Source organism: Lepidochelys olivacea (genome assembly GCF_965140295.1).
Source record: "Lepidochelys olivacea isolate rLepOli2 genome assembly, chromosome: 5".
Classification (NCBI taxonomy): domain Eukaryota; kingdom Metazoa; phylum Chordata; order Testudines; family Cheloniidae; genus Lepidochelys; species Lepidochelys olivacea.
Genome location: NC_140415.1, coordinates 34827739 through 34899827, shown reverse-complemented (window position 1 = coordinate 34899827; position 72089 = coordinate 34827739). Strand labels below are relative to the sequence as shown.

At 41.1% G+C, this 72089-nt stretch overlaps 1 long non-coding RNA gene across 1 annotated transcript; it reads left to right on the top strand.

The window, feature by feature from the left end:
• Positions 1 to 50150: 50150 nt before the first annotated feature.
• LOC311521323 lies at positions 50151 to 60990 on the top strand. The gene is made up of 3 exons (XR_014711858.1): positions 50151 to 50220; positions 51366 to 51429; positions 60408 to 60990. It is a non-coding gene; the product is annotated as an uncharacterized lncRNA (long non-coding RNA).
• The last annotated feature ends 11099 nt before the right edge of the window (positions 60991 to 72089 follow it).

Here is a 72089-nt window from a genome sequence, read left to right as displayed (position 1 = left end):
GACATTGCAATCCACTAGTTTTTGTTACTTTGTTGTGTAAATTCTTACAAGTTCTACCCTAGACGTAATAAGAAAAGGAGTACTTGTGGCACCTTAGAGACTAACAAATTTATTTGAGCATAAGCTTTCGTTAGCATCCGATGAAGTGAGCTGTAGCTCATGAAAGCTTATGCTCAAATAAATGTTAGTTTCTAAGGTGCCACAAGTCCTCCTTTTCTTTTTGTGAATACAGACTAACATGGCTGCTACTCTGAAACCTAGATGTAATGAGAAAAGGAGGACTTGTGGCACCTAAGAGACTAACAAATTTATTTGAGCATAAGCTTTCGAGAGCTACAGCTCACTTCATACTGTAATTAACTGGGTACTTGACATGCAAATGACCATACCTTACAATGTTAACATCAACAGATGTGTCACATCATCAAGGGAACACTTGCTAGAATAAGAGCAGAATCAAAGTGATGCTCTTAGCATTTCAAGAAACTATTTGCTTTTTCTATGGCCGCATAACATTTTCCTTTAAAATGCCCTAAGGTCTGACTCATTTACAAAAGTTGGGTGTGTTTCTTCCAACATATGTACACCAGAGATAAGAGGGTTATTTTCATTTCCTTTACACACATTATGTCATTCGGCTATTTTTTAAAAAAGAAAAGAAAAGAAAAGAAAAGTGAGAGGCGAGCAAGGAATTTTGAGCACCTCTTGTTCCCCTTTCTGCTGTCATTTTATCATACGCAGAGCCCCAAAGTGGTTGCAAACCTTTGTAAAGAGGATTTATTGTTGTGCTAAACTGCAGGGAAAGAATTAGGGTAGTCAGTGAAGAGAGGTATGTGAGAAACAACGTGGGGGAGGTACAGTAATATCTTTTATTGGACCAACTTCTGTTGGTGAGAGAGACAAGCTTACACAGAGCTCTTCTTCAGGGGTATGTGGCAGCCAGCCAGCTGTGCAGTGCAGCCATTGTAGTGTAATAATAGAAAGGGTGATGATATCATTTGCAACAGTCTTGAATAGGGAATACATTCACTGATACAAATATTTCACAACTGCAAAGACACTTGCATATTATGTTGAAAGCATCAGGCCATTAGTAGAGTTGGTTACATTATTATTCATTCTGAATGATTTACCTTATGCAGGTTTCCCATTCTTATGTTGACAGACTACTCACAAACAAGATGTGATTTCTACTATTTGTTCATCAGTCGCAATTGTTTGACAAAAAGATAGTGTGGAGAAATTTTAGCCTCTGGTTTAGGCTTGTCGATGCATGACTGGTCACCAAAATCTCATGATATTGTTTCAGTTCCCCGACTGGATAATTTAAGCTTTATAAAGAGGAGTCCCTTTTTCTGTATGCAAATTATCTGTAAACTTCCATAATGTTGGTAAACTGCACTTAGATATTCAAAGGAGTACTTAAAGAAATGATAAATATGAATTACAATAATTTAGTTATTAATATTTTACATTAAACAAATAGTTAAAACTGACATCTATCCTGGGTAAGATAATGGAGCAGCTGATACAGGACTCCATTAAGAAAGAACTAAAGGAAGATTATGTAATTCATGACAATCAACATTGGTTTAAAGAAAATAGATCCTGTAATATATTTAGATTTCTCTAAGGCATTTGACTTAGTACTGCAGAACAATTTGCTTCTATGACTAGAATGACATAACAATAATATGGCACACATAACATGGATTAAAAACTAGCTGATAGGTCTCAAAATGTAGTTGTAAAAGGAGAATTGTTATCAAGTGGGGGTAAAGCCAGCTGGCATGGCTAGGGTGGGCCAACTGGTGTTCCTGGGGCAGGCCGGCCAGTGCGGCCCAGGGTCGGGATGGTTTGGCTGGGGCTTCTCCAGCTGCTGTGTGGTGGGGAACTTAGGGTTCTGGTGAGTGAGAGGGGCAGAAGGGGGTGAGGAGCAAGCCTCCCTCAAGGGCAGTTGATGCACCACCCATGCCTGCCAGCATGCAGGTAACGCCCTGAATGTCTGTGTGCGCTACAGCCCTGACTCCAGGAGCACTACAGCCCCACTCTGACTTCCACCCATCTTGGTTACCACTTGCAGGGCGACCCCAAAACATTCCCAAGCCTGGATTTTCCCCGAAATGTGTTCTGAAATGCCCAGCCTCGCCTGGACAGTTCAGATCTTAAGGTTCATTGCTCCTGTAAGGAGTCAATATTCAACATTTTGTTATTTTAACTGGAGTTACCAAACAGTTCAGTTTAAACACAGCACTGGATTGGTTTAGATTAAAAATAAAACAAGTTTATTAACAAAAGAAGATAGGATTTTAGGTGAATTCAAGTATAAAACAAAGTTAGACATGGTTATAAGTAAATTAAAATGAAAACTTGCATCTAAAAAACTAAAATGTAACCCAGCAAGTTTTGGTTCGAGGCTTTGTTTAAGATGTCCTCTTTCACCCCCAGTCTTCCAGCAAGATGGTGACTGACCCTTTCACTGGTCAGGATCTCTCTGAGAGGCCTAAAGCTGCCAGTGTGTGCGTCTTCTTAGGTGAAAGAGAGAAGTTGAGGTTTTCTGGCCCTTTCTTTTATAATCCAGTGAACCTTTGAAGTGGATTCTTCTGAAGATTACTCCTCAAAGCAAGGCTTATCCAAATAGCGAGGAAGGTGACATGGAATCTTGTGGTGAAGGGTCTCCATGCTCTTTCTCCTCCCACTTGCCCTCTTGTGTTTGCTCAAATGCAAATTGTTCTGTTTCCTGCCATCTCCTCCTCCTGCTCTTTTCATGCCCCTGTTTACTACTTATATGTACATTGAGGTAAACACACATTCCTTTGTTTAGGATAGGCCTGTTTAACAACTTTTGCCTAGTTAGGGCTGTCTGGTTTTAAACATGGGCTAATAACATCATACAGGAGCCATTCATAACTTTACCTATAATGCTGCTACGTACATTTCACCATGTGTTATTGACCAGCGAGTTGTTGGTTTTCAAATGACACCTCGCAAGGCATATTGTGTACAAAGATTATTACAATGGTGGATAGCATTTGAATACAGGGATGCTTTAGGGTCACACTGAGTATCTTCTCTTCTTTCTTCAGGCACTTATAAAACCAAATCCTGGCCCTATTGAAATCAAGGGCAATGAAATTGTATCCTGGTTACCCAGGTTTGAGACAGTCCCTGGTCTGCCAATCAAGGACTTTCATTTTCATAGCCTCTGGTATAAAAATAGATTATTTATCATTGTAGCATTCTGCCTCATAATTTAGTACTAGTGACATGAGCACATGGTTTTCATTATTTCTCATATGGCAAACTTTTACGGTTTGTGCTAAAAGCAACTTCAAAGTAAAGCATTTGACATGAGGGCAGAAGCAGGAAGTTGTTAACCTGTCTCAGAGTCAAGATGGAGAGAAAGGCAACTCACTTTTAACTTTTTCCTGCTTGAACACTGTAGGTGATCAGTACTTGTACTGTCAAAGGCTAATTAAACTAATGCAGAAAAAATAATGAAATCATTTTAATCTTATTAATTTGCATTGAGACCCATCACTAATGCTAACAATCTACTAAATACTTTGTACATTTTTGTTCCCATAGTTTAAGCTCATTGAGCCAAATTTCTGCTCTTAATCACTCTAGTATATTCTGGAACAATTCCTTTGTCACCGGCGTTGCTCCATCTTTACAGTGGTATAACTAAGAACAGATTTTGGCTCATTTATTACTTCTGCATGGAGGGATCATTGCTATTTATTGTAATCAGATATTGAATAACTATCCCAACTCAAAACACGAGCCTATTTTTCAGGCTTCAAGAGAGGCAGAGGCAGAAGAGAAGTCATGGTCAAGGCTGTCATTCAAATGTATGGAAAATACAGGGTCTGCCCCAAAGATGCTGTCTGCAGTAAGTCCTAGTGGAAATTCCAGGTGAAAATGTTCAATTGACTCCTACCGTTCTACATGACGACCAAATTTTGGAATAGAGCAATAACTCTGCTAGCTCCCAAGGCTATGGGTCCTCCAACAGAAGCCCAAGGGAACCCGTAGAGACTAACAAATACCAACAGAGATCAATACAAGGATTCCAAAGAGTTTACACTAATGTCTACTAGGGAAGATAAGAGTAAGTGAAATCCATTAATAAATAAATAAAGAATGCTTCTTATCTGGGGGCTGATTTTTCCAGCCTGACTATCTTTCTTCCAGGCATCTGAAAACAGTTATTTAGTCACAGTTATGCTTGTTCTGGAGGAAAAAAGTATCTTTTGTTGCTGCGATTCTCTTAATTAATCACTTAAAATCTATAGAAGTCTCCTTAATATTCTTCCTCCAGATAGCTGAGGTAAGTATTCAGAAAGGGGGTTAAGTTCTGTATTTTTAAGTATGACCAAGCATGTTTTTAATAAATAAACTTATATTTGTAATAATACTGTATGTTTGACTTTTTTTTTATTTTACTTGTTGTGATGAAAGAACTCAGGGATACTTTTGTACCAAGCTGTGTTTTCTACTGCTGCTTTATATGAAATAAACCTTCCAGAGGCAGCTCTTCCATGACTTTTTCTCTTTAACTGAAATTTCCATTTTTTTTTCCTCCTAGGATACTCTCAGCCTTTTTGACCTGATCGTCATCAAGAGATGCATTCCCTTTTCTCATGTGACTCTATTTGGTGGAAATGCTCCAAGCAGAATACTGAGTTTGCATAATTGTAATTGACAGCTGCATTTGATGACACAGCAGAGCCTTTAAAGCAACTATTTCACTCTGATTGTGTTTAATTTTTTTACTGTTGTAATTCCCATTTAATTATGAATATGTTTCTGAAACAGTGGCATATATCCTGTGCTTTTGGTAACAGTATATGAATAAAAATCTTATTCCTAAGTACCACCTCGAGAGAGGTTCACGCTAATTATAACCGGAATCTATTTAAAATGTAACCATGAAGCTTATCCTAGATAGAGTAATGGATACCATCCAGTGTTCCTTGAAAGCTTCCTTTTTTTTGGTACAATGAAGTATTTGAAACTTCACTCAATTAACAGAGCTGTTTGTACTATAGCATTTGGAAGAGATGTTCCCTGACTATTTATTAGACATTTATTGAACTATTTGGCTGCTCATCAACTGGCAACAGCAGCGAGCCACTCCACACAATTAGTTTACACCTGCAGCTGAATAGCTTGATTTCTTATCGTGTCCTGGAACCTTATGCAACATGACAGGACACAAGATTAAAAAGTATATCTTTAAGTGAAAACTGCAGCAATGTCTGAAATGTTTTTGTAAGCTAAGCTGGCATGTTTCTACCAATGAGTTGTCTGATATTTTCATGTAGGCTATAATTAGAATTATTTTACTATTTAAAGACCAGCAGTAGTCTCATGCTTGTTATTTCATTCACTGTGTGAATCTGGCACAGCGGGCAGTTTCTGCAAGTGAGAAACACGGGGCTGGAACAGCAGTGTTGTTGTAAGTCAGGTTTGAAGCCTGCACAACAGTTCGAGTTCCTGCCGATCTGGAGGCAAGGAACTAGTAATCAAACATGGGACTCCGCCTGGCAAGGCAAGGCACTTGTGATATTAGCAATGGAGTCAGTTACAGTGATACCATCTGTGGGCAGGGCCGCTGTAACCACTAGGTGAACTAGGCGTCTGCCTAGGGCGCCAAGATTTGGGGCGCCAAAAAACGGTGCCTCCCCCCCTTTTTTTTACACTATTGCTGGAAAACAAATGAATAAAGAAAAGAGAAACGTTATTGAACTTGCATTTTAACTTGTCGTACATTACAGCTATAGCCTACGCCAGCTCTGCGTTGCGGGCACAAGCGTACTGCTTCACTACAGTACAAAGTGGCAATGACGTCATTTTTCTTGTAGCATGCAGCCCTGACCCGTTCTGACAGGCTGTTTATAATGCTAAATTCACTAGTTTTCGGAGGTTGTCAACTGAGGCTAACTATTTTTGTTGAGTTGTTTCAGATCTAAGACTCTGGCAATTGCTGCTGCGTCATTTTGTTAATACTTTGTGTCCATTGTGTGTGTATGTTAAGTATTTGAGTGTATATGTTTATCATGTGCGAATATTCATGTGTAGGTTGTTGTCACATTGATATTGGCAGTTGTTGTTGTTGTATGATGGAGTATCCGCCATTCTAATTTTATAAATGTTATTAATAACAATATTTGGATATTCTAAAGGTAGAATAAAATGTAGTAGATTTTTATTTGAAAGAATGAAGGAAGGAAGTATACGTGACTAAAAAGGGTATATTTCTGATTACAATCAACATTGCTTAATTTTAAGGAAAAGTCATCTTGATCTCTTAATCAATGTTTACATCAAACAGCTCATGAAATTCAAATAGTGACTCATAGTTAGTAAGTGACATATTCTCTATCCTTTACTTTTAATAGTGAACAAAAAAAAAGAACTGATAGGAATAAAATTTTATTTTTTTCGTTTTCAGTTGATGCAGCCTCATGGCAGATAGAGAAAAAAGCCGAACGTGTATTAATTCTAATGAACAATGCCACATTATGCAGTATTCATTTTTGAAAGTTTATACTAAGCGATGCTCCAGGGGGAGGAGTGGGAAAGGGAGGGCGCAAGGTGGAAGTTTCGCCTGGGGCGCAAAATATCCTTGCACCAGCCCTGTCTGTGGGTCAGAATTGGTTGGTTATGAAAAGGCACTTGGCACCATTTCACCAATGTTGCTTTTAGAAAATTGATTAACCCAATTTTTTCATTTTAGAAACCAAATATATTTACCAAACACAGCATTTGCTCCTAGAACTTTCAGCTAAAGTTCTTAATTAATTAGCCTCTTACAGTTTGTATGGCAACTTCCACCTTCTCTGTGTATATATATATATATCTTCTTACTATATGTTCCATATATATGCACATATATATATATATATATATATCTTCTTACTATATGTTCCATTCTATGCATCCGATGAAGTGGGCTGTAGCCCATGAAAGCTTATGCTCTAATAAATTTGTTAGTCTCCAAGCCCTGGTCTACACTAGGACTTTAGGTCGAATTTAGCAGCATTAAATTGATGTAAACCTGCACCCGTCCACACGATGAAGCCCTTTATTTCGACTTAAAGGGCTCTTAAAATCGATTTCCTTACTCCACCCCTGACAAGTGAATTAGCGCTTAAATCGGCCTTGCCGGCTCGAATTTGGGGTACTGTGGACACAATTCGACGGTATTGGCCTCTGGGAGCTATCCCAGAGTGCTCCATTGTGACCGCTCTGGACAGCACTCTCAACTCAGATGCACTGGCCAGGTAGACAGGAAAAGAACCGCCAACTTTTGAATCTCATTTCCTGTTTGGCCAGCGTGGTAAGCTGCAGGTGACCATGCAGAGCTCATCAGCAGAGGTGACCATGATGGAGTCCCAGAATCGCAAAAGAGCTCCAGCATGGACCGAACAGGAGGTATGGGATCTGATCGCTGTATGGGGAGAGGAATCCGTGCTATCAGAACTCCGTTCCAGTTTTCGAAATGCCAAAACCTTTGTGAAAATCTCCCAGGGCATGAAGGACAGAGGCCATAACAGGGACCCGAAGCAGTGCCGCATGAAACTGAAGGAGCTGAGGCAAGCCTACCAGAAAACCAGAGAGGCGAATGGCCGCTCCGGGTCAGAGCCCCAAACATGCCGCTTCTATGATGAGCTGCATGCCATTTTGGGGGGTTCAGCCACCACTACCCCAGCCCTGTTGTTTGACTCCTTCAATGGAGATGGAGGCAATATGGAAGCAGGTTTTGGGGATGAAGAAGATGATGATGATGATGAGTTTGTAGATAGCTCACAGCAAGCAAGCGGAGAAACCGGTTTTTCCAACAGCCAGGAACTGTTTCTCACCCTGGACCTGGAGCCAGTACCCCCCGAACCCACCCAAGACTGCCTCCTGGACCCAGCAGGTGGAGAAGGGACCTCCGGTGAGTGTACCTTTTAAAATACTATACATGGTTTAAAAGCAAGCATGTGAAAGGATTACTTTGCCCTGGCATTTGCAGCTCTCCTGGATGTACTCCCAAAGCCTTTGCAAAAGGTTTCTGGGGAGGGCAGCCTTATTGCGTCCTTCATGGTAGGACACTTTACCACTCCAGACCAGTAACACGTACTCGGGAATCATTGTACAACAAAGCATTGCAGTGTATGTTTGCTGGCGTTCAAACAACATCCGTTCTTTATCTCTCTGTGTTATCCTCAGGAGAGTGAGATATAATTCATGGTCACCTGGTTGAAATAGAGTGCTTTTCTTCAGGGGACACTCAGAGGAGCCCATTCCTGCTGGGCTGTTTGCCTGTGGCTAAACAGAAATGTTCCCCACTGTTAGCCATAGGGAGTGGGGAGGGTTGAGGGGGTAGCTACGCGGTGGGGGGAGGCAAAATGCGACCTTGTAACGAAAGCCACATGTGCTATGTATGTAATGTTAACAGCAAGGTTTACCCTGAAAGAGTGTAGCCACTGTTTTATAAAATGTGTCTTTTTAAATACCACTGTCCCTTTTTTTTTCTCCACCAGCTGCATGTGTTTCAATGATCACACGATCTTCTCCTTCCCAGAGGCTAGTGAAGCTTAGAAAGAAAAAAAAATGCACTTGCGATGAAATGTTCTCTGAGCTCATGCTGTCCTCCCACACTGACAGAGAACAGACGAATGCGTGGAGGCAAATAATGTCAGAGTGCAGGAAAGCACAAAATGACCGGGAGGAGAGGTGGTGGGCTGAAGAGAGTAAGTGGCAGGCTGAAGAGAGTAAGTGGCGGGCTGAAGACAGGGCTGAAGCTCAAATGTGGCGGCAGCGTGATGAGAGGAGGCAGGATTCAATGCTGAGGCTGCTGGAGGACCAAACCAGTATGCTCCAGTGTATGGTTGAGCTGCAGCAAAGGCAGCTGGAGCACAGACTGCCACTACAGCCCCTGTGTAACCAATCGCCCTCCTCCCCAAGTTCCATAGCCTCCACACCCAGACACCCAAGCACGCGGTGGGGGAGCCACCGGCCAACCAGCCACTCCGCCACAGAGGATTGCCCAAAAAAAAGAAGGCTGGCATTCAATAAATTTTAAAGTTGTAAACTTTTGAAGTGATGTGTGGCATTTTCCTTCCCTCCTCCACCACCCCTCCTGGGCTACCTTGGTAGTCATCCCCCTATTTGTGTGATGAATGAATAAAGAATGCATGAATGTGAAGCAACAATGACTTTATTGCCTCTGCAAGCAGTGATCGAAGGGAGGAGGGGAGGGTGGTTAGCTTACAGGGAAGTAGAGTGAACCAAGGGGCGGGGGGTTTCATCAAGGAGAAACAAACAGAACTTTCACACCGTAGCCTGGCCAGTCATGAAACTGGTTTTCAAAGCTTCTCTGATGCGTACGGCACCCTCCTGTGCTCTTCTAACCACCCTGGTGTCAACCTCCCACCCCGCCATAAACGTCTCCCCCTTACTCTCACAGATATTGTGGAGCACACAGCAAGCAGTAATAACAGTGGGAATATTGGTTTCACTGAGGTCTAAGCGAGTCAGTAAACTGCGCCAGCGCGCCTTTAAACGTCCAAAATGCACATTCGACCACCATTCTGCACTTGCTCAGCCTGTAGTTGAACAGCTCCTGACTACTGTCCAGACTGCCTGTGTACGGCTTCATGAGCCATGGCATTAAGGGGTAGGCTGGGTCCCCAAGGATACATATAGGCATTTCAACATCCCCAACAGTTATTTTCTGGTCTGGGAATAAAGTCCCTTCCTGCAGCTTTTGAAACAGACCAGAGTTCCTGAAGATGCGAGCGTCATGTACCTTTCCCGACCATCCCACGTTGATGTTGGTGAAACGTCCCTTGTGATCCACCAGAGCTTGCAGCACTATCGAAAAGTACCCCTTGCGGTTTATGTACTCGGCGGCTTGGTGCTCCGGTGCCAAGATAGGGATATGGGTTTCTTCTATGGCCCCAGCACAGTTAGGGAATCCCATTGCAGCAAAGCCATCCACTATGACCTGCACATTTCCCAGGGTCACTACCCTTGATATCAGCAGATCTTTGATTGCGTGGGCTATTTGCATCACAGCAGCCCCAACAGTAGATTTGCCCACTCCAAATTGATTCCCAACTGACCGGTAGCTGTCTGGCGTTGCAAGCTTCCACAGGTCTATCGCCACTCCCTTCTCAACTGTGAGGGCTGCTCTCATCTTGGTATTCATGCGCCTCAGGGCAGGGGAAAGCAAGTCACAAAGTTCCATGGAAGTGCCCCTACGCATGCGAAAGTTTCGCAGCCACTGGGAATCGTCCCAGACCTGCAACATTATGCGGTCCCACCAGTCTGTGCTTGTTTCCCAAGCCCAGAATCGGCGTTCCACAGCATGAACCTGCCCCATTAGCACCATGATGCATGCATTGGCAGGGCCCATGCTTTCAGAGAAATCTGTGTCCATGTCCTGATCACTCACGTGACCGCGCTGACGTCACCTCCTCGCCCGGTATCGCTTTGCTAGGTTCTGGTGCTGCGTATACTGCTGGATAATGCGTGTGGTGTTTAATGTGCTCCTAATTGCCAAAGTGAGCTGAGCAGCCTCCATGCTTGCCTTGGTATGGCGTCCGCACAGAAAAAAGGCGCGGAATGATTGTCTGCCGTTGCTCTGACGGAGGGAGGGGCAACTGACGACACGGCTTACAGGGTTGGCTTCAGGGAGTTAAAATCAACAAAGGGGGTGGCTTTACATCAAGGAGTATTTCAGGCAGGACTTCACGGAGGGTTCCAATAAGAAATGGTGCACCTAAGTTATTGTTCTTATTGGAACAAAGAGGTTAGCCTGGCCTCTGATTGATACATGGCTAGATTTACCTCACTGCACCTTCTCTGTGAGTGACTGCAGTGTGACCTAGAGGAATGAGTCCCCTAGACGGGGGAGGAGGCAAATGAGTACAAAACAAATCTGGTCTATTTCTTGTTTTGATCCACTCCATCTATCTTTTACATCTTTGGCTGGCAGCAGACGGTGCAGAAGGACTGCATGCCATCCACATCTCATGGCTGCTCGGCAGAAGATGGTACAGTACGACAGCTAGCCATCCTCATCTCTTGCCTGCCTGACAGAAGATGGTACAATACGACTACTAGCCATCCTCATCTCTTGCCTGCCTGGCAGAAGATGGTACAGTACGACTGCTAGCAATCCGTATCGCCTGCCTGCTCACCATAAGACGGTTCAATAGGACTGACTGCAGGACTAAAGAGAATGACCTTGTCAAGTCACTCCAAATTTAGTCCCTGCGCCCATGTCTGCCCAGGCGCTCCCAGCCGATGTGGCCAGGAGCACCTCGGACATGATGAGGACGGCTACCAGTCGTACTGCACCGTCTGCTGCCACAAGGCAAGGGGTTGCTGCTACTGTGTAGCAATGCTGTACCGCGTCTGCCAGCACCCAGGAGACATAGGGTGACGGTTACCTGAGCGGGCTCCATGCTTGCTGTGGTATGGCGTCTGCACAGGTAACTCAGGAAAAAAGGCGCGAAACGATTGTCTGCCCTTGCTTTCATGGAGGGAGGGAGGGAAGGGGGGCCTGACGATATGTACCCAGAACCACCCGCAACAATGTTTTAGCCCCATCAGGCATTGGGATCTCAACCCAGAATTCCAATGGGCAGCGGAGACTGAGGGAACTGTGGGATAGCTATCCACAGTGCAACGCTCTGGAAGTCGACTCTAGCCTCGGTACTGTGGAAGCACTCCGCCGAGTTAATGCACTTAATGCACATAGAGCATTTTCTGTGGGGACACACACACTCGAATATATAAAACTGATTTTTAAAAAAATGACTTCTATAAATTCGACCTTATTCCGTAATGTAGATACCCCAAGTTGCCACAAGTACTCCTGTTCTTTTTCCGGATACAGACTAAAACAGCTGCTACTCCAAAACCAGCTAAAGGGACAGATTTTTCCCCTCTCTCAAGTCCTCTATCACATAGAATTTTTCTTTATACAAATGTTGTCAAGGTTCCTTCTGCACTCTGAACTAGGGTACAGATCTGGGGACCTGCATGAAAACCCCCCTAAGCTTATTTTTACCAGCTTTGGTTAAAACTTCCCCAAGGTACAAACTATTTTACCTTTTGTCCCTGGATCTTATTGCTGCCACCACCAAGCGTCTAATAAAAATAACAGGGAAAGATCCCACTTAGAAACGTCTTTACCCCCAATATCCCCCCAAGCCCTACACCCCCTTTTCTGGGGAAGGCTTGAAAAAAATCCTCACCAATTTGCATCGGTGAACACAGACCCAAACCCTTGGATCTTAAGAACAATGAAAAAACAATCAGGTTCTTAAAAGAAGAATTTTAATTAAAGAAAAAGTAAAAGAATCACCTCTGTAAAATCAGGATGGTAAATACCTTAGAGGCTAATCAGATTCAAAACATAGAGAATCCCTCTAGGCAAAACCTTAAGTTACAAAAAGACACAAAAACAGGAATATACATTCCATTCAGCACAACTTATTTTCTCAGCCATTTAAACAAAACAGAATCTAACGCATATCTAACTAGATTGCTTATTAACTGTTTACAGGAGTTCTGACCTGCATTCCTGCTCTAGTCCCGGCAAAAGACAACACACAGACAGAGAGAACCCTTTGTTCCCCCCCCCCTCCAGCTTTGAAAGTATCTTGTCTCCTCATTGGTCATTTTGGTCAGGTGCCAGCGAGGTTGTCTTAGTTTCTTAACCCTTTACAGGTGAAAGGGTTTTTCCTCTAGCCAGGAGGGATTTAAAGGTGTTTACCCTTCCCTTTATATTTATGACAAATGTTTATCTCTGTTCTGTAAAGGACCTTTGAATAAATAAAGAGTGAGTTAAATTACTAGAGAGGATCTAACAGAGAAATTCCTATTTAATGATTCACTCTATAATACCATGTAGCGAACAACTCATTCCCAGGGCCAGAGAAGGCTAAATGACCTAACTCTCCTGATTCTGAACCATCAACTAGGAGAAGGTTACTTGGAACCTGGAGGGGGAAAAAGGAAGAGCTTGAATGAAATCCTGTGCTGTTCCATGCAGCTGCTGCCCCCCAGACCTCTTAATTGGAAGTTTGAGTTCTATCTACATGCAGATCTGGCAGTGTCTCCCACAGGTCATTCTCTAAAGGCCATTTCACAGTAGTCTAATCAAATCAGGGCCAGTGATGAGGTCTCCATGCATGGCCACTCTGTTTGCATACACCAGACACCCCATTCAGGAGTTCCATTGAACTGCAGGCTTTGGCAGGCACTCTGCACCTGGGTGAATTATTTCACCCAATATATATATATATATATATATAAGATACACTGGGAATGTTTACCCCAAGTCTGTTCCCAATCATTTATTTCATTATTAACAAGGAATTCACCCACCTTAGAAATCCAAATCCTCTCAAGTCTCAACTGAGCAGAAGGTGCTGCATTAGCCTTGAGAGCTTTTCTGGGCTAATGTCTCCTTTTGCAGTCTTTGGGGAAGGAAAGAGAGAGCCCATTACACAAGCATATCCATTAGCTATTTGTACTGTGTGACCCTCAATTAATCTCAGGGAAACCAAATACTACTGAAATTTATGTGAATTTGCATATACCATTCCCAACCTCAAACTCAGTAAAATGTGATTTCCTCTGCTGTCCTTGGATCTCTCCTATTTCCTTTGTTCAATAAGTTTGTTCCCTGATGAGCTGACATCAGAGCTCGTATGCTACTATGTAGGTCAGGTTAGTTGCCTCATTTGTGCTTCACTTCAAACAATTTTAGTTCTAGAAAGAGTCTCTGGAGCAGCTGCTATTAAACAATCCATTGGAACTAAAAGAAATACATCCACATTTGAAACACAAAACCACCTTTTTAATAACATGATAAATGTTTCCATTTATAGAGTAATTCACAATCATAGCAGGTAACCCTATTCAAAACATTCTTCTGAGCTCCCTTTAGCTGCTTGGATAATCCAACACTAGCATTAAGGTCAAGTTTTATATTTTGTAACAATTAATAAGGGCTTGGGTTGAAAAGTTCAACCCTAATCTAACAATATAGCCTTGGCATTGTAGAGCTGTGGACCCTGTAGGATGTAGGGCTATAGTTTCTAAAGGTCTATAGGCATTGCTGCACTCAGCAATCTATAAAATTTATGACATTTTAGTTTCCTGCATGAATTATTGTGTGTCCTTCATTTGGGGCTTTTGTCACACATTGTATCTTGTATTTGGGCTCGGTTTGAACTGGACAGTTACAAGTATTCATGCATACTCTATTCTATGCATGAAAGATGAGTACTCTACTTGAGAAGAATGTTTATGCAATTTTCTTTCTAATTTCTGTACTTGAAGCTATGAGTTAATATTAGCTAATGTTGTATGAATTGAATTAGCAATATCATTAGGACACAGTGAATTCTCTATAGAGGTGCTATCTATATTTCCTAGAACTACAATCCATTTACCATACTGACAGTTATAGCAAAATTGTCTATTACTATTATACTGTATCCTGTTAGCTCACAGTAAAATAGTGGGTCAAACAAGTATAACAGGCAGAAAGCATAACTAAGTATCAGTATGTGGAGTGTGGTGAGCTTTGCTGAGGAACTACCAAGGACCACAAAGTACTTTCCACAGAGGGGATCTGTGTAGCCTTAACCTTGTGTGCAGTTTATATAGCACACACAGGCAAACAGTACACTACAGGAGTCAAATTCAATCAATAGTGCCTTGGTTTTTACTTTTCTAACAATTCAGATAACTTTCAATGGCTGATTTCTGAATTCAGGAGAGATGGCAGTTTCTCAGAGACAGTATTAAAAGTTCAACAACAAACTATCCTGATGTGATGGAAAGAGAGGAAGAATCATAAAAGGCCAATATGGCTTCATCAGGAACTCTTTATTGACCTGGAAATCAAAAAGAAATCCTACTAAAAGTGGAAACATGAACAAATGGCTAAGAATGAGTACAAAAGAATAGCACAAGCATGCAAGGACAAAATTGGAAAGGCTAAGGTACAAAATAAGTTACACCTAGCAAAAAACACAAAATGCAAAGAGATTCTATGAATACATTGAGAACAAGAGAAAGATGAAAGAAAGTGTAGGTCCTCTGTGTAATGGGGAAGGAGAGCTCATAACAGATGACATCCAAGGATGAGGTGTCTAATACCTATTTTGCTTCAGTCTTCATTAAAAAGGTAAAATATGACCAGATATTTTACACAATTAATATTAACAGTAAGGGGGGAAGGAACACAAGCTAATAGGGAAAGAGCAGGTTAAAGAATATTTAGATAAATGTGCTGCATTCAAGTCAGCAGGGCCAAATGAAATTCACCCTAGGGTACTTAAAGAACTAGTTGAAGCAATCTTGGAACCATTAGCAGTTATCTTTGAGAACTCTTGGAGGATGAGGTCCCAAAGGCCTCAAGAAGGGAAAACATAGTACCTGTCTTTTAAAAAGGGGGAACAAAGAGGACATCGGGAATTATAGACCAGTCAGCCTAACTTTGATACTTGGAAAGATACTGGAACAAATATTAAACAATCAACTTGTAAGTACCGAAAGGATAATAAGGTTATAAGGGCAAATCATGCCAAACCAACCTAATTACTTTCTTTGATAGAGTTACTAGCCTAGTGGATGAGGGAGATAAAACTGTAGACTTGATATCTTGATTTTAGAAAGCCCTTAGGCACAGCCCCGTATGACATTCTCGAAGGAAACTATAGAAATGTGGTATAGATGAAATTTACATAAGGTGTGTGCAAAACTTGATGAGAGATCTTAGTCAAATAGTAGTTATCTAGTGATGAACTTCAACAAAGCACTACACTTAGGAAGAAAAAATCAAACAACAAAATGGGAAATAACTGGCGAGGCAGTAGTACTGTTGAAAAGGATCTGGGGGGTTAAAGTGGATCACAAATTAATATGAGTCAACAATGTGATGCATTTGCACAAAAAGGCTAATATTCTGGGAGCGTCATGTGTAAGACACGGAGGGTAACTATCCCACTCAGCACTGGTGAGCCCTCAGCTGGAGTACTGTGGCCAATTTTGGGCACCACACTTTAGGAAAGATGTGGACAAATTGGAGAGGGTCCAGAGGAGAGCAACAAAAATGATAAAAGCTTTAGAAAACCTGACCTAAGTAAAAAGGTTTTAAAAAAGCTGAGCATATTCTCTTGAGACAAGAAGACTGAGGGAAGACCTGACAACCGTTTTAAAATATATTAAGGGCTGTTTTTATGAAGAAGACCATGATCAGTTGTTCTCCATGTCTACTGAAGGTAGGGCAAGAAGTAAAGGGCTTAGGCTTTGTCTACACTACATATCTTACAGTGGCATAGTTGTACAGCTGCAGCTGCACTGCTGTAAGGTCTCCCGTGTAGCTGCTCCATGCTGATGGGAGAGAGCTCTGCTGGTGGCATAATTAAACCACCCCCAAAGAGCAGCAGTAGCTATGTTGGTGGGAGAGCATCTCCCACTGACATAGCACTGTCCACACCAGTGCTTTTGTTGGTAAAACTTATGTCAGCCAGGGGTGTGTTCTTTTTCATACCCTTGACCAACAAAAGTTTTACCAACAAAAGTGCTAGTGTAGACATAGCCTTAAACTGCAATAAAGGAGATTTAGGTTAGGTATTAGGAAAATCTTTCTAACAATAAGGACAGTTAACTCCTGGAATAGGCTTCCAAGGGAGGTTATGGAATCCACATCACTGGATGTTTTTAAGAACAGATTGGACAAACACCTCTCAGGGATGGTTTTGGTATACATACTCCTGCCTCAGTGCGGGGGTTGGACTAGAGGATCTCTTGAGGTCCATTCCAGTCTTCGGTTTCTATAATTATACAGTTCTATTTCAAACTTTATCATTGTCATTGTTATTCGTGCATATGAGGTAGTGCCTAATGACCATTGTTGTGTTAGGTAGTGCCTAATGACCATTGACCTTATTGTGCTAGGTGCTGTACAAACACATAATGAATCTGTGACGGGTTGGACCCCCCCAATCCGGGATGCCACCTGATACTTGTATAAGTAGGGGCATAGCGAGCAGATCGAGGGACGTGATCGTTCCCCTCTATTCGACATTGGTGAGGCCTCATCTGGAGTACTGTGTCCAGTTTTGGGCCCCACACTTCAAGAAGGATGTGGATAAATTGGAGAGAGTCCAGCGAAGGGCAACAAAAATGATTAGGGGACTGGAACACATGAGTTATGAGGAGAGGCTGAGGGAGCTGGGATTGTTTAGCCTGCAGAAGAGAAGAATGAGGGGGGATTTGATAGCTGCTTTCAACTACCTGAAAGGGGGTTCCAAAGAGGATGGCTCTAGACTCTTCTCAATGGTAGCAGATGACAGAATGAGGAGTAATGGTCTCAAGTTGCAGTGGGGGAGGTTTAGATTGGATATTAGGAAAAACTTTTTCACCAAGAGGGTGGTGAAACACTGGAATGCGTTACCTAGGGAGGTGGTAGAATCTCCTTCCTTAGAGGTTTTTAAGGTCAGGCTTGACAAAGCCCTGGCTGGGATGATTTAACTGGGAATTGGTCCTGCTTTGAGCAGGGGGTTGGACTAGATGACCTTCTGGGGTCCCTTCCAACCCTGATATTCTATGATTCTATGATTCTATGATGTGCTAGGGTTCCACTGAGCCCACCCGTTCCACCAGCCTGGGCTTCCTCACCCTGTTCTTGCTAAGCCAGGCCCTCAAGCCCTCTCTAGCGTGCACACACAGGTGAGGCCACATCTAGCTGCAGACATAGACTGAAATCAACTCTGTGTGGGACAATTCAGCTCAGGACTTTACCTAGCACTCACATGCACACCTCCTTTGGGGTGTAAACCCAGAATTATATTGTCTTGCACTGTATAGAAAGATCTGTACAGCGTAAGCTCATAAAAATCACCCCCTCCCTGAATGTGGAGAGAGATATGCACAGCTTTTTGTCCCCTCCCCCAGATATGAATTGCACAAACTGGGTTTTGAAATAAACAAGAAATAAGTTTATTAACTACAAAAGGTAAATTTTAAGTGATTATAAGGGATAGCAAACAGAACAAAGCAGATTACTGAGCAAATAAAACAAAACACACAACCTAAGATTAATTCACTAAAGAAACAGGTTACAAAATCAATTTCTCACCCTAAGTGTTGTTTTAGGCAGGTTGCAGAGTTTCTGCAGCTTAGCATTCCAATTATTTCTCTTTACAGGATAGATCCCTGTCTCAGCCTGGACTCAGCCCTTGCCTTTCCCCAGATTAGTTCCTTTGTCTCTTCAGGAGCTTTCAGCAGTCTTCCTTCTTGGGCATGAAGGCAATGGAGAAGAGCCCTGATTGATTTACTCGCCAGCCTTAAATAGAATTTACATAAGCCTTTGTTTCCAGAGGGAAAATACCAGCAATGTCCAAGGTGATACTCCATATCAGGTGACATCATCAGATGACCCTGCAGTATCAAAGCAACATCCCAGGAAGCTCCTCAGGAAGATGGGAGATTAGTATCTTCAAAGTTCTATTGTCCTTCTTAAATGGCTCATTCAGGCTGATTGCCTAGTGTCTGGTGGGTGTTCCACCAAACACACAAAGTTGTAATTGTTACATAGTCAATATTCCTAACTTCAGATACAGAAATGATACAGGTATACAAATTGGATAATCACATTCAGCAAATCATAACCTTTCCAATGATGCCTTGCATGCCCCATCTTGTATAAAATATATCTGTTATGCCATATTCATATCATAACAATATTTCTATGAAGAATATGGAGTGTAGAGTCACGGAGTCTCTGCCTGACAATTTTTATTTGTCTGAGGCTGCTAATGTAATGAACCATAGTTGCATGGATATGAACACCATGATCACCAAGTAGGATTGAGATTAGGAACAAGTGTCTACCATTTGAACTAAAGTAGTGTCTCTGTCATTTGATAATAAGCAACAAGATACTAACAATGTCCAGAAAAGTCACTGGAAAGAGACATGGAGACATACTCTCGGGGTTTGTCTTGTAGGTCAGGTTTTGTCTGAGCTCAGTTGACCCCTTTTTGTAATCAAGTCAAGACCTCAGCCAGGAGATGACACTAGGAACTCAGAATCCAGCCAGAGACTTTGGTGTGACCCAAATGTAATATCATTGGACTGATCTTTTTCTTTTCAAAGTTTTATGGTAGCTATGCATGCTTTTTGTTTTTCTTTATGGAATGTGTGAATACTAGGTGTGGTCAAAACTGTTTTCATGTTGGTTTTCCTGTGGAAAAAATTAAAACAAAGATATTTTATTTGAAAATTTTGTAAACAATTTTCATTTTTGATGGAAAACTTTAGAAGTTATTTTAAAAAAAATATTTGAGTTTGAAAAATGTGTTGCTTTTGTTTTGATGAGAAAAATCCCACTTTCTTATTTTTAAAAACTTTCCACTTTTTTCCCCCCACTGAAAAAAAAAATGACCAGAGAACTAAGTAAGGGGGGAAGGGGCGGAAGAAACAAGCTTCTCTCTCTTTTATTTTTTTCCCACGGGGGGTGGAGGGGAGAAGGAAAGGCAAAGCATAACTTTGTGTTACTTTTTAACATTTCTTTTTTTAAAGTAGACAAAGTAACAGAGTAATTTCTATTTTTAAAAAAATGCTTTCCCCACTTTTCTAGTGAAAGAAGTTAGAGCAGGAGTGGGAAGGAAGGAAAGAAGGTAGAAACTGGCCCACAACTTCAAAATGAAATATTTCCATTGTACTTAAATGTTGAAAGGTTGTTTTTTTTTAAAGAAAGAAACACTTTGCCAAATGACTTTTAATGAAAACTTTCATATTAGATGAAACCCCACTTTTCATCAAAACACTTTCAATCAATTTTAGTGAATAACTCATAACTTCCATTAAAGTCTGCTTTGCTTTTTCTGATCAGCAAAAGCAATAAAACAGATTCCATCTACTTACTGGACAGGCAAAGAGAAAATAATACAATCATGACACAAAACACAAATGCAGACTAGAAACACAACTACCAAAACAACAGAATACAATTTAATGTAATTATTTACATTTTTTAAAAGGTCCCTGGTTTTAATATGTGTTCTAAGTAACCATCCATAAACTGGGTAGAGGTCCACTTATCCATGGTGTCTGCAACTCTCCCTTTTCTCTCAGCAACACACCCACATGTGCATGTTTTGGCAACCTTTAGAATTTTGGCACCCGTGTTCCCTTCTTCCTGCCTTTGTTATGCTTAATGCTAAGTTGATGTTGGACTGCTTCCAGGGGTGACATGCTGTGGTGTATAATAGACTGGTGTTATTCTAAGAACTTGGCTTAAAAGCCAGAGAATAGGGAAGCGATGATAAGCACCTGTTCAGTACTGGCTAGACACGACACCTGAGCTCCACAACACCGTTGCTTTTTCAAAGAAGGGCAAAGAATGAAACATGCAGGCTTTAATTCAGCAGTCCATCCCTACTCAGCAAATACTTCATGTTCGGCACAAGCTTAAGTGCTTTGCTGAATAGGGATGCACTTTAGCATATGTTTAAATGCTTTGCTGAAGTAGGGAGTAAGTTTGTCAAAAATATTCTAATACACTTTTTTTTTTAACTTCTATGATCAACATACTGTGGACTGAGTGCTTTGTATGATGAATGATTCATTAAAGGAACTGAATGGTTTGCAGAAATCAATAAGAGAAATACGTATGATCTGTAAATTATGCATGACATTCCCCCCTGAATTAAACAGCTTAAAGTGGGTTTGAATGGACTCTCCCCTGGAAATTTTTGAAAAACAAAAAGGGTACCAAATGGTGCATCTTAAATGTGAAACACACACACCTAGACAGTAAAGAAAAATATTTATTTTTGTTTCTTGGGGTCTGATGCTGCAATGCTTAATACTTGACTTTAGTGGGCATTTTACTTGACTAACAACTGTAAGATCAATCCCTACAGATTTGTCCAGGGTGTGATAGCCTTGCCAAATTCAAATCTTTGGGGAGCAGGGATAATAATTAAACCTACTCCCCTCCACCCACTGTTTCCCATATAGGATACTTCTGACAACTATACCATCCTCCACAACCATTTTACAGCGTTGTTTTTTTCATCTTGTCACTTTTTTAAGTAATAGGCCTATACTTCTTCATAAACAACAGGGATGTTTATTTGATCATTGAAGCCCAAGCTAGAGCATCCATATTTGAAGTTGTGTTCTTAGAGGCCATTTAAGGAAAAGATCACAAATCTGAAAGCCTGAAATGTATTTGATTTGAAATCAAGTTTTCTGTAAGGCTCATGTATTGCTTTGATACTCGTATCAGTTCTCATAAATTAAAATGAACCCAGCCATTTGTTCCGCTCATTCTTACAATGTTGGATTAAAATGTAAAGAGCTGTTAGTGGAAAGAAGCATAGTCAAGAATGCCATGGCACTAAATATCAGAGAAAATCTTAGAGCGCAGATTTTTTCCCCTGCAATAACAGGCAGGTTTCTATTAGAGGCATACAATTTATACAGCAAAATACAATAAATCAAATGACATTCCACAAGTCTCTCTTTTTATACCATATGTTTTATTAATACTCCAGAATACACAGCAGCTGTAAAGTTCATCCAGGAGCAAGGAGCAAACTAAACATGACCAGCATAAGTTTCCTGTAACTTGTTATCCAATACTCTGTCCTTGCAGAATCCTTTTCAGAAAGTGTAAGATTTTTGCAGTGGTATTTTTATATTAATTTCACAGGGCATTGAATTTAAATCCCAGTAAAATGTGATGGCAAATGCCAAGTATTTTTACTCTGTGTAGCCAGACCCCCAGGAAAAGAAAAAAGTTGGAGGCCGCTAGCTCCAGTTTAGAGTTGTATGATCCGTACACAGGCATCATTGAAAAGCTGGTGTCTGTCACTGATCAAAACTATAGCAATGAAGTAGGAAAGGCTGGAAGGGAGTGACATTGAGTGGACTCGGACACCTTGGGAAACTTTTACATGGAAAATACGCCAAAGACCACGCAACTAAAAGTTCTAGCATTGTCCCAGCTGATATAACCAAAGACTGAATCAACCCCCCTAAACTTGATGGCTATTTTTATGGTGGTTTCTTTCAATTTAGAACAAAAAGGGGGCCCCACAACTCTAAGCACACTGCCAATTATTGAAAATGACCAAATGAAATAATAATGCCTCTTCTACCAAACAGCAGCTTTAAATACAAATAATGATAAACCTACCCATTGGCCAGTACTTCTGTCTCCTCTAACACTCCTCAAAGATCAGGCAAAACAAATGGGCACTGTGGCATACCCTGAAAAACAGCAAATCTGGCCTATGCCAGACCTGGGGCTTAATCCTGCACCATTCATGTCAATGGGAGTTTTTCGATTCACTTGAAAGGAAGCAGGATTGAGCCCTTAGGGTGGAAAGACAGTCCAGAATCCCCCTCGACTTTACGGAGAACACCATGCTCTCTATCCCTGCCCTCTTACACCAAGGGGATCTAGTATCTGCACCTCCACTGATTGCTACATAGCTCATTACTTGTCCATGGCAGATATCGGGTCTTAATAGCCTGGGGCAGCCGACTTGAGAGGCCCACTCTCATGACACAGTGTAAGATGTTGCAATCTGGATGTTCTACCATACCATGAAGTTAATGGAAAAAACATCAAATCAGGGTTCATTCTTGATTAAAATATTACAATGGGTCAGAGAAATGATACTGTGACATTCAATTTAGTATGATCTGCTGTATTGAATGTTCTCTCTGCAATTCAATGTGTCATGAAATGTCCAGTTTGTCTCAGTGTTCAGTGCATGTATGCCACAGAGATCAGCAGGGCTTGCCATAGAGTTTAAATCCAGCAGATTGAAAAGACTGTGGGGGGCCCTGGTTGTACTAGACAACAATGAATACTCTCTTATAGGTCTTAACTTTGCACTACTAGGCATACTGCCAGATGACGAGACAGCAATTTGTTCAGAAATTATTATGTAGTCTCCTTTCATGTGCTGAGCTCTGCATCTTCCAAAATGGAAACTCTCTCCAAAAACAATTCACTACAATGGAGTTTAATCTATTTACACCAGCCAACGGTCTGGCCATGTAATTCAGATCAGTCTACGGCTCCTTCATGTGATCTGGAATTGCAGTTCCTGGGTCTAGTTCATGCTGATTGAAGTAAATGAAGTTATGAGTGCAGAGAATTTGGAAACTTATTTTTCAGGAACATATAAGGCCAATTCAGTTACTCTAGATTTATTCAACTGTATATAAGATCAGAATCTGCCCCTTAGCATCCATTCAGTTCTTTTCAAGAATACTACATCACATATTTAAGTTACTGTTAGCATCATGCTTTTCTTTCATTAAATGTGATTCACTGTTCCATTACTGAAGCAGAAACAATCCTATAATTTCCCTGTGGAATACATAATGAATTCAGTTGTAATCCATTATTATGAAGGAAAAAGTGATGCAGGACGAATCACTGCTCTTTCTCTGGGAGGACTGAAGGGGTGGGAAGGAAGACTCATTCTTTTCACAAATTATGTGACTACCAATAACTAAATCTGCCAATAAAACAAACATGCAACAGACAAAGTGATATTTATCATACACAATATTGCTGATTTCCCATCAGCATTTTATCTAATGACATTTCTGGGATTCAATTAACAACAATAATGCTGATTATGTCAAAGCACTTCACAATGGGGGTATCATTATGCCCATTTTAAAGATGGGGAAACTGAGGCACAGAGGGCTTAACTGATTTGATTAAAGTCACCTGCTGAACTAACGACAGAATGAAGATTAGAACCTAGTCCTGTGGACTACACTGCCTCAGGGGCCACACATTAGATATATACAGAACAAAATCTTCAGAAGACTCCACCATATAGTAGTAATAGTACTAAGTAATCGCTGGTTTTCTCAAAGGAGTATAAAGCTGAAAGTATGGTGGCTTGTACTCTCTTCTTTCCTCTAGCATCTTAGAATTAGTCAACATGGCCTGGAAGAGACGGTGTGGCTTTCACATTAATGGCCTTATATCTTAAGTACGCAAACAAAGATTTCCATCAGTCCAGGGCAAGCAGTATTTTACTACTGATTCATGGCACCTCTGAATTATGTGATAATGTTTTTGGAATTTAAAAAGGGCAAATGGTGAAACTAGACTATTTGCCAATATTTAGTGTGGATTATTTTACTATTAGAATGTCATCTTGCAGTCCTTTATGTAGGCAATTTTCTTAAAGTCAGCTTAGCTTAATCAAAACATGTTCCAAGATATTTACCTTCAATCTCTCTCTTTTGTCCCCTTCACTTGAGACAAGGGAAACTGTCTGAACACAAGCCAGCCTTAACAGCCTAATATTCTTCAATATTAATACCATCTCTAACACTGACTCCCTTTCTTGTCCTGGATATATGTTTAATCTCTCTGCCTCATTTTCCCTAGCCATCAAATGGGAATAGTATGTACCTACTTTACAGGAAAGTTGCATGAGAGTTACAGAGCTAATGTCTGAGCAGTGCTCTATAGCCACTATGAGTTATTAATACAAACTAACACACAAATAAAAACATATTTTAATGAAAAAATGTCAATGTCAAAGTTGGGGAGAGGGTTGAGGAGGTAATGCTTGAGAGGGATCCATTTTTGTTTTGTTTTGTTTGTTTTCAAATATTTTTGATTTTTTTTAAAGTTATCAAAGTGGTGATAACATTTTTGTTTGCCAAAAATAGGTGTTTTGGTAAATGAAAACTTCCAATAACCACGTTTAAATAACATCAAATAATTCATTATGATTGTATCTCAGGTCCCCTCTCTTGTATTTGTTGTCCTCCTCTGATATCCTTGCATGTTTCTGGTCCTTCTCTCCTCACCCTCTACCAGTTTGGCAGTTTGGACTTTAAAATAATTTATATGCCTAAAATATACTTAGTAAGAATTTTATTATTTTGTTTATTATTTCAGGCTTGCCAGCGTTTCCTGCTTGCTCTGGATCACTCCCCCAGCAGTGCAGAGATTGTGGTTTTTAACAGCATAGTCTCATTTTTGCTAAAAAACGTTATTCTGGGGTTTAAGTGCTTGTGAAATAATCACAGCAACGCTGTGGGGAAGGGTCCCGGAACTGTTTCAGCAAGCCTATAGTAAGACATTATTAATAAACAACAGGAAGCATTCAAAGATTCCTGGAAGAAAGCAAACAACTGCCTGGTAAAACGATTGTTGTGGCTTCAATACAATTCTCTATCGATAAGTGAACTTCAAGGGAATTTAATTTGTTTATATAAAAGAGAGGAAGGTATGGAATAAACAGTGAAATCTGTCTCACTCAGGAGATAAACCAAATAGTTGCATCTAAAGATCGAGCACTATTGTACCTAAAGGGCCTGATCCTTCTCTCACTTACACCAGTGAAAATCAGGAGCAGAACCACTGAAGCCACCATTTACACCAGTTTTAAACTGGTGTGAAAAAGGAAACCAAACCAATATAACTGGGGCTATTTTGGTGCAGTCTCTTGAGAGGATATTGCCTAATGATGGTCTTTTGTACCAGTTTCACTTGGGTACTGAACAATGTTGAAATTGTTTTTTAAAAGTACCCAAACTGCTTAAATAGAGGAAAATAATATCCACTGATCGCACACCCCTAGTTGTCACTCCACACTGGAACCCATACAGGATATCATCAAACAATTACAACCCTTACATGATGAGAACCACATCCTGAAAGATAGCTTTCTCCAATCCATTCTTCTAGCTTCCAGTCAACCCAACCAATCTTTGCAACCACATCAAGAGTAGCAAGCTCTCCACAGACCGGGACACACCAACTGAAAGCAGCACCAGACTCTGTCATAACAACAGGTGCAAAACTTGCAGCCGTATCTCCATTGCTATGATGATCAATATCCCCCACAATACCACCTTTCAAGATCCATGGGTCCTATGCATGCCTACCACAACATGTAGTATACCTCATCCAATGCATCAAATACCCCTACAACAATTATGTGTGTGAAACTAGACAATCACTGCATTCTTGAATGAACTCACACAAAAAAATAGAGACAGATACACCCTATCACCTTTGGGGGAACATTTTTCACAAAGAGATAACTCCACATCTTACCATCCTCAAAGGAAACCTGCACAACTTCAAATGACGAGCCTGGGAGCTTAAATTCATAACTCTGCTAGACATTTAAACTCATCACTTCAATCAAGACATTGGATTTATGACTCATTATAACAATCTGTAACCCACTAACCTTCTTTTGCCCTATGGCTGCAGAATTGTCAATTGTCCACTTCATCTTAAATGGTTCTCTTGCAGCTTATGCTTAACAACCTGTCCCATCTTGAATTCAGATCTGACACTCTGATTACCTTTTCTAAACCTGAAGAAGAGTTCTGTGTAACTTGAAAGCTTGTCTCTCTCACCAACAGAAGTTGGTCCAATAAAAGATATTACTACCTTTCTCTCAAAACTTTTGCTAACACTTATAGATTTAAATGCCCTTTCTAATTAGAACAGTTACACAGAAATAACAGACCTGATTCTCTCTCTTCCACCTGTCTGAACACTTTTATAACTCCACTGACTTCAGTAGTTACTCCTGAGTTAAGCCGTGATTCAACAAAGCACTTAATTTTCAGCAAGTGAGTGATCCTATCTCTATTCAGCAAAGTGCTTAAGCATGTCTTTAAAGTTAAGCAATATGCTTAAGTCCCATTGGAGTAAATGATACTTAAGTACATGAATAAAATTAAGCATTTGCTTAAGTGCTTTGCTGAATTCCTAATGGGAGGGTTACTCATGCTTAAAGTTAAGTGGCCGCAGAAGTACTTTGCTGAATCATGGCCTTAAACTGGTGTAAGAGAGAGGGGTCTTGTGTGAAATTGCAATATTTAACTAACAAACAAAAACCATCACAGGCCCGTTATTTTATCTGGATAGCACAGTATATGTCTCGGCACTATACAAAAGTTCCAGAATTTTTTGCCTGTGCACATTTGTATAACAATTAAAATCTAGGAACTTCTTGGGTACTACCTAGTTTCTCTAGGAATTTTCAAAGACTTGTATTCTTAGCTGTGAACTCCTTGTACGGAAGCCATTACCATACATAACTTCATTCAGTCTGGCCTTGTCTCTGCACAAACTTGCAAGGTATAGTTAGAGTGGCTTAGATAAACTGGTGCAAACTCCTGTGTGGACGCTCGTTTCTCAGTTTTAGAATGGTTAACTGCTGTTTAGTTTAAATCAATAGGACTTGATTTAAATTAATTCAAAATTAGCCTGAATTAAACCAATTAGGAGCATCCACGAGTTTAAAATCACAACTTACATTAAACTGGTGCAATTTTCCATGTAGATAAGCCCTACATTTGGCCTTGAGGGGCAGTAAGTGAACTCATGCAGGAGGCAGACACAATCTGTCTGCAACTTGCTGGAGAGCACCTGGCCTGTTGTTTGTGACAGTGAGCAATTTCTTGACAATGGGTTACACCAGATCTTGTCTGTGTGACTTTACCTTGCTTACAGGACTGCAGATTTTCTTACACATACTTCACGTTCTGCCTATTCTAAACCCCCTTGAACATCATGGATTTGTATGTTTGACTCAGCTTCAAACATGATTAGGGCAAATAAGAGAGACAAGAAAAGGACCAGAGCGGAAAAAATCCAGTGAAAGGATACATTGCAACATTGAGTAGGGAGTAAAAGGAAAGTGACAAACAAATAGGGTAAGACAGCAACAAAATGAGGGACAGGAAAAAAAAAGGAAAAATATGTGCAGCCTTCTAAAGGGTGAAAATGCACAGCAGCCAGACACATTGCAGCAGCTGGTCTGGGGCACAGAGAGGCAGAACCCCTCTGGGAGGGGAAGGGGAGACCATTTAAAACTGCCCTATGTGTCTGTCGGTCTTTTTAACAGTACCTGGTGTCCCACTGGCCACGCTGTCCTCACTCTATTGGAGGCGGTGGAGAAGAAGCTTCCAGTTTCATTTTTGTAATAACAGGACATGAGATTGAAAACAGGCGGAGGCTACCAACAGCTGCTGAAAGGGTATATTGATCCTGTATAGGGAAAAGGAGGTCGAAGTGGTTTGAATAGTACAGGAATGTTAAAATGAAAGTCAGACAAAAATTGGTTTAAGCAAAATGTATTGAAATTAGTAGAGAAATAGTGATCACAAGCTTTTCACTATTACCGGTAATATAAATAATAATTGTTGCCCTTTACTATCCAACTACACAATCTTCTGCAGCCTGGAAGTATATGGTGCACACATTTTCCCCAAAACCATCCCTGACAATGTGTGGGGTTTTTTCTCTTTTTTTACAGTATGAAATTTGAAATTAAAATCTTATATAATGCTTGTATTCAGCCGACTCAGTTCATGCACTTCCTTTGCCACTGGTGGACTTCTGTCTATAGAGGTTCTCATGGTGGTGCCCATCACCACAGTATTTGAGTACCTTCTGTGACACTGTGTGGAATCTGGGGGACACTTTAGGATATTATGAATACCAATATTGTAAAATTGAGATGAGTTATGCCAGATATGCCATGTAAGGTATCTGAAAAATGTTATAATTTGCCAAATATGATCTTGCTTATATGTTTGTGTCACCTTTGTATTATGGGTTATAGATATGAATGTATGTCTGTATTTCAAAACTTGTGCTGTGCTTCTGGGTGACACCCTCAGACAGTCTGGCATCAGCACGGCCTACCCTGCTTGGTGGCCCATTAAGGAGCATCAGCTATACTACTGACCCATTGAGAGAAGGCAAGGGATACACCTTATGACTCAGCAAGGCATGCAGGGGCATGCCTATGGAAAGAACTCTAAGGCTTCCAAACCATGTGCTAGGCAGCTTGTGTTTGAGACAAATGAAGCACAAGCCGTGTGGCAGAAGAATATAAAAGGCAGCTGCATCTTCTCCATTTGGTCTTCACTCCTGATTCTTGTCTTCAGTCCTGCTTCTCACCTCTGGAGTAACCTTTCTACAAATGAAGCTCTGAACAAAGGACTGAATGACCCATCCCAAGCTGTGGATGTGAGACTTTGAAGCCAGCAAACTCACCTGTAATGCTAGGAATCTGATGGACTTTGAAGTCTTTGTATGTATGTGACCATCTGACCATTTAACATCTCTCTTCTTGTTTTTTCCTGTTTCTTTATAATGAACCTTTAGTTTTAGACACTAAAGGATTGGCTGGCTGTGTGGTATTTTGCGTAAGATCCAAACCTATACTGACCTGGTAATCTGGCTGACCCTTTGGGGTCAGAAAAATATTTTGTGTCTAGGGAGCAGGGTTCCAAATAGCTTCTCACTGTACTGGACCTGTGTGCTGATTGCAAGCCAGAGAACTGGAATGCAATAAAGAGGGCTGTGTGATTTCTTTTTGCTTCTTGATAACCAGTGTGGAGGATCAGAAGCACAATTTATGACTGGTTGGGAAGTTTAACTTCAGTGTTACCCACCAGTCTTGGGAGTATCTGCTTTCCTTTGTGCAGCCTGCCCTGACCGTGGCATTTCTAGTGAGGGCTGCCCCAGGCAAACCGGTCACACCTTCCATAAGTAAGAAAAAAACAATTAATTTCTATGTTTTTCCCTGCAGACAAGCAAAACGTGAAGGTGCAGGTTCTGTCTTTTGTGGCCATGAGCCTTCTGCTATTGGTGGTCAGGTTCATTGCTCCAGAGGAACTTACCCATATGCGTGGCCATGGTTATGAAAAGAGTGTCTCTCAGGTAGCTCCATGGAGGGCTTGTCAAAATCTTGAAGTTTACTCTGTATTCAATGGGGAGCCAGTACAGAAAGCAATCTGTAGCACTCTTTGCCTTCAAAACACTGTTAGGGCACATCTTCACTGGCAATGTTAAAGTGCTGCTGCTTTAACACGGGGTGCACTGTCTAAGGGCACTGTCTACACTGCACTGTCTACACTGGCATTTTACAGTGCTGAAACTAGCAGTGATCAGGGGGGTGTTTTTTCATCCCCCTGAGCGAGCATGTTGCAGCGCTGTAAAGTGCCAGTGTAGACAAGCCCTTAGACACGACCACTCTATCCACTATTTGCATTATATCAGGGCCTCAAGCTCATCTCCTTCTCTTCACTGTCAATAAATGTGAGCACTCTCTCCCCCTCTTTCACCCCATCGAAAGCCTCCAGGCTTAAAGCTTTGTAGTGAACATTCCTCTCCAGCAGACCTGTGGCCTTCAGAGGAATTGTTTTCTTTAGAGTCTCCCTAAGTGGACAAGAGTCTAAGGTAAGGTGACCAAGGGAGGGGAGGGTCTAACAATTTTTTTTATTTATTTATTTTGTTGGAGAAAATGTGAGAGGCATGTTACCAGTTTGACTCTGGGAAAGGGCTAGCTGTATTTAAAGTACCAATCAAAGAAAAACGATGAAGCAAAATTCTGTCTTTCTCCATTGTCTTAAATGAAAAAGGTAGAACATTTCCAAGTATTAATTCATACATTCAGTTACACTAGAAAACAATTTTTTGACAATGTCCTGATTTGAATAATTTAAATTTAATCCTTTCCACTAAATTCTATGTGAATAGCTTGTATTTAATTTAATCCTTTCCACTAAATTCTATGTGAATAGCTTGTATCTACATGGAAAATTACTTAAGAACAAAGAGTAAAGATAACTCACATCATCATACAGAAGAAGCTTGCTTCTGTAATCAACAACAAAATAAGATAATAAACATCTCTAACTCATATGATATAGCTGCATTTGCATGCAATCAACCAGGGTTTGTGAGTCTGCAATTACTACTGTTAAAGCATTTTCTAAATTCTGTCTGTATCTATTCATATGGCAGATATGACATCATCTTGGCTATATGCCAAACCCAAAGAGCTGCTTGCAGTTACTCACTCTGTATTGACACGGCAGCTGTATTGGAAATGTCTGCAATGACTTCTTGGGAAAAAAAATACCTCTAACATAATATCCATTGACCCTGTAGTTGAATGGATAACCCAAGTACCAATAAATATATGTTGTTTAAATGGAAACATCTCTGCTGTTGATGACACTGGGCACGACACTCGGTAACTCGGGAGGGTGGAAGACCACGAGTGTCGATGAAGCCCTCTTGCTCTAGGCCCAGATAAACTGAGGCCCCTTTGCTCCTTGAACTTTCTGTGACCCTGCATAACTCTGAGGAAGCTAGCACACAAACAGACAGGTTTGCACACGGCTCGCCAGCCAAGGCCAGCTTTGGCCTGGGAAACAGATAGATAAGGCAGAAATGTTTAGCAAAAACCAGTAACAAATAGGACCAAATAAGGCAAGGCACGGGCAATGCTATTGAGGAAAAACACAACTGGCTGCTTTAGCTGATTGGCTACAGTATTGTATGGGGCAAAAGGTAATTGGTTGCATAAGCTTGTGTAGTGAAATAGGAAAAGGTATAAAATGTATACTGGAATTTGCTGCGCTGCTGCAGGATTTGCAACAGCTTAGTCTCCCTGTGCCCTATTTGAAGCTTCAAATAAATCTCTCTGCTTCTCCACCCCATTGTGATCACTGGCACAATGCACACTGGGCAATGAACCCAGCTGTTGCTTGCCTCGGGCACTCTGTGCCGGCAACACTGCCATTAAGATAGCAGTATCTCACTGGTATTATCTGCAAAGTTCTGACTAAACATGCTCCTTCTAGCTTGTCTCTTTCACTTTAATGAACAAAAATATGAGGATAGGACATTTTCAAAATGGAGCTAGATCCAACCCAAAATTTCAGATTCAAGCACCCCAGACTCTGCTGAATGTGGGGCCATACACAAATATGGCAATGGCCCATTTTTTTCTTTTTTCACATTATTTGCCTATTTATGTATTACTAATAAAGTTTAAGGACAGGAGAGATCATGAGATCCTCTAGTTTGAACCTGACTTTTTGTATATCGCAGATTATCGAATTTCAGCCACTTAATGCTGTTCTGAGCCCAGTAACTTGTGTTCTGAAAATCATATTTTCCAGAAAGGCATCCAGTCTTGATATGAAGACAACCAGAGATGGAGAATTCACCTCTTCCCTTGGTAGTTTGTTTCAGTGGTTAACCACCCTTTCTGTTAAAAATTTGTTCCTTATTTCCAATTTGAAACATACTGTATTTATAATAGCTTGAACTGCTCTCTGAAATCAGTGGGATTTTTTCCAATTATTTTAATGGAGCTGGATCAGGCCACAAGGGTAGTGTAGTGATCTACAGAGAAACCAGATGTACTTCTTTGCTTTGAAACTTTCACCCTCTGACTTTCTGTAAAGTTACAACACTGAGTATTCTTCAAAGGATATTTTCTCTCCACTTCTTTTTTCACTACAGTCTTCAACCTCATGAAATTAAGAGGAGAAAAATCTTCCTAAATCAGTAGCATTTAGCTCAGCCGTCTATCTTCCAACCTGACATGCTTTTTCTCCAGTACAAATTCCAGGAAATATTTTTATTAACTAGAAAGGAAAAACTATGACGGATGCCAGAAACTCTTTCCCATCCAATAGGCCAAACCAGAGTAATTGTATTAAATGTATTCATTTTCCCATATCATAATGCATCAGAGACAGTGTGATGCTCTGTACCTCGGAGGAATACCCAGCACCCCACCCCCATGTACATCCTTGTAAAATGATTGTATGGCATCCAATGCAAAGTTTGTCATGTTGAGTTTCTTTGGAAGGCTCAGGATGCACTGAGCATGGTTGTTATAGTAATGTATATAGTTATGAGGCTAAAAATGTATCCTCATGGCTTAAAGCAAGCCCAGGAAAAAACTCTCCAAGAACAGAGAGGCAGTTCACACCTCATCAGGGCATGCCCAGCCTCACAGGAACAAAGGACGCTGGCCTAGGCAACAACAGAAGGATCTGTTTGACTCTGAGTGACTCACCCCCCTTCCTTTGGTCAGTTTGGAACTGCGATGAGGTGTAATGCTCACCTGACTTGGGGGGGGGGAGAGGCAAGAGGGAAGAAAGGACATGATAAAAGGGAGAGACATTTGCCATGCTCTCTCTGTCTCTTCCACCTACTTCTACAGACACCACACCAAGCGACTGAAGTGTTGATCAAAGAGGAGAGCCTGGCTGAAGAGCAACCAGCCAGCCTGTGGTGAGACGCATCGAAGTTTTTTAAGGGCATTGAAAGTGTTAAGATCAGCTTAGAATGCGTTTTGATTTTATTTCATTTGACCAGATCTGACTTGTTGTGCTTTCACTTATAATCACTTAAAAATCTATCTTTGTAGTTAATAAATCTGTTTGTTTGTTCTACCTGAAGCAGTGCATTTGGTTTGGAAGCATGTCAGAGACTCCCCTTGGGATAACAAGCCTGGTAACATATCAATTTCTTTGTTAAATTGATGAATTCACATAAGCTTGCAGCATCCAGCAGGCATAACTGGACACTGCAAGATGGAGGTTCCTAGGGTTATGTCTGGGACTGGAGATATTGGCTAGTGTCATTCGGTTGCAAGTAGCTGGGAGCAGCCTACATGCCAGAGGCTGTGCATGAACAGCTCAAGAGTGGGGGTTCTCACAGCAGAGCAGGGTAGGGCTGGCTTCCAGAGTCAAGGATTGGAGTGACCTAGCAGATCCACCTGTCCAGACCACACCAGAGGGGAACATCACAGACAAATTAAAAGAAATCAATAAAACACAATGAAAAAAACTGTTTAAATTTTGTAAATGTCTGACAAGAAGTGTACAAGGCATAGAAATGTGCAATTCAAAGTAGAATTGATAAATAATGCAGGAATCTGTACATACATTTAAAAGTCATAAAGCTATGGTACAGATACTGAGACCATCAATGTCATCTATGCAATGTGTATCTAATAAAAGAATAGCACATATCCTGTTTATCTCTTATGCACCAAAAAAAAGATCTCTTAAGATAGCAGAATGCCCTAAATACTTGTCATTCCTGGTCATTAAGGGTCAGCTTCTATTGTAAGTTTGCTAGGATCTTATCATTAAGCACTAGTACGTTTTTGTTTTTTTTGTTTTGCTTTGTTTTTTTAACAAAGAGTTGCATTTGAGAGTTCAGGTTATTTTCTTCTGATGCTACTCCATTCACTCCCCAAAGATTCCATTAGATCCTTGTGTTTAACTTCTGCCCTTCCATAGAAAAGTTCAAGGAAGGGGGAAAAGTTCTGGGGGAAAAAGTACCAGGTTGATCATGCAGATATAGTGTTGCATCTTCCCATCTTTCTCTGAGACAATGGATTAGCAACGGAATGGTGTGGACAGGGGATATGGAATTGAAACTACATAGAGTTGAAGGGTATGTCTATGTTGCAATTAAAAACCCATGGCTGGCCCATGCCAGCTGACTTGGGCTCACAAGGCTCATGCTACAGGGCTGTTTAATTGCAGTGTAGATATGTAGGCTTGGGCTGCAGCCCAAGCTCTGGGACCCTCCCATCTCTCAGGGTCCCAGAGCTTGGGCTCCAGTCTGAGCCTGAACATCTACACCCCAATTAAACAGCCCCTTAGACTGAGCCCTCTGAGCCTGAATCAGCTGGCACGGGCCAACTGCAGGTTTTAATTGCAGTATAGGGCTTACCCAAATCGTTCCCTGAGGAATCCAGTGGGCTTTATGACACTAATAATAGTCAGAGGCATAAGATTATGGCCACACATTTTACGGATGCAAATTGAATCCAAACAAGAAAGGTCATACGTCAGAAAATCTAGCCCAAAAGTTTTAAAGGCGTCATTAATAACTTTTAAGGCCCTCATGTTGTCCAATATTTAAAATAGCTTATTATTAATTTGGCTTGAAATGGTATAATTCACATAATAATTTGGTAGGAAATTCAGAGATTTTATGTCTTTTCCCCCTGCATTATAGTGACTACTTGTTCTCAAAGGCTCTGAAAAATTTTCAAAGTCTAGGAAACATCTCAGGTAGAGCCCTTCTAATTTGCAACACTGAAATCATATTATAACATGTAATAACATCTGCTTTGTTGTTGTGATTCTCTTCCACCCCAAGCAGAAGTTCCACAACTGCCAAAAATTCAGTAAATATATTTTTAACAAGAGAATATCATCTTCTTCCTATTTTAGTCCCTGTGGTTTACCTCCATTTAGCTAATTTTCCAAACTTTCCAGTGTAGTACACGTCCAGACAGTATCTCAGACAGACCTAGATTCAAATGTTGAATATTCTTTATAATTGCAGTATTTTGACAAATATTACATTTGCTTTTTCATACCTGTTCTGAATGCAGGATTATATATTTTTCTAATATATGTCTGGCAATTTGATAAGGGGAGCCATGAGATGAAAAACCAGAATTAGCCTAATGACACCTAGGCTTAAACTCCTGGGATAACACTCCATTGCTCTGGTTCACTTCTGTTCTTTTTATTTCTCAAAGTCGTGCTGCAAAAGAACTCTGGAAAATGTTCAGCTTTTCCTCAGATTACTTTACACATTAAGTCCCTCTTCACGGTTTTTACCTCAGATGTTTTTTTCTGCTAGATCCTCCTACACTAGTCTTAACAACTCTAATACTTCTGGGGTGAATACCTGGCCCTGCGGAAGTCAAAAGCAAAACTCCTATTGACATCAAGAGAGCTAGGATTTCAGCCATAGTTCTTACAAACTATTTTTCTATCTTCTATTCACCCCTTTGTCCTTATTTTTCACTTTCACCTTCCATCTTCTTTGCCAGATCTCTCACACAAACAAAAGTCTAATTTTCTCCAGTGTTTCCTTCTTAACTACTTTTTCTGCTTTTTAGCTGCTTCCATTTCTCTTACATTTTGCAAGTTGCAGATGGGGGTGGGATTGTCTACTTTCTGTATTTAAAAAAAAATATCATAGTTCTTTTACTAGACTGGATACATCTGGGGTCTAAATTGCAGGACAAGTATTAGTATAGCCAATAAAAACTGACTATTTGCTCACATCCTAGTGTTCGCTGAATATTTATTAGAACATCATGTAGTGAGCATCTTTACCCTCTTGCCTTTCATGGGTTTTAGGTGATTTCTAAAATAGTGCTGTGTATGAATACAAAAGATTCTGACTAGTACACCCCCTAAATACAAACCAAAATCTAAATATCAAGACTCGTGCACATTTTTAGTGAATGATGCCCCAGACTGATGCAATAGGAACATTCCCAAAGGAGAGTGACTTTTCAGTTCACTGGAAGGATGCCCATCCTCCCTTCTCTTTATGGCTCTTTGAAATAGCCATTGTTTTTCAGAGGGCTCTCTAGTGTGTGAATTGTTTTGACTTCCAGTCAAGGCATGATAACAGTGTGTCCTCAGTGAGTGATCCTTGGATAAAGTTAGACAGAACTTGTCTGAAGCAGGAGTCTGCAGTTATGCTCAGGAATGCAAACAAGGGGGGAAAATACTTGCCAGCTTGAAATTGTGACCTATTGTCTGCCTCTCTCAAGGGCAGAGGTATAATACAGGCAGGAGGAACTGCTCACTCCTGGGGCAATCTGATGGCATGAGCAGTGGGGATGGGTGAATAGCAGATTATGTGAATACAGGTATTATTTGTCAATCTGGTCTCATCCTCTGAAACTGAACTGAAAAACCACTTCTTCCCACAATGGGACCGGAACTCTTCCCTCAAGGGAGACACCTCCCACAAAAACATTCCTCCCTTACTCTAATCACCTTTCTGGGGCATCCAGCTGCCCCCACCTTTATTCTGGCTTCTTTAGGGAGCAGCCAGGAGCCCCCATGCTGATTCCTCCCTCTCCCCGAAAATCACAGGAACACCAGAGGCATCTTCAACAGAGTGGGCTGCGTTCCTGTTTCCTTGGTCTTCAGCAGCATTGGGCCTGGGAACACTGCTGCTGATGCTCTAGAACTGGAGCTGTGACAACTCTAAGGACATAGGGCCTAAACAAATTCCTATTCTTCCCTGGCTATTTGTCCCCTAGTTGTGGGATCTTCTGCCCCTGTTTCAGCTGAGACCAGGGGGAAAGGGCACTGGAGTTCTCCTTCTCCTCTCTCAGCAAATGTACTAGTCCTTTGTCTCTTACTTATCAAATGGAGAAAGAGTCCTACCATTTTTGCAAAACCTCTAAAGTCCTTTATCATCTTTAAGGAGGAGAAATTTTTGCTAGTACAGATTGTACTAAACCTGAAACCAATTATCTTTTGGATTAACTGAATTTTTGATCCCTGAGGCCTGATTATCAGAATGGGCCTCCAGTGCAAAATTCTGAGCTCAGTGCTAAGTTGTCACTACAAACTCAGGGTTGAGAATCTTTTAAAAATTATGTACCACATACACAAGTAAGAACTGAACACGACGTGCTCACAGTGCATGCTCCCATATACACCCTGGAGAGTCAGGCTTTCATGTTAGTTTCAATCTGGCCACACATTTGTACAAGTATAAATTCATGGGTATTTCCACGCTTCTGAAAAAAATGCAATATGTTACAGCTGCACATTTAGAATGTCCACTGAATGAGAACATGTGTTATCAGCTAAAAAACAGAGTAGGCAATTTTTAGTTAATTAAATGAACAGCTTAACAATTTAATTCGATTTGCTCAATACAAGGTTTAAAAACTGGGGTATAACTGGAAACTATAAGAGAGAGAAGAAAGAACATTGTGAGACATTAGAAGGGTTTGTCCTTTTACTTTATTAAGAAACACACTTTTAAAAAGATGGAATTAAGGGATATGTTTATCAAATCTGTATCTTGGCAAAATGTGTGTTTGATCTCTGAGGAACTTAAAGGGGATTTAAAGTGAAGAAAAAGATCTTTAGAATTTCAAACTTGTCTCGTGAGTGATCCTCAACCTTTACAGTTTAAAATTAATTAAATTAATCTGTCCTCCTTCCCATTTAGGATTGGGATCTACTGAGTACTGCAGTTGTATATGAGAGGTTGCTGTGTGTCAGAGCTGAATGGGAAAGGACTAAGAAGAGGGATTCACTAGTGCCCCTTATTGATTCTATCTAATGTTAAGACAACATTCCCAAATGTGTGCACAACTACTGTGAGTGAGCACACATAGCAAGTGTTTAGCCTATTTGTTGTCTAACTGGACATTTATACACAGAAATACCCAATTTGCATGTTCAGTAAAGTAATTGATCTTGCAAATTATAGGCTCGTAATTCCTCATAAATTTTAGCATGGCCCTAGGCTCTGGGCATGGGGGGTTGAAAGTCAGATCCTAAGAATATGTTTTCATAGAATCATAGAATCATAGAATATCAGGGTTGGAAGGGACCTCAGGAGGTCATCTAGTCCAACCCCCTGCTCAAAGCAGGACCAATCCCCAACTAAATCATCCCAGCCAGGGCTTTCTCAAGCCTGACCTTAAAAGCTTCTAAGGAAGGAGATTCTAACACCTCCTTAGGTAACGCATTACAGTGTTTCACCACCCTCCTAGTGAAAAAGTTTTTCCTAATATCCAACCTAAACCTCCCCCACTGCAACTTGAGACCATTACTTCTTGTTCTGTCATCTACTACCACTGAGAACAGTCTAGATCCATCCTCTTTGGAACCCCCTTTCAGGTAGTTGAAAGCAGCTATCGAATCCCTCCTCATTCTTCTCTTCTGAAGACTAAACAATCCCAGTTCCCTCAGCGTCTCCTCATAAGTCATGTGTTCCAGTCCCCTAATCATTTTTGTTGCCCTCCGCTGGATGTTTTCCAATTTTTCCACATCCTTCTTGTAGTGTGAGGCCCAAAACTGGACACTGTACTCCAGATGAGGCCTCACCAATGTCGAATAGAGGGGAACAATCACGTCCCTCGATTTGCTGGCAATGCCCCTACTTATACAGCCCAAAATGCCATTGGCCTTCTTGGCAACAAGGGCACACTGTTGACTCATATCCAGCTTCTCGTTCACTGTTACCCATAGGTCCTTTTCTGCAGAACTGCTGCTGAGCCATTTGGTCCCTAGTCTGTAGCGGTGCATGGGATTCTTCAGTCCTAAGTGCAGGACTCTGCACTTGTCCTTGTTGAACCTCATCAGATTTCTTTTGGCCCAATCCTCTCATTTGTCTAGGTCCCTCTGTATCCTATCCCTACCCTCCAGCGTATCTACCTCTCCTCCCAGTTTAGTGTCATCTGCAAACTTGCTGAGGGTGCAATCCACACCATCCTCCAGATCATTTATGAAGATATTGAACAAAACCGGCCCCAGGACCAACCCTTGGAACACTCCACTTGATACCGGCTACCAACTAGACATGGAGCCATTGATCACTACCCGTTGAGCCCGACAATCTAGGCAGCTTTCTATCCACCTTATAGTCCATTTATCCAGCCCATACTTCTTTAACTTGCTGGCAAGAATGTGGGAGACCATGTTAAAAGCTTTGCTAAAGTCAAGGAACAAAATGTCCACCGCTTTCCCCTCATCCACAGAGCCAGTTATTTCGTCATAGAAAGCAATTAGATTAGTCAGGCATGACTTGGCCTTGGTGAATCCATGCTGACTGTTCCTGATCACTTTCCTCTCCTCTAAGTGCTTCAGAATTGATTCCTTGAGGACCTGCTCCATGATTTTTCCATGGACTGACGTGAGGCTGACTGGCCTGTAGTTCCCAGGATCCTTCTTCTTCCCTTTTTTAAAGATGGGCACTACATTAGCCTTTTTCCAGTCGTCCGAGACTTCCCCCGATCACCATGAGTTTTCAAAGATAAACACCAATGGCTCTGCAATCACATCCACCAACTCCTTTAGCATTCTCGGATGCAACGCATCCGGCCCCATGGACTTGTGCTCGTCCAGGTTTTCTAAATAGTCCCGAACCACTTCTTTCTCCACAGAGGGCTGGTCACTTCGTCCCCATGCTGTGCTGCCTAGTGCAGTAGTCTGGGAGCTGACCTTGTTCGTGAAGACAGAGGCAAAAAAAAGCATTGAGTACATTAGCTTTTTCCACATCCTCTGTCACTAGGTTGTCTCCCTCATTCAGTAAGGGGCCCACACTTTCCTTGACTTTCTTCTTGTTGTTAACAAACCTGAAGAAACCCTTCTTGTTACTCTTAACATCTCTTGCTAGCTGCAACTCCAGGTGTGATTTGGCCTTCCTGATTTCACTCCTGCATGCCCGAGCAATATTTTTATACTCATCCCTGGTCATTTGTCCAATCTTCCACTTCTTGTAAGCTTCTTTTTTCTGTTTAAGATCAGCAAGGATTTCACTGTTAAGCCAAGCTGGTCGCCTGCCATATTTACTGTTCTTTCTGCACATCGGGATGGTTTGTCCCTGAACCATAATAAGGATTCTTTAAAATACAGCCAGCTCTCCTGGACTCCTTTCCCCCTCATGTTATTCTCCCAGGGGATCCTGCCCATCAGTTCCCTGAGGGAGTCAAAGTCTGCTTTTCTGAAGTCCAGGTTCATATGTTTCAATTTCTCTCTCTCTTAGTGGCAGTGCTGCCATTCCAAATGCAGCTTTCTCAGCCACAAGGTTGGGGTTTTAAATTAATTGCCACAAACATAAGGTGCTGCACATGTTCAGTGTCCTAGCATGGCATGGTAAAGAGATACAACATCCCTGCTATGCTGAAGAGCCATACGGGGCTTGTTCTCCCATCATAACACTGTAACTCAATCTTATTCCCCCACCCACCCACACACACCACCACCACCATTCCTCAGCTTCCAGCAGCTACCTGTGGCCAATGTCTAGATAGACAATCCCAGAATACCAGATAAAAGTACTGCCGTTTTTACCTACAGTGAGGAGATAAATCAAGGTTCCCTCCCATGCAACACAAAGTTCTTTCTCTGCAGAACAACAACTGAAAAAAGCAGATGACTGTGTTCAACAAACTGGAGAGTATTCAGAGAGAAGCACTAAAACATTAAGGCTCTGGAAAGAGTGCTATATGGGGAAAGAGTAAAAGAGCTAAAAACTTAGCTTTGGCATTGAACAACTCAGAGAAATACTACGGTCATGTATTTGAATGGCATGAAGTGGAGACTTGATTAGGGTGAAATACAGTTAGAAGTGATGGGTTCAAATTAATAATAGGAAGATGTCAGATCTAGAGAGAATTTCTGAAATAAACAATGAAGTTCAAGAAAGAAATAAAAATTGTAGAAGTTAGGGCAGATATAAGAGGACTAAAGACAGCAGACAAAAGGGAAAGGGCTGAGATAGAAAACCTTCTTCAGATCAATAACGTGTTTTTCCTGAGTTTTCCCAAGGGTTGTGAAGGGGAGTATTTGTATAAATCTATGACTGATTTTTTAATCCTACTTGGGACTTCAATCCAATTCTACAATTCACCAAACTTTTTTTGCATTTCTAATAATGGTACTGTTTATATGCTCTCAGCAAAGCCCACCATACACACACGCCTGGTTGCTTTTTCACAGTCTATTGCTCATGAAAGGTTAATAAATCTGGTGGGGGGAAAAGGAGGTAATATTTCTTGTCTGAATGAAAATGAACATATATCTGATATGATGAATCAAAGGCCACACTGGCTCCAAGAGAGAAATATATGTTCTTACAAGCAAAATTTATATCCGTAAATCTTACGGACTCAGTTTTGCTTCCATACAAACTTCACCTTATGTCAGGGGTGCTGGAACAATTTGTACAGTGGGGGTGCTGAGAGCCAATGAACCAAAATGTAAACCTTGTATATGATGGTACCACTTCAAGCCAGAGAGTGCAGCAGCACCCCCAACACCCCTAGATCCAGCACCTATGCCTTATGTAGGTGGGGAAATGGTTTTTATTTCTATGAAGCTGCTGCTTTTCTTTGTGTAATTAACTTGTAAAGATACCTGTGAGTCTGATACTAAAGGGGAGCTATCCAGCTCACTGGTACCTCAATTTGATTGAGTTTGAATGTATTTTAAATGCTATTAATATTTTTCCTAATAATTATTCTAGCAAAAAATTAGCAGTATAACTGACTTTAATTAAGTTTGATCTGATTTTAAATGAGGTATTTTAATCTTTTGCTATGCTATTTTGTAAAAGCCTGGAATTGTTATATTTACAGTTACGAATATGTCCCACTTCTGCTTTTTAGACCTCTTACATTCATTTTAACTCCACAGTTTCTTTTGAAGCCTTTCAAATTTTTCAAGGTTTTGAGCATATCTTTTTTTTGCAAGTTAATACTATTGAATCTTAACTGAAATGTGAGTCTTGATTTCAGTCATTGAATAATGTATCAAAAATTTAGCTTAATTTAGGGGGCAACCTTTAATAACAATGAGACAGACACTTTAGGCTGTAGAATAGTCTTTCTGGATAATCAGTGGAATCTCCACTGCTGAGACATTTAAAATGATTATTGGACAAAGCAATAAAACTATACTGTAGGGATCATTCTTGCATGCACAAAGAGAGAAAAGAGACGGCCAAATAGGTTTAATCTAGCTCTAAACTCAGTAATTTCAAGGCCCTTGGGCCCCTCCTCAACACTTCTTTTTGGAAATTCAGCCCTATCCACCATTAGGCAGAAAGGGCTGTTAAAAGAATGGTCTGTTCCCAAATCAAAGTCTTCTCAGCCACCAACCAGTTTTCCTGTATAAAAAAAATATTTTGCTTGAATATATATGGAATTTGGGTTTCAAACCCACAGTATTTGTCTAATTCCTAGTCATGTACATCCCTTCTATGGTCCAGTAAATGTCCGGTAAGTGTGGAGGTTATATTCAGAAATGCCCCCAGAGAAGTAGAACGCATCATGGAATGGGCCACCTTAATTCCCTGAGAGAACCTGCTTCAATATATGGAAAAAACCCTCATGGATCACATATCCCTAGTTGTCACCTACCACCCCATACAGGATATCATCAAACAATTACAGCCCATACTTGATGGGGACCACATCCTCAAAGAAATCTTTCCCCAAACTCCTCTTTGGGCCAAGCTCATCATCAGACGCAAGCTCCACATAGACCAGGACAAACCAACTTAAAGCAGCACCAGACTCTGCCATAACAAGAGATGCAGAACCTGCAGCCATATCTCCATTGCTACAATGATCAATACCCCCATGATATCACTTTTCAAGACCTATGGGTCATTTGCATGTCTATCACATCATGTGGTATACCTCATCCAGAGCATCAGATGCCCCCACAACAACCATGTAGGTGAAAGCAGACAATCACTACACTCTCAAATGAACTTACACAGAAAAATGAGAAAAAACAAAAACACCCTGTCATCTGTGGGCAAACACTGCACAAAATGATCATTCCATATCTGACCTGTCAGTCCTCGTCCTCAAAGAAACCTGCACAACACCTTCAAAAAATGAGCCTGGAAGCTTAAATTCATTACTTTTTTGGACATCAAAAATTATGGACTCAGTAAAGACACTGATTTTATATCTCATTACAACAATCTGTAACTCACTACTTCTCCTTTGTCCTATGATTGCAGACATCTTAATTGCCCACTTCACTTTGAATGGTTTCTTGCAACACGTGTTAACTCCTTATGTTTAACAATCTGTTCCACTTTGAATTTATCTGTGACACTGAGTACCTTCCCCAGACCTGAAGAAGAGCTTTGTGTAGCTTGAAAGCTTGTCTCTTTCACTAACTAGAGTTGGTCCAATAAAAGATATTGGACCTCTATTGGATATTTAACTTGTTCACGTTGCACAAGAAAATGTCTGTGTATGGGTTTCTCTGTGTGTGCATGCAACAGATATTGGCACTCATATTGCAGATGCAGAGTAAATTACCAGCTTTGAAAATTTGGGTCACACATTCAAACCCATCAGACTGGAACAAGTCCTCTGAACTAAATTCAAACCGTCACACCTCCATACATACAACATAAACAAGAGGAGGCAATGAGATTTGAACTGAAGACTTTTGACTCTCTAACATAGAAAACACTTTATATGAAGGAAAAGTGCCCGCGGGTTGGTTGGCAGAGGGAACTGTCCTATATAACAAGTCCATTATAGAGGAGGGGCTGGTACATTGTATAGAGGCAAATAAAATAATACAATAGAAGTCTCACATTAGAGAAGTTTTGGTGTTTCCAAACCAAGGCAGCTGTTTTGTTCACGCAATCACACTAAACCTCTATTTATTTATTAATGGTAGTGCCCAGAGGCACCAGCTCCATTGTGCTAGGCACCGCGCAAACTTAACAAAAAGGTGATCCCTACTCCATAATGTTTACAGTCCAAGCCATCTTTGGGCATGTCTTCACAGCAGTTTGGAAGGAGCGGGGGTGAGCCTCCAAGCCTGAATCAACAGGTGTGGGATAGCGTGGCTCATGTTAGACAGAGCGTTGAAGTTGTGCCTCAGGCTGGCACTCAGGATCTGAAGCGTAGCGAAGGGGGTGAGCTTCAGAGCCCAAGCTGCAATTTCCAAGTGCTGTGTCTGTACAGCTATTTTTTAGAGCACTGGTGTGAGCCTCACTAGCCCAAGTCTGTTGGTCTGGGCTAGAAGGCTTGCTCCCGCTCACTCTGAAATGCTGTCGTACCCTATGAAACCACATGCAACAGGTAAATAAAGCAAACATATGGAGAAGGCACAAGGACACAATGAAACTATATTCGCTGGTATGAAAAGCAGTGGACTCAGCTCACCAGCTACCTTACAATTGTCAAGTTTTTTGTCGGCATCACTGCAGAAAAGAGGAAATTGAAGGAGGGCATAAGGTGGCCTTAAAGATTTCTCTAACCGAAACTTCTCTACAGAGAGTGCAGCTTGTTGTACTCCTTGAATTCCTTTTAAGAAAAGCGAATCAGTTTATTTCTTCTTGTTTCTCTGGGGTAGTTCCTCAAACATTGTAAACTTGTGAGCTACACCAATTTACACTAACTGAGGTTGTGGCCCTCTAAGTTTTATCTGTAAAATATCTGATAGGGTTAATTCTTATGTGGTTAAACACAAACTTCGTCTTAGAATGGGTCTTTCCTACTACTGAAAAATAACAGGAAGTTTCTGAGTAGCAGCCCTGTTAGTCTGTATTTGCCGAAAGAAAAGGAGGACTTGTGGCACCTTAGAGACTAACAAATTTATTTGAGCATAAGCTTTCGTGAGCTACAGCTGTAAATCATTAAAACAGCTAAAGAAATTAGACTAATGGTTTTGGCAGAGAGTGGACAGAAAGAGGGAAAGAAAGGATTAAAATAATGCATTTATATAAACATTATTTCAAAAGCTAGCATCTTATTTTTAAAAAGTCCCATGCTTTATTCAATGTTTAATTCAAAGAAGGTGAAAATGTGATCTCATTTACACCCAATCCAACTCCACTGACATCAGCTGGGTTGCATGAGATACTCGTCAAAGCATAATTTAGCCATAACCCTTTTTCTTTTCCTGTCATGGGTTTTTGTGTGGATTCTGTGGAGATAACATGAATGTAAAGTTGATAACAACTAACCATGAAACTTAATTTTCATTGCACCTTTAAAAAAGAAACAAAGATTATGGATCAAATCCATATTAACAAAACCATGCATTGACAGATCATTATAAAAATCACAGTCCTACCCCATTCTGGTCCCCCACCCACTGCAGTGTCTCAACCCATTTGCTGCTTTCTGTCCCCCCCGCCAGGGCCCTGGGGCTGCAGTGAGGACTGAGAACTCCCCCAGCCCTGAGGCTGCGGCAGGGAGCCAGAGCTCCTTTAGTCCCAGGGCTGCAGCTCAGGTCCTGGTGCTGGGGCTTCCCCCGCTGCCTGATACTTCTGCCAGGAAGTGGGGTCAGGGCATGGGGGCTTCCCCTACCCTGTCCCACCTGCCGCTTGTTTGTTGGGGGGCGGGGTGCCCATTTTTTGGGGTCCATGGGCACAGGCCCCCATGGGCACAGGCCTCATGGGCCCATTGGCTAATCCACCACTGTTTACGCACCCAAAATTTCCACTGACTTCAGTGACCATGTTGGGTGTGCGAGGAATAAAGAATCAGCATCCTCCTCCCCTCTCCAAGTCAATGAAAATGTTGCCTGAGTAAGGACTGTAGGGCCTGACCCCAGATGTGTATCGTTATTCTTATGGCACAGTTATGATTGTTATGATTTAGGGAATGTCCCAATCAAACTGTGACAACTTGCCTAAATGTTCATAATTGGGTTGTAATACTGGGGAATAGTTTAGTTTATAATTGAATATCTAAATAACTTTTTTTAAAATAACCAATTAAATATAGTGGCCAGATGTATACATTATTCCACATCTGATATAATATATATATTGTTATATATACACACTGTTACATTTATATATAATAAACATCCTTTTGTCTGTCTTGTAAATTTAGATTGTAAACTCTTTGGGGCCAGGGACTGTCACACTAAGTCTCTGTACCATGAGCCCTAATCTCAGTTGGGGTCTCTAAGTGTTACTGAAATACAAAAAATAATAATCAGCGATAAATTGAAAAGCTGAATAATGCAAAAGTAGCAGCATTGTCCATCAGCTGGAAAGAATGGTCAAGGATGTTGCTCCAGAACATTTTACTTGAATTGAGATGTCCAATATTTAACAGGACTTCTGTTTTCATAAAACAACACGGTACAGTAAAAAAGTTATTTTTTCTGAGATAGCCTTCCCAACTCACCCTCACCATTTAGACTGAAATCCTGTCTGGTCCTTCTGCCACAAGTGGACAAAATACAGAGGAAATGTCAAGTTTCTGCTGTTCAGGAAGGCTAGGCTGTGAAGAGCAGTACACAGAGATTACACTACCTACTGTGCACCACAGAGCAGTGGTCCACAGTGACTCTCCATGCCAGTGTGCAGTGGGGCATTGTGGGTGGGGTAGAGAGTGACAAGGACATGGTCTGTGGGTCTACACACGGCACTACAAACAAATACAGAGGGGAAGGTTACAATGACTGTGAGGGCTGTTGTAGCCAGCACAGAGTGCCTAAGTTGGGGTAGGCATGATTCTGTTCCCAGAACCTCTGTGTTGTGTCTCCACATAATCTATATTTTTTCAACCTTAAGTATAATTTAGTTTGACTTAACACACAAATTGAATACATATATAAGTAAGTTGTCTTAAGATATATATTAATGCTTAATTCCTACTTCAATCACATGCAAGGTAAATAGCTGCTTCTTCAGATGGTGACCAGTCATTCTGCCTGTGTATCCACACACTATTTATACTAGGAGTTATACACTGTCCCATCCTTAAGGCTTGTGAAATATGTTTTACTGGTATATCCATATATCCCTCGCTCACCTATTGGAATTTTCACCACCGGCTTGTGCACAATTGTCATTGTACAACACTCAGAGGTGATGCACAAAACTATTGCTCTCTCACCAAGGCTAGTACCACAAAGCCATTGTTGCTTTTTCTTCTTCGCAGCAAATTTATCAATACGTTTTAAACAGGAGATGACACTAAAAATGGACAGATCTTTAACTGCAATAAAATGAGGGCAATTATTCAGGATTTTTTTAAAGTGTCAGTCAGTACTTTTCATAACCGAGTGGATGGAAGCGATCAGAAGACTATTTGCCTTCAACAGCAACAACATGTCATAACTAAACACGGAAAGAAAATTAGTCCTTAACTAGGTTCAAAAGTCAGTAGATCTCTACACTGAAGTTCAGACCCTTGCTTTCTTTTTGCAAGCCTATTCACTACATGGTTCTTATTACAGGACAGCGAATAATTAATGAAGAGGAATCATTCATCATTTGAAAAATATGGTAGAATTTGCCAAGTAAATTATTGGAGGCAAAATTAGATTTAGCAGAGCTATGTCACCCACTCACGCTAGTTAGTGGAAGGGAATGCAATTGGGTGTGAACTGGATGGAGCCTTAGCTTGCTCCATCCCCCAACATGCCCCGTCCCAATGGCTTGCCCTATCCCCCCTCAGTTAATGAAGCTGAGCTGGTGTATTGGGGAACATACACTCCACTGACTATAGGCTTGACTCTGTTTACTTCCTCCCTGGGGTGGGGAAATAGGAAGAAAGATTGTGACACAGATACACAGTCTCTCTCTCCTGGGCTGCTCTTGTGGCAAGGGTAAAATGCACTGTCCCTTTGTCTGGGCACATGGCAAAACCATGATTGAGTCCTCAAGTAAATATATTCACTAACAATACAATTAGTTCTATAAGGAGGGCAAGTGATGAAAACAAAATGTATTAAATACATTCAAAACATGTTCTGAAGTTAATCAAATACATTATTTAACAAATAGTATTTAATCAACTGTAGTTTTGCAAATGATTTCTCTTACCTTTTCTAGCATTATCTGCCCCTTGCTTTGTCCATTTTCCTTGGTAATAGAGGTTTAGATTCAGATTCAGCTCAGATGGTTAGAAGAGAAGAGTCTGAGCCAGTTTGCATTCCATTCAGATTGGATTACTTTACTGGTACATGCAGTCCATCAGACTGACTAAAGTCAACATTTGTTGGGGCCTGGTCCTAGTACAACTCAACCCATTTAAAGTGCTATATGAGATCACTGAACCCTCTAAATAAAATACGTGCTTATCCTGGTAATATGTGGAAATGTTTTAGCAAAAACAAAGGTTAACGTTCTGCAGCTGGCAGTATTTGCTTCAACCAGCAGTTATGCTGGAAGTGGGCAGAAAGCCTATTCCTAGCATTTGGATAGAAAACAAACTACTGTACAGTATAAGCATTTAAAATGCTCCAAATCTAAACACAATGCACACTTTAAATAGGGGTGTTCCTATTTTTATGTTATTGGCATATATTTTATTATATTGAAATACTGAAAGGGATCATTCCATTTCCTCTTCTCCCACCTACACAAAGAAACTCCCAAAGGATACCCCCTCCTACTGTACATGGTGGACTATCTGTGTATACAATACTTGTGCTACATGGGACACAACCACACCCCTACAGACAGAATTATCAACAGTTACTTATTAGTAAACAACATTATGATAATAGGACTCATCATCCGTCCTACACCTACACGCTCATTTATCTCTGCTCAAGTCAGTAATCCCACAGAAGTCAATGGAACTACTCACCGGGTTTTATTTTGCTTAGCCTGCTTCTAATCCTAAACTCCAATCCCCACTTCCTTGGGGTGACAGCCATCTCATTGCAACCCTGCTGCACTAAAGACTGACAGTGAAGTTGTGATTCATTAGTCTAATTTGCTAAATTGTCCATAGATAAGTCATACCAGATGTACATTGCTAAACACATATCAGTATCTGTACAGCTACTGTATATTGTCATGCGAATAAGGTTAGAAACCCACTGAACATATCATATATTAGTGAAGTGCTTTTCTAGCCTGAAGAAGGGAGTTGTTGCATTGTTTCCAACTAAGTAAAAAAGACACTGAAATTGAACTGGGAATATTTAGCTGCAGCCATGAGTCTGATTTTCCGGCCTCTGCTGCTTCCAAGATTACATTTTTTCACCTGGCAGCAATATTGTTTGAGTATTACGTTTTTCAAAATATTAAAAACAGGGGTGGGGAAACGGCTAATTGGGATTTTTTTCCATATTGATATTTAGTGAGAAAGGTTATTTGTTTTATACATCCAAATCATGGGGAGAGCTGGCACTCATTTTTTTTCTCTTGTAGAAAGCTAACAGTTTTTTTGGAATAAGTAGCAATGAAAGGGAGAGAGAGAAATGTAAAGTTATATTTAGAGCTGGTCAAAAAACCATAATGTGTCAGAATATGTGGTTCAGTTGAAATGGAAATGCTTTGACAAATCAAGTTGATTTTACCAGAATTTTTTTTGGGGGGGTTGGGCAGGGGGAGTCAAAACATCTTATTTCAATTGTTAACATTTTTTACTGTTCATTTTGAAATGATTTTTCATTTTTCAGTCTTTAAAATTCATATATATATATATATATATATATATATATATATATATATATATATATATATATATATAGTGATGGGGCAAGGCCAGATGGCTATAGAAAAGTAGTGGGAGATAGATATATTAGCTCCAGGCTAAACAAATCCCTGGTACCAGGATAAGATAAATGGCAGCTGCTCCAGGTCAATTAAGACACCTGGGGCCAATTATGAACTTTCCAGAAGGCAGGGAGAACTCTATGTTGATTGGGACACCTGAAGCCAATCAGGGACTGGCTGAAACTAGTTAAAAGCCTCCCAGTTAGTCAGGTGGGTGTGGAAGTCAGGAGTTGTGGGAGCAAGTTGGGCTGTTGAAGAGACTGAGCAGTACACACCAGATCAGGCACAAGGAAGGAGGCCCTGAGGTAAGGGTGAAGTGGAGCCTGAGGCAGTGGGGGCTGCTGTGGGGAGGTAGCCCAGGGAATTGTATGTGTCATGTTTCTAAAAGGTCAGCTACCATAGTTGATACTATTAGGGCCCCTGGGCTGGAGCCTGGAGTAGAGGGTGGGCCTGGGCTCCCCTCCCCCTGATTAATCACTGAGACTGGGAGACAACAGAGACTGCAAGGAAGGATAACTTCTCCTCACCTCCCTTGCTGGATTATGATGAAAATGGCTCAGTAGACTGTGATCCTTCTCTCTAGAGAGAGGAGAGTTATGTGGAGGGTCACAGTGCTGAGGCTAGTGAAATCTGCCAGGAAATGTGGGACCCATGGAGACAAGGATGGAGCTTTGTCACTATATATCTATATGAATCTACATTGAAATGAACCTTTTGATTTAGTCAAAATGAAATGTTTTGGATTGTGATACTGGCAGCCCAGGTGCCAGCTCATGACAAGGTCCCCATTTTTCAGCTGAATGTTGACAAATACATAGCGGGAATCAATCTGGTTTACCTGTGTGTTAGTATTGTTAAAATGGGTATTTATAAGAATGTGTCTAGTGTTTAGACTTTATTGAATGCTTGGGAGTTGCTGCATGCATTAATCTCACTTACAACTGTATTGTAAGGTAATATTTAAGCATTTGTATTGAAAGCTTTTGTGACAGTAAATCACCAGACAGGAGCAAGACATTAACTAGCATAAAATGCTGTTCTCCAGCAAAAGGTGTTAAGTCCTGGCCAACAAGGAAAGCCCATCAACACCAGATAGACTATTGTGGACCATTAATGAGGACAAAGATTTTGTTGCTCTGCTCTTCCCCCCCCCCCCCCATGAAGATGAGTCATCCAAGTTGACTCTTCTCATTAGAAGATTTTGCAGTTTATGGCACATGGGAATAAAACACCTAACAAGAAGGATCTGGATCTCTGTGCTGCTTAGACAATGAGGGACAAGGTTTCCAGGCAGAAGTAAGAAATCCCAAGTGCTTAGCCCTAAATATCATACAGAACTTGTTTGTTATAGAGGCTTCTGTTACTTTTGCAAGTTGATTGTAACTCATTTATGTATATGTGCTTTAACCTTGTACATAACCCTTTTGTTTCCTTTTACTATTTAATTTAGTTTATTATAGGATTGGCTACAAGCATTGTCTTTGATGTGGGATCTAAGGAGTAATTGACCTGGGGTAAGTGACTGGTCTTTTGGGGCTGAGAGTAACCTGAATATTGATGTGACCTTTGGTGTAAGGGACCATCTATCACAAAGGTATGTGCACCTAGGTGGTGAGACAGATCAGAATACACAGGGGACTGATCTGTGATGCCATATTTAGGTTGTTGTAGAGCCTGAGGAGTTTATACTTCATGACTGGTTGGTGAAATCTAAGGAACTCACAACCAATTTGGAGTTTGTGCCCTGGTTCTTAGCAGTCTGCCCTGAGGCTGGTATTGTGGATCACAGAAACCCCCTAAGGTTGCCAACGGATGTGCCAAGACTACTTCTGCCCTTGCTTTCCCTGCCCTCCCAGCTTGGGACTTCAGTGCCCTGCCTGGTTTGAGCCAGACCTGCTAACCTGCTGCAAACCCAGACCCAGGTCTGAACCACATCCCCTAACAGCTGTAGGCTTAACTGAAAGCAGTATAAGAATTTTCCTGTGTTTAACATGCAGATGCTAACTCCCAATGGGGTCCAAACCATATAAATCCATTTTACCCTGTATAAAGCTTATATAGGGTAAACTCATAAATTGTTCGCCCTCTATAATACTGATAGAGAGTTGCACAGCTGTTTGCCCCCCTCCCCAGTCATCAATACATACTCTGGGTTAATTAATAAGTAAAAAGTGATTTTATTAAATACAGAAAGTAGGATTTAAGTGGTTCCAAGTAGTAGCAGATAGAACAAAGTGAATTACTATGCAAAATAAAATTAAACATGCAAGTCTAAGCCTAGTACAGTAATAAAACTGAATACAGATAAAATCTCACCCTCACAGATGTTTCAATAAGTTTGAGAATACTGTAGGAGACCATATCAAAAGCTTTGCTAAAGTCAAGATATATCATGTCCACTGCTTTCCTCATATCAACAGAGAAAGTTATCTCATCATAGAAGGCAATCAGGTTGGTCAGGCATAACTTGCTCTTGGTGAATCCATGTTGACTGTTCCCGATCATCTTCCTCTCCTCCAAGTGCTTTGGAATGGTTTACTTGAGGACCTGCTTCATGATTTTTCTAGGGACTGAGGTGAGGCTGACTGATCTGTAGTTCCCTGGGTTCGTTCTTCCCTTTTTAAAAAATGGGCACTAGATTTGCCTTTTTCCAATCATCCGGGACCTCCCCCGATCACCACGAGTTTTCAAAGATAATGGCCAATGGCTCTGCAATCACATCCACCAACTCCTTTAGCACTCTCGGATGTAACGCATCCGGCCCCATGGACTTGTGCTCGTCCAGCTTTTCTAAATAGTCCTTAACCTGTTCTTTCTCCACTGAGGGCTGCTCACCTCCTCCCCATACTGTGTTGCACAGAACATCAGGTGGGAGCTGACCTTGTCTGTGAAGACCGAGGCAAAAAAAGCATTAAGTACTTCAGCTTTTTCCACATCACCTGTCACTAGGTTGCCTCCTCCATTCATTAAGGGTCCTACACTTTCCCTGACCTTTTTCTTGTTGCTAACATACCTGTAGAAACCCTTCTTTGTTACCCTTCACATCCCTTGCTAGCTTCAACTCCAGTTTTGTTTTGGCCTTCCTGATTACACCCCTGCATACTCAAGCAATATTTTTATACTCCTCACTAGTCATCTGTCCAAGTTTCCACTTCTTTTAAACTTCCTTTTTGTGTTTAAGCTCACTGAAGATTTCACTGTTAAGCCAAGCTGGTCGCCTGTCATATTTGCTATTCTTTCTGTACATTGGCATGGTTTGTTCCTATGCCCTCAGTAAGGCTTCTTTAAAGTACAGCCAGCTATCCTGGACTCCTTTCCCCCTCATATTAGCCTCCCAGGGCACCCTGCCCATCAGTTCCCTAAGGGAGTCAGTCTGCTTTTCTGAAGTCCAGGGTCCATATTTTTGGTACTCTTTCCTTTTTGTCAGGATCCTGAACTCAACCATCTCATGGTCATTGCTGCCCAGGTTGCCACCCACTTCTACTTCTCCTACCAATTCTTCCCTCTTTGTAAGCAGCAGGTCAAGAGGATAACAGCCCCGGTTGGTTCCTCCAGTAGTTGCACCAAGAAGTTGTCCCCAACACTCTCCAAAAACTTCCTGGATTGTCTGTGCACTGCTGTATTGCTCTCCCAGCAGATGTCGGGGTGATTGAAGTCCCCCATTAGAACCAGGGCCAGTATTCTGGAAACTTCAGTTAATTGTCCGAAGAAAGCTTCATCTACTTCATCTTCCTGGTTCAGAGTCACTGCAGGACAGCTTGACACAAATGATCCCCCATTTTATTTTCCTTTCACGGGAATTTAAAATTTTCCATTGTTCACTCCAATTTGGAAATAGCCACCATATTTTTAAATCTTGAAATCTTTGCAAATGGGTACATACATCCTTCACACAGTTCCAGTTATATTGCCCATGTTCACTGCTTGAGATGGTAAAAGGAGGCAATCATAGATGAGATGAAGAGTTCTGGTGTCACAGTCAGATCCTAAATGAATTTATTTTTCTATCTTTGCAAATGTGCTGAAGCCCCTTTTTTTTTTTAAATCAACTGCTGAGGAATTTTCTACATTCTTGTTGGCAGGGAAATTCCTCTTTAAAATGCTGGAAAGAGAAGAGCAATATTGGAAACCCATGTCTGAGTGAGAAAATCATTGATGTCCTGCCAGCCTCATGAAATGTGGAGAAGATGTAGAATTCTTATAAAAGGCAGCTTGGCGAGACTCTGCGTCTCAAGCTTTTCCTTTAGGATTACACACATTCATAATGGTTATTCCTCTATGATCTGTATATGATTTTATCTCATTCTTTCACTAAAAACCCAATAATCCCTGGTTGCATTTTTCTTTACAGATGTGCTGGGTTAATTTAGATGAAATATACAGGTCCAAAGAGTTAAAGGTGTTAACATGCTGATGTAACTGATCAGTGTTTAAACAGTTTTAAACATGGTTCAGGCTACAGAGATCTCAGCCTGGTTAGTATGACAAAGACCATTAAACATTATTTTAACCTTTTATTTAAGTTATAGTAAAAAAAGGGGAAACAGTTTTAAAGCCTTTGAAATTAAAATATTAAGTAAGGCTTTCTTTTTAACAACATCCTTTGTTCCTTTTCCTTCTAGCTATAGAGTTTTAAAAAGGAAAAACTCCCTCTTTGACAGTTTTCTAGATGGTATTAAAGCTAGTAACTGTACATTTGGGGGAAAAGAGAATTTGGTTGGGATGGGCTGGAACTGTCATTGTTGCTCTTGTTGTTGAAATCCAATCCCATTTCCTTACCTAGAAGACAAACCAAGACAAACACTCTCACTAGAAGGGAGAGAAGAACAGCAAAGAGAAAATCCAGCTTCTGTCACTGACGTTGACTCTTACTTGCAACTTCACTGGTGGAGAAGCACAGGCCCAGCACAGGGTCTGATCATCCACGCCAAGAGACCTGGCAAACTTGTACCAGTATCTGAAGTCAGTGGGTAACAGTGGCTTTCTGTGACACTATACTGGATCACCAAAGATGCTTCAAAGAAAGAATACACTCGCACGCAAAGTGCCAAGTGAAGGCTTGTAATGTCCTAGTTAATGATAGTATTCTATAGGAGAGTTCACTAAAAATTCCTCTGCTTTGGGCCTGATCCCTTGCTTCCTTAACTAACTTATTTCTCTTTTTTTTCTAATTTAAAATATACCCTATAGAATAATGGACATATAAATATAAAACAATACTCATACATAGGTGTCAGGGTTCCCTTCCCACTCTGAACTCTAGGGTACAGATGCAGGGACCCACATGAAAGACCCCCCCCTAAGCTTATTTCTACCAGCTTAGGTTAAAACTTCCCTAAGGCACAAATTTTTTGCCCTTGGACAGTACGCTGCTACCACCAAGTGATTTAACAAAGAATCAGGGAAAGGACCACTTGGAGTTCCTATCCCCCCAAGCCCTTACACCCCCTTTCCTCGGGAGGCTTGAGAATACTATCCTAACCAATTGGTTACAAAGTGACCACAGACCCAAACACCTGGGTCTTAGGACCATAAAGAAATCAGTCAGATTCTTAAAAGAAGGATTTTATTTAAAAAAAAAAAAGGTAAAAATCACCTCTGTAAAATGAGGATGGAAAATAACTTTACAGGGTAACAAAAGATTCAAAAACACAGCAGAACTTCCTCTAGGCTTAGTTTCAAAGTTACAAAAAACAAGAATAAACCTCCCTCCAGCAAAGGAAAAATTCAGGCAGAACAAAAGATAATCTAACACACCCTGCCTGGCTTTTACTTACAATTTTTGTAATTTGAGAGACTTTTAGGATGATTTGTAGGAGAAGGAGTTTTCTGACCTGATGCTTCTCTGCTTCCTAAGAGAACATACACACAGCGCCTTCCCCCCCACCCCCAAAAGACTTGAAAGTATCTTCTTTCCCCATTGGTCCTTTTGGTCAGGTGCCAACCAGGTTATTTGAGCTTCTTAACCCCTTACAGGTAAGGAAGAATTCTAGGCTACCCTTAGCTGTATGGTTATGACAGTAGGCAAATCAAAAATGAAAACACTTAGGAAGAACTGCTCCATAAATACTGTGGGTCAGATCCTAGGCTGCATTAGGGCAGTTGTGCATCATCCCTCCCATGCAACATTGCTCTGAAGCCAGTGTAATCAGCCACTTAAGTATCCCTGCACAATATAGGGGAAAACTCCACTACCTTATGGTTACCATACTGGCTCTTATGTCATTCCCTCTCACTTGAGACCACAGGCAGCCACTGCAATTTACATATGCTGGGCAGAATTCAAATTGTATAATTTTGATGAATAATATTGATATTTATTTTCAAGCATTTTTAGATTTTTATCAATTTAAATGTTCAAAGTTGCAGGAAACTGGGGAGGGCCAAACTACTATTTAAAGACAATAGACATTGAGATCCAAAAAGTTAGTGTTATAAACCATTAAAACACAAATGGTCAACATAACATGTCAAAATATACAAAATAAATATCCTTAAATCAAACCTGTTTTTACCATCCATTTGTTAACAAGACTAATTCAAAAGTCAAAAACACTAGAATTTGACTCTAATAGATTCTCAGGCAACACTTTTCTTACTTTGCCTATCTGTAAATTTTTATTATTATAGATGGAAATATTTTTTCATTGGTTTCTTTGTATATGGTGAAATTTTTACTGACATTTACTGATAATCTCATCTTTCCATGCCTAAATTTACAGCAACCTTGAGGATGCAAATTATGTAGAATTAACCCTCCTCACTGCTCATCTATAAATAAGATATTATAAACTAGATAATTCCTGATATTTATGTGAATGCATTGACTGTCTGGAGTATTTATGATCATGTTACTTTCTGAAACATATCCTGCATACTGGAGAATGACCATGCCATTTTTAATATTATTTCCTGTGCATTACATAATCCCCCATAATAACTACTGTATATTTCCATTTTTTTCAGACTTTATGGACCAGGTGAAATTGGTGTAAATTGATATAGGACCCCTTGAGGATCTGGCCCCAGATTTTCAAATTTCAGTGTTTGCCATCATGAACATCTGAGTGAGGGTGCCCAATTTATAAATATTAATATAGGTGCATTGATGCTAATCAGGTGGATATGAATACAAATGGCCAGATGGGTGTCCAACTGGCCCTATTTGAATGCTACATCCTAGCTGTTTACAGACATTTGGTATTTGCTTGTGTATATTAGTGTGTGCAGCTGCAGGCATGTAATTGCTCTTGTCTATGTTTGAAAATCTGACCATATATGCTTTTCAAGTTACACACAATACCATTTTCCAGGTATTAAATTCCACACCCCATGTTCCAAAAAGCAAATGAGATAGATGCAAAAATGTTCATATTTTTATAACTTTCAGAGACTAATAAAGCATGACTAAAACAGATGCACCACTCTATTAACTCATAGCTACAGAACTCTTTGCCTGATGAGTCCCAATCAATGAAAGCTTTTCTGTGTTACTGTGAATTAGTTTATTGCAGTTGTGATGCACTGAAAGATAATAACATTAGCGCCTAACATTTCAGGAAAATAAAAAAGAGTGAACTATTGCTTTCATTTCCTTGGGGTATATAACAGAATACATAATGAGAATCTGTACTCTGTAGCTCTAACTACACTGAAAGTGAAAGGCTTCTGTTACTTAAAAAGAAAAGGAGTACTTGTGGCACCTTAGAGACTAACCAATTTATTTGAGCATGAGCTTTCGTGAGCTACAGCTCACTTCATTGGATGCATACCGTGGAAACTGCAGCAGACTTTATATACACACAGAGAATATGAAACAATACCTCCTCCCACCCTACTGTCCTGCTGGTAATAGCTTATCTAAAGTGATCATCAAGTTGGGCCATTTCCAGCACAAATCCAGGTTTTCTCACCCTCCACCCCCCCACACAAATTCACTCTCCTGCTGGTGATAGCCCATCCAAAGTGACAACTCTCTACACAATGTGCATGATAATCAAGTTGGGCCATTTCCTGCACAAATCCAGGTTCTCTCACCCCCCTCCCAAAAACCACACACACAAACTCACTATCCTGCTGGTAATAGCTCATCCAAAGTGACCACTCTCCCTACAATGTGCATGATAATCAAGGTGGGCCATTTCTAGCACAAATCCAGGTTTTCTCACCCCCCCACCCCCATACACACACAAACTCACTATCCTGCTGGTAATAGCTCATCCAAACTGACCACTCTCCAAGTTTAAATCCAAGTTAAACCAGAACATCTGGGGGGAGGGTAGGAAAAAGAAGGGGAAATAGGCTACCTTAGGTAAATAGGTAGCCTATTTCCCCTTGTTTTTTCCTAACCCCCCCCCCCCCCAAGATGTTCTGGTTTAACTTGGATTTAAACTTGGAGAGTGGTCAGTTTGGATGAGCTATTACCAGCAGGATAGTGAGTTTGTGTGTGTTACGCTGAATTCTGTTACTTAGCGGTTGATTGATTTTGAGTTGGAAAACCTTGACCTAACTTATGCAGAGGTTCTATTTCCTAGGTAGATCTTTATGTCACTGCCACAAAAATTCTTAGATAAAGAATTTTCACATGCACTTCACTTTAATTACAAACCTACCCTGAAGAAATAGTCTCAACAATTGCCTTTTTTTTTTGTGTTTGTGACCCTAAGAGGACCCCATGCCAGATGGCTAGGGGGTCCCTCATGTGTAACAGTAAAACTCAGCTGCCCTGACCAGCTCAATATACTTCACACACTGTTGTCATTATTTTTATTTAAAAGGTGTCTTGTAATGTATCATTTGAAAACTACCAACATGATGGTCACTCTGAAATGTATGTATCACTCTGAAATGTATGTAACGAGGCTGTATGAAAATTATGGATACTCTCTGATATTAGGTTTTGGAGTCTGTAAACAGACCAAGGAGGCAAAACAGGGTTTTACCAGGCAAAGGAGAATAGTGGACACCCCTTTGGCTCAATGGCAAATCATACCAGGTGTGGCCAAGAACAACTGGCTATTCATTTGCATCGGTGATCGCAGGAAGGTCATTTGCATGGTAAAATCACAGGAGACTGCAAAAATTAACATTGCATCAGTTCCCTGTGGACACAGAGAGCTGAGCCCCAGGACTGAAAACAAAGGCTATAAGGAATTGCGGAAAGACTTATGGGTATCCATCACCCAACTGTAGGGTGACCAGATGTGGCAATTTTATAGGGACTGTCCCAATATATGGGGCTTTGTCTTATATAGGCACCTGTTACCCCCCCCTCCACCACCACTCCCATCCCAATTTTTCATATTTGCTCTATGGCCACCCTGCCTAGGGAGCAGCACCCTCTGAGTTCATGAAAAGTGGATCTTCTTGGCCCAAGGAGCAAGAGTAGCTGGAAACTGATGATCCATGAGAAAACCTGCTTAGATTAAGATTGTAACTTGTTGAAATTAAGTTTTAGTCACTAGAAAGCGTGATTTGTTTTGTTTTACTTGCAGCCCTATCTGTCTCTTCTATGGTTATTTATTATCACTTACAACTCTCTTCTTTGTTAATAAACTTGCTCTTGATTGGTTACAAAACCATCTCACTGCTGTGTATGAAACCAAAGAGCAAAATCCTCTGTTGAGCGAATATGTTGGTGTGTGCTCTGTCTCTTTGGAGGCAGCGAGCTTGATACCGTCTAAGAGGGGTGAGTGAGAGGGTCTGGACGCTGCAGGGAGATGGTTCTGAGGAGGCTCTGGACTGGAAGCGCTGTTGGTATCACTCTGCAAGGACTAACCAGACTGATGGAAGCCGGGGGCTGGGGGAGGCCATTGTGCTGTGAGCAGGCTGCTGGTGTCAGAACTCGGAGACAAAGCTGCAAAGCACAGACACCCAGGCTTACAGAGCAGCTGGTGATGCAACCCCTTACTGGTTTGGGTGAACCCGCAAAGTGTTGTAGATAAATTCTCAGGTTTTCTCTCTGAAAGATACTATAGGGACAGATTCTATAAATAGCATAGGGCCATGAGTAAGGGACACTCAGAATAATACCCTCAGAGAGAATATGGGAAGGACTGTGTCTCAGTAAGGCACAGTTCCACCCCCGGCCTCCCAGCACGCAGGGGGTACATGCATGCTTCTCACACCTACACCCATACACTATGGTGCACTGTATTGCCCACTTAGCAGCCTCTGTGGGCTCATATTCTTGTGGGGTACATGGAAAGAGCCGTGCCAGTGCTCTTCTGAACATAGAGACTGCTATTGCCCCTGGCAGTTGCATATAGAATACAAGGGGCGAAAGCCTTGCCCCTGTCACTGGTGCAGTGTATCTACGCTAAAGGTCCACAGCAGTGCAGCTCCATCAGTGTAGCTGTCTTGGTGCTAAAAGCCCAGCTTACAGCCTAGCTAGCTATGGTGTTTTAGTCTAGCTGGGTTTATTTTTTCCTTCATGTTTATTTTGTTTGGACATTTCTCTTACTTTTTCAAATAAATGTCGCTTTTATTTAAGCTCACTGGAAGTGACAGAATAGAAGACTGACTTGGAGCAACCACTGTATTGAAGGAACCTGAGTTCTAAAGGAGGCAGAACAAAGTCAAAGGCATGGAGTTGGTTGTTATCCTATTGTCCTCCACCCACAAACGGTGCTATGAAGAAGCTGGGCACAAGAAGAACTAAAGGACCTAAGGGGCCTGGTTACACATGACTGGATAAATGAAAGATGCACTTTTGTGCAGCAGCTCTTGCGATATCGCAGACTGAGCTGCCCAGCTGAGAGGTGATCAATGCAGCCTCTGTCCCTCCATATCTGGCTATATGCCCTTAATAATGGTTTATCATTTTCTATTCTGCAAATTACACCTCTGCTGCTATTGTTCCCATATCTGACCTTCATGTTCTGGAAAAATGTCTGATGATGAACCTGGCATTACAAGATGAATCTAATACCAAACAATAGAACAGGGTGCTCCAGAGAGAGATGTACGTCTCTGTCTAGAATATATATACAGGAGTTCAAGCTAATTATGCAACAAGAAAACTCAGCTAACTAGTAGTGAAAGAAAGAAATTTTCCCTTGTAACACTGGGAGCTACGGTAGGCCAAATATAGGACTGAAACACTGGGGGGGGGGGGGGAATTATTACTGTATATAAGCCACTGTCTGGGAACAATGCACTACACCTGGCTGAAAGAGAGAACTCAAAGATCAAGGAAGATTGTCCTATAAATCTTTCCTCCTTTATATTCCCTCTCCTTTTCTACATTTGTGTCTTCCTTCTCTCTCTGCTCCTTCCTTTTCTGTATCCTTGTGTGTGGTAGGTGTGATGGTTTTATGTTTTGTGTGTATTGTATCTTTCAATTTCTGGGAAATTTTCACATCTGCAGACTTCGTTGCCTGTTTTGTTGCCAGAGTTGCTAAGTGAACATAAACCAGGGAACATACACAGACTTTGTTCTCTCATGGAGATTTTGTTTTTGTTCTTTTTGTTGTTTTCATTTGTCAAAAATAAAATTCATTTGAGGTTGAAAAATGTACGCTTTGTTCTTTGTATATGGAAGCATAACATCCCCTTTTATTATTGTGGAAATAGAGGGAGATTTGAACAAAGATCCAACAGATGAAAAAATCAGTTGCATTTTGTAGCTTGTCTCAGGGTGTTTAAGCATCTGCTCTGGGTTTCATATTAAAGCAGGTTTCCATCCAGAGATCAGAGAAAAATAACTGCTACAGCCTCCAAAATGACACCGCTAGTATTTCTTGACTTTAAATCTATGCCAGGGGTTGCTCTAGCACCACATATTGTTTGTTGGGCAGCAGTGTATAACAATTCAGTAAGCAGAGAAAAATGGTCCATCTGGCACATCATGGACTGTTCCTCTAAACTGTGCCAGTTACAAGCACTCTTGGAAATCCATTTGACTTCAGCTGGGTCTTCTTGGACTCTTTCAAACATATTTTTAGTAGCAGTTAATGGGCCCAGGATAGTCAATTAAAAAGTGCATAAACTTCATAGAACTAAACAGGCATATTTATGGTACAGACTTAAGCAATCAAATTGTAGGTTGCATGCTCTTTTTCAGATCAGCTTCTTGTATGCATATCAGAGGCTTTGGTGTCCCCTCCATGTCAGAGCCTTTGGTGTCCCACACTCAGAGCACCATAATCCCACCCCTTAACACAATAAATCATCCTTGAAAAGCCTGTGGGCTGGAAGGAATGCTGCTAAATGATGTGAGGCATTTTTTTTAGAGTATGTTTCTCCACAGCTTAGTTGCCATCAATCTGCAAAGTGAGAGCTGAGGAATGACAATCAAACCTGGATCTCCACATGGCAGGGCAAAGATGTTGCATTTAGCACAATGTTTTTATTTCCATATGAAATGGCCACAAATATTTCCAGACACACACCAGCAAATGATTCCGTCTAATGCAGTCCATAAGCTCTGTTGAAACTGTTTTGACTTAATAATATCCCCAAGTTATACACATCAAATGACAGGTTTCAGAGTAACAGCCGTGTTAGTCTGTATTCGCAAAAAGAAAAGGAGTACTTGTGGCACCTTAGAGACTAACCAATTTATTAGAGCATAAGCTTTCGTGAGCTACAGCTCACTTCATCAGATGCATATCGTGGAAACTGCAGCAGACTTTATATATACACAGAGAATATGAAAAAATACCTCCTCCCACCCCACTGTCCTGCTGGTAATAGCTTATCTAAAGTGATCATCAGGTGGGCCATTTCCAGCACAAATCCAGGTTTTCTCACCCTCCACCCCCGCACACAAATTCACTCTCCTGCTGGTGATAGCCCATCCAAAGTGACAACTCTTTACACAATGTGCATGACAATCAAGTTGGGCTATTTCCTGCACAAATCCAGGTTTTCTCACATCCCCCCCACCCCCATACACACACAAACTCACTCTCCTGCTGGTAATAGCTCATCCAAACTGACCACTCTTCAAGTTTAAATCCAAGTTAAACCAGAACATCTGGGGGGGGGGGGGGTAGGAAAAAACAAGAGGAAACAGGCTACCTTGCATAATGACTTAGCCACTCCAAGTCTCTATTTAAGCCTAAATTAATAGTATCCAATTTGCAAATGAATTCCAATTCAGCAGTTTCTAGCTGGAGTCTGGATTTGAAGTTTTTTTGTTTTAAGATAGCGACCTTCATGTCTGTGATTGCGTGACCAGAGAGATTGAAGTGTTCTCCGACTGGTTTATGAATGTTATAATTCTTGACATCTGATTTGTGTCCATTTATTCTTTTACGTAGAGACTGTCCAGTTTGACCAATGTACATGGCAGAGGGGCATTGCTGGCACATGATGGCATATATCACATTGGTGGATGTGCAGGTGAACGAGCCTCTGATAGTGTGGCTGATGTTATTAGGCCCTGTGATGGTGTCCCCTGAATAGATATGTGGGCACAATTGGCAACGGGCTTTGTTGCAAGGATAAGTTCCTGGGTTAGTGGTTCTGTTGTGTGGTATGTGATTGTTGGTGAGTATTACATCATGATGTTAGGATTTGGCCACACAGCATTGCTAAGTCCCTGAATGCAATGTTGAATATTTTACCCCTAAATCTCATTATTTTCCCATCAGAAAGATGCAGCATTTCCCAGTACAGTCTCAAGATGCTGGGTCAAATCGATAGGTATATGTTAGTGCAAGTCTTTAGAGTTTTCTCTTTATTTTGGTCCAGGAATGGAGGTACTGAAGTGGTCTGAAGTAACCACAGAAATTTCCATGAGCTTACTTTTACAATTGGTGTGATGTCTAGGATTGTCATTCTGTAATGCAACATTAACACTGCACAGCACTGAAACTGTATTTCTTTATTTGATTGCTTGCAACATTGCTAACCACTGAGCAATGTGCTAAAAAAGTGCCCATATTTTTCACATGGAAGGTTCAGTTTGGACAGTAGCCAACCCAGGAAACCAGTCAGAATGTTGTAAATAAGATTTGCTAGTCACTTCAAGATTCAGGCTTCACTAAAATGTTCTTTAGTACATTAATTGCAATACAAAAAAAATCCTTGTGTTTCTTTTTGCTTATTCATGAAAAAGACACATTTCAGTTGTCAGCATGGTTTGCACTAAAAGCATCACATACCTTAATTATTAGTAAGTTGTATCTAGTTATCCTAGACTTCTAAGACATTTGTTCTTCTACTTACAACAATCGCATAGGTTTCTAAAAGACTTTCAATACTGAATGAAGAATAAACAAAATATAAACAACCTTTCTTGTCAGCCAAAGATTTTACATAGCAAAATATAACTGAATTTGTCTTGTGTCTTTCTTCCAATTATCTCAATATGGTTTACAGAGGTAGGTGATAGCATATTTCCATTGTGTAAATGGGGAAAGTGAGTCATGGGCAGGTGAACTGCTTTGCTTGAGGTCATATGGAGAGTCAGTCCCCGGCTGTAACCGCTAGCCTATACTTCATGTAATAACAGTGGCATATAAAGAGGTCACTTATTTCAAGAATTTAATGTACTTCAGAGATAAAAGGTGTGACGCATGGCCAGAAAGGGTTAAACATCCTGCAGGATGAATGACTCAAATTCGACCCTTAAAGACATATGGGGAGATAAGGTTTGTGTTTTTGTGTATTTACATATATATATGGGTAGTGGTCAACAATGTAATCAACAGACCCTGTCTATGCTGTATTCTGATAATTCAGAGATCAAAAGAACTTCCTAGCATTTAAATTAATTGTAAACACGGGATATCCTCTCTTTGAAACGTATAGCTAATCATCTGTGAGTGGTGGAGAAACAGGCCATTGCCTTATGTTAATCTGTGTGAATAATTAACAACCATGCTTAGTAAATGAGGCCCTATTGTTCCCCGAAGGACTCCAGCTTGTCAAAGAAGGCCTGAAATTGTATAAAAGATCCTTGGGCCCAATCCTTGATATCTCAGATCTGCTTAAGCTTCATCAGGGGAAGTTTGAGTCACAATATTGAGGTCCCCGTTCAGCGGGAAACACCCTGAATATGATAGTGGACATTGGATTATAACCTATGGACTAAATTCTAAAAGAACTCTTTGCAACTACAAAGCTCACCATCTCTGCTATGTATCTGAACCTCAAGAATTTAACTCATGTCTGTACGTATATTGATCTTTTAACTGTATTCTCTCTCTTTTTAATAAATTTTAGTTTAATTAATAAGAATTGGCTGTATGTGTATATTTGGGTAAGATCTGGAATATTCATTAACCTGGAAGATAATGTATCTGATCCTTTGGGATTGGTAGAACCTTTTCTTTTATACGATGAAATAAGATTTTCATAAATCTTCATCTTATAGACTTTGGTACCTGGGTGAAGGCCTGAGGCTGGTTACTTTAAGGGACTGTGTTGTTGGGTTCTGGGCAACCAGTAAGGTAATAAAGAAGCTATTTTGTGCTGGCTTGGTAAATCTAAGTATTGAAAAATCCACCAGCCTGGGGATTGTCTGCCCCATTCTTTGCAGTTCACCTTAATTAAGTGACCTCAGCTGGCCCCCACTGGGATCCAGGTCACAGAAGGTTAAGTAGTTATACCCTTAGCTGTACTGTAAGAACATGTAATGAGGTAGGTGCTATGTAAATCTGGTGAAATCATTCATTGCAAATTACTATTTGCATTTTCCCATCAGCTCTAATGCTATGCTGCATCTACAACTACTTCAGCTGAGCTAAACGGCCTCCTTAGAACAATGAGTCTGCTCTCACATGTGTTTTACACTAATTTGACTCCCTTGGCCTCGAAATTACTCTTGATTTACTCTGAGTAAAAGTGAGAGCAGGGTTATGGAGCGGGAGTCAAACTTTTCCTGCTCTGTATCAGAAAGAGGATCTGGAATGTTTTGGCCTCTACACAATCAAAAACACACACCCTCTGCAACAGCTGACCCAGGAGTATTTGCCATCCTTAGAGAAACATCTGAATCTATGTGAGTTGCTACTGTTAAAAACTTCTTTCCTAAATGCCTGCTCATATATATTTGTTCAATATGTATCGTAATGAATTTAATTGATGTCCAATGTTAGCTCAAAGTGATGCAAACTTCGTGGCCAGTCTCCAACTGAAAACAAGGGGACATGCTTTGGCTATAATTAAAATACTTGTCTGTTTGTTCCATCTAGTATGGCCCAACAGTTCCAATCCTAACAGACTTACCTTGGTACTTTGCCTCCAGGAGCTGCACCAGATGTGAACTCCTTTCAAATACAATGCCTTCAGGGTCTGATGCAGAACCCATTGAAGCCAATGGAAAGATTACCATTAATTTCAGTGGACTTTGAAAGAGGTAGTCAAAGAGCAAATAGGATGAGTTACTGATCTCAGTTACACCTTTCCTCAGTTAAAATATAGTTTTCAACTCAATAGCAGTCTTATCCTCCTGTCTATATTAGGAAATCACTAATGGACTGTAGTGAGGCAGAGTAGCCTCCCTCCGCACTCAAGAGCGAGGGACCACTACACTTCCCCTGGTGGGTGGAGCCAAACCCGCCATGCCAAAAGTACCGGGACAGGACAGGAAATATAAAAGGAGAGCCTTGGAACTCAGCTGGTCCTGGACCACTGGAGGGACCAGATATCTCTTCCAGGGAGCTGAGCCCTCTGCAGGATCCTGGACCAGCCCCCAAGCGGACCAGTGCTCTGTTGACTGAGGGGACCGGAGGCCCTGAGGAGGACACTGCCCAACTATGAATCAGCCCTGCTGAGCCCAGTGTCAATGGAGCAATGCCGCCTGAGTAGGTTAGAAAGTAGCCCTGGAGAACCAAACATTGATCTGGTTGTGCTGCCAGAAAGCAAGGCAGCGTGGTTTATTAGTTTCCCCCCCAACCCAGTAGCGGAACCACCTGCCACTGTGAGGGCCCTGGGCTGGGACCCAGTGAAGTAGGGTGGGACCAGATCCCCCTCCCTCTGCTGCCAGCTCCACCCCTGTGGTTGGCATCCTACGCACCCAAGGCCAGAGGTCCTTGTCATAGACTGTTTATTGTTGTCTGTCCCAGCCTAAGAGGCTCTGGGCTACAGACTGTTTGTGCTCTGCTCTGACCGGAGGGCTAGAGCATCCTGTAGATTGTTAATTGCTGTTTGCCCCCTCCAGGAGGCTGCAGGTCATAGACTACTTGTTGCTCTGCCCTGGCCAGTGGCCCAGGTTTGAATACTGTTGCCCACCTCAGTGAGGTGGAGTGGCCTCCCTACTCACTCAAGAGAGAGGGACCACTACATGGACCACCCAGAAAGACAGGGGGATTTGAATTATGTTAGCAACAAGAAGAAAGTCAAGGAAAGTGTGGGCCCCTTACCGAATGAGGGAGGCAACCTAGTGACAGATGATGTGGAAAAAGCTAATGTACTCAATGCCTTTTTTGCCTCTGTCTTCACGAACAAGGTCAGTTCCCAGACTACTGCACTGGGCAGCACAGCATGGGGAGGAGATGACCAGCCCTCTGTGGAGAAAGAAGTGGTTCAAGATTATTTAGAAAAGCTGGACGAGCACAAGTCCATGGGGCCGGATGTGCTGCATCCGAAAGTGCTAAAGGAGCTGGCGGATGTGATTGCAGAGCCATTGGCGTTTATCTTTGAAAACTCATGGTGATCGGGGGAGGTCCCGGACTATTGGAAAAAGGCTAATGCAGTGCCCATCTTTAAAAAAGGGAAGAAGGAGGACCTGGGGAACTACAGGCCAGTCATCCTCACCTCAGTCCCTGGAAAAATCGTGGAGCAGGTCCTCAAGGAATCAATTCTGAAGCACTTAGAGGAGAGGAAAGTGAACAGGAACAGTCAGCATGGATTCACCAAGGGCAAGTCATGCCTGGCCAATCTAATTGCTTTCTATGACGAAATAACTGGCTGTGTGGATGAGTGGAAAGCAGTGGATATGTTATTCCTTGACTTTAGCAAAGCTTTTGATACGGTCTCCCACAGTATTCTTGCAAGCAAGTTAAAGAAGTATGGGCTGGATGAATGGACTATAAGGTACATAGAAAGCTGCCTAGATCATTGGGCTCAATGGGTAGTGATCTATGGTTCCATGTCTAGTTGGCAGCCAGTATCAAGCGGAGTGCCCCAAAGGTCGGTCCTGGAGCCAGTTTTGTTCAATATCTTCATTAATGATCTGGAGGATGGCGTGGACTGCACCCTCAGCAAGTTTGCAGATGACACTAAACTGGCAGGAGTGGTAGACATGCTGGAAGGTAGGGAGAGGATACAGAGGGACCTAGACAAATTGGAGGATTGGGCCAAAAGAAATCTGATGAGGTTCAACAAGGACAAGTGCAGAGTCCTGTACTTAGGATGGAAGAAACCCATGCACTGCTACAGACTAGGGACCGAGTGGCTAGGCAGCAGTTCTGCAGAAGAGGACCTAGGGGTTACAGTGGACAAGAAGCTGGATATGAGTCAACAGTGTGGCCTTGTTGCCAAGAAGGCTAACGGCATTTTGGGCTGTATAAGTAGGGGCATTGCAAGCAGATCGAGGGACGTGATCATTCCCCTCTATTCGACATTGGTGAGGCCTTATCTGGAGTGTTGTGTCCAGTTTTGGGCCCCACACTACAAGAAGGATGTGGAAAAATTGGAAGGAGTCCAGCGGAGGGCAACAAAAATGATTAGGGGACTGGAACACATGACTTATGAGGAGGGGTTGAGGGAACTGGGATTGTTTAGGCTGCAGAAGAGTAGAATGAGGGGGGATTTGATAGCTGCTTTCAACTACCTGAGAGGTGGTTCCAAAGTGGATGGATCTAGACTGTTCTCAGTGGTAGTAGATGATAGAACAAGGAGTAATGGTCTCAAGTTGCAGTGGGGGAGGTTTAGGTTGGATATTAAGAAAAACGTTTTCACTAGGAGGGTGGTGAAGCACTGGAATGCGTTACCTAAGGAGGTGGTGGAATCTCCTTCCTTTGAGGTTTTTAAGGTCAAGCTTGAGAAAGCCCTGGCTGGAATGATTTAGTTGGGGATTGGTCCTGCTTTGGGCAGGGGGTTGGACTAGATGACCTCCTGAGGTCCCTTCCAACTCTGATAGTCTATGATTATATGACTGTTTGGATAAGGGATGAAATAAGTGTGTGTCCAGGTTGGACCCAATCCAAGAGATTTTTTATAAAAGGAATGGTGAAGAAAAATACCTCTAGATTAATCAGCTCATTTAAATACACGACATAGATAACATGGCATTTAATATTGTATTTCTTAATCCTGGTGCACTTATCAGACATTTTACAACATTATATCGCCTAACCATTTATTTACTATTTATTTATGTAAACCATTTATTCTTAGTTATTTATGGACTGTGATGGATTGACTTCAGATGTTCAAATCTCCTTTGCATTAAAGGGGAAAAAAAGCATAACTATCTATTTTTAAAGTTACAATGAACACTGAGCTATGCAAACTTACTTAATTTCATATGCACATCCAAAATATTATCTAAATAAAGATTTATGTAAACACTGCAGTTTTGGTACTTTCTCAAAATGATGTATTTTGTATTCCATATATACAAATAGAACACTGTGACTAAAACTCAGAATCAAAGAGACACCAGATCAGCACAGAGTTTAAGTTGCACGCACATTTGGGACAGGTGTTCAAAAGCTTCAGTTGTGCAAAATCAACATGTTGCTGACATAGCTAGGCTAGTAAAGCCTCCATAGGGTAGATATACCTGTAGACAGCCTCTGCCTAGAATCTTCACCCATGTGGCCCCACCTCTGATATGTTTCCCACTCCCCTTAGCCATACCACCGGCTTGCCCCCTATGCCAGTTCTGGGGCTTATGTAGTAGCCCCTTTATATTGCTCTAGCTCTCTTACCCAGAGTAAATGTGGGGCCCAAATCTCACCCTTGGGGGACAGATATAGGGTCTGCAGGTTTGGGGCCTTAAATTGTACTATTCCTAGAGACTCTTATGGTCCTTTCTGATGTCAGATAACTATGGCTTTAATAATCTAGGTGGTCAAACAAGATTGGACCCTTTGAAGTCTATGGTTTTTTTGCCATTAACTTCACTGGGAGCAAGATAGGGTACTTCTCATTTCAAATCTCCACATGCCTCTGGTAATTTGTATTGATTTTTTCTAGTCTTGTTTTGGCTTTTTTGGGGCAAGATGACCTACGGAAGAAGGGTGTACCACTGATTGCTATACTACTCTTCATCCTCTTCTTAATCAAGCCTAACATGTTGTTCCCTTCTTTGACAGCCATAGCACAGTCAGCTATCTACAAAGTTGCCTTGATTTTTTTCCAGAGACGAGACAATACATTCAGAACCCACCTGTGCGTAGAGTTTGCTTAAATTGTTCTTTCATATCAAATGCATTGCTCAGAGCCTGTATTATATTACATAGCACTGACATTTCAAGTTGGCTCAACTTGTTCTGATATTATTCTATAGCTTGGGCTATATTATATACATGTTTCAGACAGGTAAAATTCTGCTCTTCCTTGATGAAAAGACCCATGTAATCAGCAATAGGAGGAAAAAAAACCTTACAAAAATATTTTAAAGTATTTTTGAAATTAATATATTAACTGAAGGTTTTTTTAACATGTCAACTGAAAAATAATAAATCTGATGGTATTCTTTTAATTCAACTCACTTATGTGTTGAAAGGATTACTGGGATGTTATAGTTACCATATGACTATTTTCTGGGGGGGGAAAGAATTCAGGGGAGCAAATATAGTTTATTACCCCACAGTAAGAGGCAATGTGATGATTCATTTCATCTAGAAGCAGCTGCTTTCTTTGTCATCTTGGAAAGCAGTATTCATTTTTCTGGCATGAACACAATTTACAAATTCATCCCATCCCTCCTGAGATTCAGATATCCTCATTAGCATATGCTTTGAGATAGAAGATAATGAGCAGCAGGTACAAATGGCTGATAAACTAACTCTTCAGGCACTCTTCCAGCCTTTGTGATAGGAGACAAGATTGACACTATAAGGTCTGTCAGTCACATACTGATTAACAGAAAGGAATAATAAAATAGGTTTGATGTGGGGTTCTGCACACATTCAGGGATATGAGTACCTAGGCAGGCAGCCAGCCTATAGGTAGAATTCTAGATAAAACAAATCTTTGCCACCTGAATCATGAGATCTATCTTTCTTTGCATTGCATCTTTTATGTTTTGTTTTGTTGCAGTGAGTTGCCAGTAACACAAATGCATTGTACATCTTTTGCCTGCTGGCAACTTGGCAATAAATATTCAGCAAGCCATAGCTGTCAGATCATGCTGTCAGCCTGAATTGGATGTTTTCACTCTATCTGGTGCTGTCGAGTAGGTATCACTCTTCTTACATATGTTGCTATATAAATGGGCAAAGGTACCAATCAAGCCTGTCCTGGCTCTCTTGTTTAATCCAGTGTTAGAATGTATATACTGTCTGTTACTGTAAGTGTCAATGCTTTTTCACAAACTGGGCTGAAGCAAGTAGCGCTGAAAGCCAAAATGAGCAGAATCACAGAGAAAAGAGTGGAACAATGCAATCCGAAAGTTTATTAGGAATTAAAGCTCTAGCATCCCAAAAGGAAAGACTCAGATCCTGAAGGCGAAGGAAGGCTGGTTTTGCACAGGTGACGTTTTCACGTTTCACCTAGTCTCATTTTTGTAATGGTTGTGACCTGCTGGCCAATGAGACACGTAACCCTTCTAAGGATTTGCTTTCCTTGTGAATTTCCATGTCTGCTGCTAATGATTAGTAGCATCAGAAGTAAAAGCACATAAAGAACAGAATATTGACATTTTGTTTAATGTCTGTTGTTTGTCTTTAATAACAGCGACAGCTGAGCAGCGACACGGTTTTGTTTTGTAACTGTTTGGTTCAAACCATTTGGAGCATATATGACAATCACAGTGTGCTCAGGAGATGATCTTTATGCTTTGCATTGAAAAAAAAAAAAGATCTTTTGCAGTGGAGACTCCCTATTGAACATATACAAACCTGTGGCACTGAAGTTCTTAGATATGCAGCTGGTGCTGTTCTCCAAGGACGTGAGTAGTAAACTCTGTAAATGGATTAATGGATTTTAGGGCTAGAAAGGGCCATTATAATTATCTAGTCTGGCCTCCTGCTTAATAGAGGCCATAGCATTTCACCTAGCAATTCCTGTTACTTGATTTAAAAACTTCAAGTGACAAAAAAGCCTCCAC